The sequence below is a fragment of the Populus alba genome, chromosome 19 (assembly GCF_005239225.2).
Source record: "Populus alba chromosome 19, ASM523922v2, whole genome shotgun sequence".
In the NCBI taxonomy this organism is placed as follows: Eukaryota; Viridiplantae; Streptophyta; class Magnoliopsida; order Malpighiales; family Salicaceae; genus Populus; species Populus alba.
Window position 1 is genome coordinate 3,361,000 of NC_133302.1, and position 57,550 is coordinate 3,418,549.

At 33.7% G+C, this 57,550-nt stretch overlaps 4 protein-coding genes across 6 annotated transcripts; all 4 read left to right on the plus strand.

The window, feature by feature from the left end:
- Positions 1-23,267: 23,267 nt before the first annotated feature.
- Positions 23,268-28,274, plus strand: LOC118050576 (TMV resistance protein N). Of its 3 annotated transcripts, none has more exons than XM_035060963.2 (6): positions 23,268-23,879; positions 24,723-25,824; positions 25,909-26,181; positions 26,278-27,192; positions 27,284-27,827; positions 27,926-28,274. In XM_035060963.2, the coding sequence occupies exons 1-5, from the start codon at positions 23,356-23,358 to the stop codon at positions 27,812-27,814; spliced, it is 3,345 nt and encodes a 1,114-aa protein (XP_034916854.1). In that variant the 5' UTR covers positions 23,268-23,355; the 3' UTR covers positions 27,815-27,827; positions 27,926-28,274. The 3 variants fall into 3 exon arrangements, with proteins under 3 accessions (XP_034916854.1, XP_073262889.1, XP_073262890.1); XM_073406788.1 differs by having other exon boundaries at positions 27,929-28,274; XM_073406789.1 differs by having other exon boundaries at positions 27,936-28,274.
- Positions 28,275-30,828: 2,554 nt separating this feature from the next.
- On the plus strand, positions 30,829-36,331 carry LOC118050572 (probable LRR receptor-like serine/threonine-protein kinase At5g63710). Its single transcript, XM_035060959.2, has 11 exons — positions 30,829-30,974; positions 32,470-32,640; positions 32,785-32,914; positions 33,106-33,177; positions 33,780-33,923; positions 34,149-34,214; positions 34,425-34,495; positions 34,574-34,717; positions 34,807-35,148; positions 35,263-35,657; positions 35,810-36,331. The coding sequence occupies exons 1-11, from the start codon at positions 30,956-30,958 to the stop codon at positions 36,122-36,124; spliced, it is 1,869 nt and encodes a 622-aa protein (XP_034916850.1). The 5' UTR covers positions 30,829-30,955; the 3' UTR covers positions 36,125-36,331.
- A 1,060-nt stretch (positions 36,332-37,391) lies between these two features.
- Positions 37,392-40,883, plus strand: LOC118050577 (uncharacterized). The gene is made up of 4 exons (XM_035060964.2): positions 37,392-37,651; positions 38,008-38,238; positions 38,583-38,802; positions 40,418-40,883. Exons 1-4 carry the CDS (start codon positions 37,521-37,523, stop codon positions 40,676-40,678), a joined length of 843 nt encoding a protein of 280 aa, XP_034916855.1. The 5' UTR covers positions 37,392-37,520; the 3' UTR covers positions 40,679-40,883.
- A 2,104-nt stretch (positions 40,884-42,987) lies between these two features.
- Positions 42,988-44,627, plus strand: LOC118050574 (aspartic proteinase nepenthesin-1). The gene has a single exon (XM_035060961.2). It carries the CDS (start codon positions 43,266-43,268, stop codon positions 44,583-44,585), a length of 1,320 nt encoding a protein of 439 aa, XP_034916852.1. The 5' UTR covers positions 42,988-43,265; the 3' UTR covers positions 44,586-44,627.
- Positions 44,628-57,550: the final 12,923 nt, after the last annotated feature.

Consider the following 57,550-nt stretch of genomic DNA (forward strand, 5'->3'; position numbering starts at 1 on the left):
ACTTGAAGTATCAATAACTCCTTAATTAAAGCATGTTTTATAATAACAAGTTTAATATTATAAGATACCTTAATTTATGGTAAATGCTCATTTTAAATGCAGGACTATCACATAAATAAAAGGATTGATTGATGAGTTTAAGCATTGAAAGTTTAAATGGACAAAGAGATGGCCAAACTTAGAAAAGAGATGTCGGTGCAGTCCCAAACCGGAACATTGCTCGGTAATTGGATCATATCTGGAGCTCTAGATTTCGGATTTAGGTCCACTTTATATGGATGGAAGGTAAGACAAAGGCCTACAACTTTCATGAGGAGCCCAAGATTTGAAAAGTCGTTGAAGTCAAATTGAAGGAAACAACGAAAGAAGTCGAAGCTGTCCTGCAGCCCAAACACTATTGAGTGTTCAGCCATATCTTGAGTTCTAGAAGTCCAAATGACCTCATTTTTTTTTTTGTTGGAAAGCTGAGACAATTTCCTAGAACATTCTTGAGGATTCTGGGCAAATTATGATGTTAGCAATGACGTCTTGATCAGACAAGAAGATAAGGATTGTTATCTTAGTCAAAGATGTGGCCACCCACTCATCAATTAGTCAACAAATCAATAGTTCCAAATTTTGGCCTATAAAAGGAGGCACTTACCATGTATTGAGGCATCTTGGTTTCCAGATCAAGATCATGCTCTTGCTTTCTCTCTTTGTATTGCTTATGTCTTGCTTTCATTAATATCAAGTTTATGCACTTCATTTCCTTTCCTTTGTCTAGTTAACTTCTTTCTCATTTATGTTCTTGTCTTGCTCATTTATGTTTCTTTCTTTTATTATGTCCAGCTAAGTTAATTATGTCAAGGTGAAAAGGGTACACTAATGGTGTAAGAATAAGTATAATATAAACTTAATATGGACCTTAACGTTAGATACTAACATGTTTTATATTTGTTATCTTGTTCACTTTTAATACTTTGCTTGTTAAATGGTTAATCTAGATTTATGTTGTATAACACTTGGTACAACAAATACTTGGTACTTTCATAGCCCATACTGTATGGTATAACCGACACCTGAGCTATGAAAGGGACTTGATTTGTTGTTAACATAAGTTATAATCATGAATGTCTGCCAACATTTACAAGTATTAGCTTTATTCGAATAAGATAACTAATGTAATCATGTTAACCAATTTATAATATGATTGGAACCTCCTTTATGTGTGGTTTCCCAATTGAGTAATAAAAGTTTATATTATACTTGTTTGAAGTACCATTAAGTGGATCCTCTAACCTTGACATTTGTTTTTATCATTGTTTAATCCTTTACGTTAATCTTATCTCAAAAGTTCTCATTAATTTCTTCATCTTCTGTTATTATTATTATTATCATTGTTATTATTATTATTATTTACATTCTGTTTATATTATATAATATATATCTTTGATCTTTTCATAAAGTCAGTATATAGGCTGGAAACCTGTGACCCGATCTTTAGATCATTCTCAGGTATAACAACGCCACGTACTGAGTATTATTATTGTTGTTGTTGTTATTGTCTTGTTATTTATAATTTATACAATTAACCTCTCTGTGGTTCGACCCCGGTCTTGCCGGGTTATTTATTACTTCGACACTCCTGCACTTGGGAAGAGACATCAAGCTTTTGGTCGTGTCAATTACCGACGGCGTAAGTCCGTCGGTAATTTGTCGGTTACCCATATTACCGACGGACCGCGCGTTTTCCAAAGTGCGTTAATTAATGCGCCTCTGAACTTGTCAGATTACCGACGGAATCACCGACGGACTGCGAAAATTTTGGAGGGCTTTTAAAAATTCGGAGCGAAATTCGAAAAATACCGACGGAATTTTGACCTGTTACCGACGGATTTTTGACCTGTTACCGACGGATGTTAATTCCGTCGGTGATGCCGTCGGTAAAATTGACCTATAAGTTCCACCCCCTGGGAGGAAGCCGCTTCGCCTCATTTTTTTCTTCTTCTCCCCCGCCGCTTCTTCTCTTCTCCTCCGTTTTTCAGCCTAGATTTTTCATTTTTTTCCCCCTCAATCCTTAAACACTTTCACCTTTAATCTCTAGCAAGATTTGGTGTTGTAAATCTTCATTATATTAAAAGGTATGTGTTTTTTTCTATTTTATTTTATTTTATTTTATTTTAGTTGTTTTTATTTTGTTGTGTTGGTGTTTTTTGTTGCAATGTAGATAAAGTTTGAATTTGACACATTATTAAGGTATGTATATTTCGTTCCTTTTTTTTTTTGAATATTTTTTGAATTGTTGAATATTTGTTAATTTAATTGTTTGAATAATTGAATTTAATTGTTGAATTTATTGAATATTTTTTGTTGTTGTGTTGTTAGAATTGTTATTAGGTAATTTAACTTAGAATTAGTTAAAGTTGAATTTTTGAATATTTTTTGAATTTTTTGAATTTGTTGAATATTTGTTAATTTAATTGTTGAATAATTGAATTTTAATTGTTGGATTTATTGAATATTTTTTGTTGTTGTGTTTGTTAGAATTGTTATTAGTTAATTTAACTTAGAATTAGTTAAAGTTGAATTTTTTGAGTATTTTTTGAATATTTTTTGAATTTGTTGAATATTTGTTAATTTAATTGTTGAATAATTGAATTTAATTGTTGAATTTATTGAATATTTTTTGTTGTTGTGTTGTTAGAATTGTTTTATTAAGTAATTTAACTTAGAAATTAGTTAAAGTTGAATTTTTTGAAATATTTTTGAATTTTTTGAATTGTTGAATAATTTGTTAATTTAATTGTTGAATATTTGTTAATTTAATTGTTGAATAATTGAATTTAAATTGTTGGATTTATTGAATATTTTTTGTTGTTGTGTTGTTAGAATTGTTTATTAGTTAATTTAACTTAGAATTAGTTAAAGTTGAATTTTTTGAATATTTTTTGAATTTGTTGAATATTTGTTAATTTAATTGTTGAATAATGAATTTAATTGTTGAATTTATTGAATATTTTTTGTTGTTTGTTGTTAGAATTGTTATTAGTTAATTTAAACTTAGAATTAGTTAAAGTTGAATATTTTAATTTTTTTGAATTTTTTGAATTTGTTGAATTACAATTGTTAATGTTGAATTGTAATTGTTAATTTGTTGAAGTATAATTTGTTGAATTTATTGAATTTATTTTTTTTTTATATTTTTTATTGTTTTGAATATAATTATTGATTAATTTGTGAATTGTAATTGTTAACGTTGAATTTATCTTAGGATTAATAGTTGAATATGTTGGAATAATTAGTATAGATTGGTTCGATTGGTTGTGGCTATTGTTAATATTTGCAGGTTTGTGGATTTGGGTAGTATCCAGTATAGGGGAGGTGCTGCCGATTTTTTTTTTAACTTTTGAATTTTATTTTACAATTATTAATATAAAATTGTTTAGATGCGCAAAATGAAAACCAGAGCTGGTCGTACAGTCGAATCAAGTTCGTCTAGCAGCGATGATGATGTTTCCTTAGGTGCCTCTCAAGAAGAGGCACCTACACCACCTGCGCCGTCAACCGATGCTGCCTCTTCCAGCGATGTTTCACATCGCAGACGCGGCATGCCTTCGAAGCGGAATCAATTTACCCGCCAGTTTGAGGCACATTGGAAGGACGATCTTTCAATGTAAGTTTGTTAATGTTTTAGTTTTTTTATATATAAAAAAAAAAATTTAAAACATAATTTATGAAGTAATCACAAATTAATTTCATTTCTTTTCAGGTTCACAAACATTGAGGCCGCCCGATTAATATCATCGGCGTTTAAAGCGTCGATGGAGATTCCATTGTTTCAATGGAGTCAGATATCCAGACATCCTGAATGGATGCCTCAAATCAATGCATGGTTTCATAGATTTGAGGTTCGTGTTAATATATAATTTTCAGCTTATTTCTAATTATAAATTCATGTTATAATTGTAAATAAATTATTAACATTTTAAAAAATTATTTTTTTATATACAGCATCGATTCTGCTAGGACGATGAACATGACAGTGTTGTGAGGAGGGTGTGGGAAAATCACGCGGCAATTAGGTAACATCGAAAACAATACGACTTTTTTTTACATAATTATTTATGTTTTGAAATGTAATTTTTTCGTGCGTGAATTAGGTTGCGTGATTTTTGGTATGACGCCCAGAAAAAAGCAAAAAAAACAGCGAGGGATAAGGGGTTACAAGGCTGGAACGATGTTGCGGTTTGGAGGGATTTCAAACCAATATACATCCCGGAAGATATATGGTCGCACTATCTTCAGCACGTGACGTCTGAGCGGTTCACTCGACGCTCACAGTCCGGTGCCGGCAACCGGAATCGGAAAATTCATGGCTCGGTTACAACGCACACCGGCGGCTCCGTTCCGTTTGCTGCACATGCGAAACGGATGGTAAGATTAATTTAAATGAAATATATCGTTCAATTAATTTGTTGTTAATACATTTTTTTCATTATATATAGGCTACGTCTCTTGGACGTGAGCCGAGCCCTATGGAGCTGTTTGTGGAGACGCACGTGCGGAGTCATGACCGCCAAAAGGGGACGCAACAGTTCGTTGACAACCGTGCTCAACAGTTTGTGGTGTGTTTGTTTAACCATTTTATTTTGTAAGTTATTGACACGACCAAAAGCTTGATGTCTTTTCCCAAGTGCAGGAGTGTCGAAGTAATAAATAACCCGGCAAGACCGGGGTCGAACCACAGAGAGGTTAATTGTATAAATTATAAATAACAAGACAACAAGACAACAACAACAATAACAATAACAACAATAACACTCAGTACGTGGCGTTGTTACACCTGAGAATGATCCAAAAGATCGGGTCACAGGTTTCCAGCCTATATACTAAGTTTATGAAAAGATCAAGAGGATATATTACAGAATGTAAATAATAATAATAATAATAATAATAACAATAATAAAAGCAGAAGATGAAGAAATTAATGAGAACTTTGAGATGAAAGATTAACGTAAGGATTAAACAATGATAAAAACAAATGTCAAGGTTAGAGGATCCACTAATGGTACTTCAAACAAGTATAATATAAACTCTTATTACTCAATTGGAAAACCACACATAAAGGAGGTTCCAATCAGATTATAAATTGTTAACATGATTACATTAGTTATCTTATTCGAATAAAGCTAATACTTGTAAATGTTGGCAGGCATTCATGATTATAACTTATGTTAACAACAAATCAAGTCCCTTTCATAGCTCAGGGTGTCGGTTATACCATACAGTATGGGCTATGAAAGTACCAAGTATTTGTTGTACCAAGTGTTATACAACATAAATCTAGATTAACCATTTAACAAGCAAAGTATTAAAAGTGAACAAGATAACAAATATAAAACATGTTAGTATCCATCGTTAAGGTCCATGTTAAGTTTATATTATACTTATTCTTACACCATTAGTGTGCCCTTTTCACCTTGACATAATTAACTTAGCTAAACATAATGAAAGAAATAAACATAAATAAACAAGATAAGAACATAAATGAGAAAGAAGTTATCTAAGTAAAGGAAAGGAAATGAAGTGCATAAACTTGATATTAATGAAAGCAAGACATAAGCAATACAAAGAGAGAAAGCAAGAGCATGATCTTGATCTGGAAACCAAGATGCCTCAATACATGGTAAGTGCCTCCTTTTATAGGCCAAAATTTGGAACTATTGATTTGTTGACTAATTGATGAGTGGGTGGCCACATCTTGACTAGATAACAATCCTTATCTTCTTGTCTGATCAAGACGTCATTGCTAACATCATAATTTGCCCAGAATCCTCAAGAATGTTCTAGGAAATTGTCTCAGCTTTCCAACAAAAAAAAGATGAGGTCATTTGGACTTCTAGAACTCAAGATATGGGCTGAACACTAAATAGTGTTTGGGCTGCAGGACAGCTTCGGACTTCTTCGTTGTTCCTTCAATTTGGACTTCAAAACGACCTTTTCAAATCTTGGGCTCCTCATGAAAGTTGTAGGCTTTTGTCTTACCTTTCCATCCATATAAAGTGGACCTAAATCCGAAATCTAGAGCTCCAGATATGATCCAATTACCGAGCAATGTTCCGGTTTGGACTGCACCGACATCTCTTTTCTAAGTTTGGCCATCTCTTTGTCCTTTAACTTTCAATGCTTAAACTCATCAATCAATCCTTTTATTTATGTGATAGTCCTGCATTTAAAATGAGCATTTACCATAAATTAAGGTATCTTATAATATCAAACTTGTTATTATAAAACATGCTTTAGTTAAGGAGTTACTGATACTTCAAGTGCAAAATGATGATATAAAACCTTGATAAACATGCACTTTTAAGTACTAATCACACCCCCCAACCAGCTTATTACTAGTCCCTAGTAATCTAAAGCGTTAAAATAGAGAAACAATTTGCAAGTTCCACAAAGCAAGGCATTCATCATTCAACTTCCATTAATCTATCCAGATAAACAAACTCTCATTAATTTTATATTCCTGCTTCATACTTAAACAAGATATTAATAAACCTTCTTTTTGTGTGCTCAATGAAAACATAGATGATGGGGCTTTTGTTGGAAGAAAACAATATTATGTTCAAATGTTTAAGGTGAACTTCCTTGGGTTGGGATTTTTTTCTTCTTCTTTTTTTTCTTTTTATTTATATACTCATACAACTTAAAACACAATGTATCTATAACCCATGTAATGAGTTTTAGGCTAATGACTCCCAGACCAGTTGGTCTTAGGGCATTAGGTGTTGAGACACCCCTACGAGCTTAACAACTCGGGTTGCAGATACTGATACGTAGATAGTGCAATGTTTGATTCCCTTAAGCTTTTCTCCTTAACCCATGTAACAAGCTTTGGGCCAATAGCTCCCAAGTCAGTTGACTTTAGGGTATTAGGTGTTAAAACACCCCTTCGGACTTAATTGCTTAGGTTAGGGAGGCTACGAAACCAAACTTATCCACGTTTTATTATCATCAATACTATCTTTTTTTTTTTTTTTTTTTTTTTTTTTTTTTTTTTTTTTGCAAATTATATACTATCATTTTCCCTTAGTTGTTACCTTTAACAAAAGAACATAATTAATGTAATAATCCAATGTGCAACCCACAATCATATGTTAAAGTGTGTGTGTGAAAATGAAGGTTTAATAATACTTGTTAAATGAGTATATGAGCAGAATCAAGTGATAACAATGTGAGAGTTTGTAAACCTAAATATTTCAAGAAGTATTATGATAGACCTTGGTAATGAAACTTACTAAGATGCGTCTCTAGAGTCAATAAAATTGATTCCATACTCTGCCATCCTAATAACAAATTTTGTCAAATGGTTTTAATAATAGCAAAAACAGTTAGCAAATTAGTTTTTTTTTTTTTTTTTTTTTTTGAAGTACTACCCTCTCCCCCCAACCAAAACGAGACATTGTCCTCAATGTTCGAAGGTAGAAAGATAGAGTATAGAAGACATCACCTGAAACAGCGAACAATGACAAACCTGAAACACACTTAAACAAACATAAGAAGTAACAAAACAAAATAATATGCTATTAATAAAACCAAAAGACACAAGGTTTCACAGATGAAAGCTCAAATCTAATCTAAGCTTTTTACTTTATTTTAACAAAGCATGTATGTACAGGTAGTTGTGATTGTGGCTCACATCTTCCCTTGGTTTTACGTCCAAGAACGGCTTAAACGCCCTCTATGGGTCGGGGATAGGCTTCCCATCCAGTTTTCTTAAAAAACTGGCAAACAGGGTCTTTTTTAGTCAGATTCCCAAGACTAAGTCGATCATGTTCTTTATGGAATTGTGGCCATAAATCATGAATTACACGATGCACATCTCCACTAGGATGCGTCTCAAGGGTCAATAAAAGATTATCTAAAGACCCCTTACTCAGGCCATCCTTAATGAATTGTATTTTATCTTCACGGTTTACAGATACCATTCCTAAAGAACGACATGTCGCATTACAAGTCCATCTGGCACATCGATGACAGACTTTCAGTCGTTTTGCACGACGTTTCTTTGCAAAAGTGCTTTTACCTGTTCCAGGCATGTGTGAAATGAAAGAATTGGAGGACTCACCTGATAATCGGACCTTTGCTTCAATTAGCCAGCGAATATCTTCAGGAATTCCATGATTCATTAACAACCTCAATCTTGCACACCTAGCACGGTAAATTTTATTAATCACATGTGGAGGCAAAGCGGGAAAATACCTTTTCAACTTTTCAAGAGTGGTGTCCATTTTCAAAAGAGAATTAGAGAAGCGATTCAAAGAAGGAAGAAAGAGATAAGAATTATACAAACATATACAAATATCAGTTATTTGGGAAACTGAAAGAACCGACTTAAGTCACGGAGTACCGTTATCCGCCATTTGACCGGGGTGAAAGAGAGACTAGCAAAACAAAAGTCACACTAAAAAGCAACAAAAACAAAAAAAATGTGAGAAAAACAAAATAATCATCCTTTATCAATAAGATTATTCAAACCAATGGATTCATTTTCACTAGGAAACTCATCAAAGTAAGCTTTTAAACGATGTTCATTTACCTTCAAAACATTGTCATTCTTTGGATTCTCAATATCAAGGGCCCCATAAGGATACACATGTTTCAAAATAAATGGACCGCTCCATCTTGATCTTAGTTTTTCAGGAAATAAATGGAGTTGAGAATTATAAAGCAAAACTTTTTGACCAGTATCAACTTTTTGACAATTTTCACAAGTTTTGCAGAATGCATGTGTGTCCTTGAACATGGTGGGCCAATAAAATCCATTTTGTAAGATTTTTGCAGTCGTCTCTCTTGATGAGAATTGACTCCCACATGCTTCAGAATGACAAAGTTTAATGACATTACTTACCTCATTGTCGGGAATGCATTTTTGAAATATTTGATCAGGATAATTTTTGAATAAGTAAGGGTCATCTAAGTAAAAGTTCTTCACTTCGTTCAAAAACTTTCCTTTGTCTTCGGTACTCCAGTGAGCTGGCAAATCTCCTGTTGCAAGAAAATTGATATTTTTAGCAAACCAAGGCATTGAACTGAGAGAAAGTAAGGATTCTTCAGGAAAGTAATCATCGATTGGTGTGATGTCAGATATCAAATCTGTTGTCACTCTTGACAAAAGATCGGCATCAATATTTTCGGTGCCTTTTTCATCCGTGATTTCTTCCTGAGAATAAATCATTTGCAAATCTTCATATTCATTCCAACTCAATTTTACTCAAAGTAGATTCAAGTTGATCATGAACTAATTCTTCAATATGATCTACTTCTTGTAAATCATTATCATCTCCAGGCTGCTTGCAAACGTTGAAAATATTCATCTCTAATGTCATGTTTCCAAAAGATAACTTCATGAGTCCATTCCTACAATTAATCAATGCATTAGAAGTTGCAAGAAACGGACGTCCTAAAATAATAGGAAATGAATTACATGCTTCAACAGGTTGCGTGTCCAAGACAATAAAATCCACAGGATAAATGAATTTATCGACTTGTACTAACACATCTTCAATTATTCCTCTAGGCACTTTTACAGATCTATCGGCGAGTAAAAGAGTTACAGAAGTTGGTTTTAACTCACCTAGATTGAGACTTTGAAAAACTGAATATGGAAGTAAATTCACACTAGCTCCAAGATCAAGTAAGGCTCTTTCAATTTTATGTTCTCCAATAAAGCAAGAAATTGTAGGACAACCAGGGTCTTTATATTTCAAAGCATTATTGTTCTGAAGAATGGCACTTACTTGTTCGGCTAAAAAGGCTTTCTTTTTCACATTCAGTTTTCTCTTCACAGTGCACAGATCTTTCAAAAATTTAGCATAGGAAGGAACCTGTTTAATAGCATCCAACAAAGGTATATTGATCCTTACCTGTTTGAAAATTTCAAAGATTTCAGAGTTGTGATTGACTTTCCTTTGTTTGGTCATGGCATGAGGAAATGGAAGTGCTGGCGGGGAATCAGCCTTTTCTTTGCAATGTTCAGGTTCAACCCCTTCCTTACCCTCAGAGATAGACTCATCATCTTTCTCACAAGGTTCAAGAAAGGGTTTTTCAATAACCTTACCACTACGAAGAGTGATGACTGATTTGACTTGATCCATGTGTTGGCTTCCAGAACTACTTGCATTTGCATGGTATTGCCCCTTTGGATTTTGCTGTGGTTGAGAAGGAAACTTACCTTTCTCTTGGAAACTGAGAGCAGATGTTAATTTTGCAAGAGCATCTTTAAAATCAGTCATGCTTTGAGCAAGTTGAGTGTTGATTGTCTCCTGCTTTTCAATGAATGCATGCAATGTTTCCTCAAAATTTCTTCTAGGAGGTGGAGCATAAGGAGGTGCATATCCATGAGAATTTTGGAAATTATGGTGTGCTTGAAACGGTGGATGTGAAGTTTGTGCATTGTTGCTATCACTCTTCCAACTAAAATTTGGGTGATTTCTCCAACCAGGGTTATATGTTTGTGAGTATGGGTTATGGTTGGGTCTTTGGAAATTGTTTAAAGCATGGGCTTGTTCATGGAGGCATTCCTTAAAAGAAGGCAAAGTTGGACAATCATTTGTTGCATGCTCATTTGTTTCACAGATTTGACACACAATGTCTTGAACAGATTTTAATTGACCACTCTTTTTTAATTCTAGTGCCTCGACTTTTCTAGCTAAAGATGCAAACTTGGCTTGGAGGTCATGATCTTCCCTAAGGTTGTGCATACCCCCACTAGATGTATGAGGTTGAGTTTTACCTGGTGCCTCATAAGTACCTGTGGTGTCCCAATTTTGAGCATTTTCGGCTAGCAAGTCTAGGTACTCCATTGCTTCATTAGGGTCTTTATCTTCAAAGGTTCCATTGCACATCAATTCAACCATTTGCCTATCTCTAGGTGTTAAACCCTCATAAAAATGTGAAACCAATCTCCATGTTTCAAAACCATGATGTGGGCAAGTATTAAGCAAATCTCGATACCTATCCCAACATTGGTAAAATGTTTCTCCTGGCTTTTGAGTGAAAGTGATGATTTGTCTTTTGAAAGAGTTTGTTCTGTGAGATGGAAAAAACTTCTTTAAAAATTGTTGTTGCATATCATCCCAAGCACGAATGGATCCTGGTCTTAAATTTTGTAGCCATGTTTTAGCTTTATCTTTTAATGAAAAAGGAAAAAGCTTTAATCGAATGGTGTTCATGCTACAATTTGAGTCATTATAGGTATTACAGACCTCCTCAAATTCCCTTAAATGCAAGTATGGATTTTCTAAGTCTAAGCCATGAAAAGATGGTAAAAGTTGAATAATACCTGGCTTAAAATTAAAATGAGATGCATCAGGAGGGAAAACTATGCATGAGGGTGCACTTGTTCTTGTGGGATTCATGTGGTCTCTAAGTGTTCTCATACGGTTATTCTCATTATTCTCATTATGAAGTGATTGATTATCTTCTTCGGCCATATTTTCTGAAAATGATGAGGATACCCTACAAAGTCTACCACTTAATGTACGTGACCAAACTCTCATGCACGTGTAAGAAGAGAATAAAAGGAAGAAAAGAAAATAGAAGAAAAAGAGACAAAACAAAACAAAGGAAACAAAAATAGATAAAATGAAAAGTGAAAAGAGAAAATAAATTAAATATTATAATTTATACAAAAATTTACCTCCCCGGCAACGGCGCCAAAAACTTGACACGACCAAAAGCTTGATGTCTTTTCCCAAGTGCAGGAGTGTCGAAGTAATAAATAACCCGGCAAGACCGGGGTCGAACCACAGAGAGGTTAATTGTATAAATTATAAATAACAAGACAACAAGACAACAACAACAATAACAATAACAACAATAACACTCAGTACGTGGCGTTGTTACACCTGAGAATGATCCAAAAGATCGGGTCACAGGTTTCCAGCCTATATACTAAGTTTATGAAAAGATCAAGAGGATATATTACAGAATGTAAATAATAATAATAATAATAATAATAACAATAATAAAAGCAGAAGATGAAGAAATTAATGAGAACTTTGAGATGAAAGATTAACGTAAGGATTAAACAATGATAAAAACAAATGTCAAGGTTAGAGGATCCACTAATGGTACTTCAAACAAGTATAATATAAACTCTTATTACTCAATTGGAAACCACACATAAAGGAGGTTCCAATCAGATTATAAATTGTTAACATGATTACATTAGTTATCTTATTCGAATAAAGCTAATACTTGTAAATGTTGGCAGGCATTCATGATTATAACTTATGTTAACAACAAATCAAGTCCCTTTCATAGCTCAGGTGTCGGTTATACCATACAGTATGGGCTATGAAAGTACCAAGTATTTGTTGTACCAAGTGTTATACAACATAAATCTAGATTAACCATTTAACAAGCAAAGTATTAAAAGTGAACAAGATAACAAATATAAAACATGTTAGTATCCATCGTTAAGGTCCATGTTAAGTTTATATTATACTTATTCTTACACCATTAGTGTGCCCTTTTCACCTTGACATAATTAACTTAGCTAAACATAATGAAAGAAATAAACATAAATAAACAAGATAAGAACATAAATGAGAAAGAAGTTATCTAAGTAAAGGAAAGGAAATGAAGTGCATAAACTTGATATTAATGAAAGCAAGACATAAGCAATACAAAGAGAGAAAGCAAGAGCATGATCTTGATCTGGAAACCAAGATGCCTCAATACATGGTAAGTGCCTCCTTTTATAGGCCAAAATTTGGAACTATTGATTTGTTGACTAATTGATGAGTGGGTGGCCACATCTTGACTAGATAACAATCCTTATCTTCTTGTCTGATCAAGACGTCATTGCTAACATCATAATTTGCCCAGAATCCTCAAGAATGTTCTAGGAAATTGTCTCAGCTTTCCAACAAAAAAAAGATGAGGTCATTTGGACTTCTAGAACTCAAGATATGGGCTGAACACTAAATAGTGTTTGGGCTGCAGGACAGCTTCGGACTTCTTCGTTGTTCCTTCAATTTGGACTTCAAAACGACCTTTTCAAATCTTGGGCTCCTCATGAAAGTTGTAGGCTTTTGTCTTACCTTTCCATCCATATAAAGTGGACCTAAATCCGAAATCTAGAGCTCCAGATATGATCCAATTACCGAGCAATGTTCCGGTTTGGACTGCACCGACATCTCTTTTCTAAGTTTGGCCATCTCTTTGTCCTTTAACTTTCAATGCTTAAACTCATCAATCAATCCTTTTATTTATGTGATAGTCCTGCATTTAAAATGAGCATTTACCATAAATTAAGGTATCTTATAATATCAAACTTGTTATTATAAAACATGCTTTAGTTAAGGAGTTATTGATACTTCAAGTGCAAAATGATGATATAAAACCTTGATAAACATGCACTTTTAAGTACTAATCAGTTATTATTATGTTTATTGTATTGAATATGATTTTTTTTTTCAGGAGACCTATAATAATCGGTTGAGGGAGAGATACGGGGATGATCCTTCGACCCATCCGGAATTCGATCCGGATTTATGGATGGAGGTTGGATCGTCAGGTGGACCCGATAAAAATCGGGTTTACGGGCTCTCCAACACTATCGCTGCCAAGTTGCGGTCGACCGGTACTGCTTCAACCGGTGGGAACTCCCAATCTGTATCGAGCTCCCAATCTAAGGAGTTTGTGGCCTTGCAGCAAAGGTGCGACCACCTATCAGAGGCGTACACACAACTCAAAGAAGAGCAAAGATTGGCGAACGAACAACACAGATTGGCGGACGAACAACGCAGAGCAGAGTCTGAACAACAAAGAGCGGCCTATGAAGAGCTTCGTCAAATGGTCATGAACATGACACAAGGCGGAACATGTGCGCCTAATCCTTTTTGGCCGCCTAACCCCCACCCTCCTCCTCCTCCTCCTCCTCCTCCTCCTCCTCCTCCACCTTTATATTAATTGTTTTTTTTTAAAACACATTCATTTTGTAATGAATATTATTTAACTTTGAGTTTTTGTTGCTTAATATAAATTTTATTTGCATAATTGGTTTGTATTACTATTAATTTATATTATTTTTTCTAAATAATTAAAAAAAAAAATTACACAGGGATTTACCGACGGAATAAATCCGTCGGCATTGGACAGTGTCTGAGGTATGCCATCCCATCACCGACATACTCCCTGACGGAAATAATCCGTCGGTATACAAATACCGACTTATTCACCGACGGCAATAATCCGTCGGTATAAAAATACCGACGAATTTACAGACGGATTTATTCGGTCGGTATGAAATATCACCGACACTTTTGCCGACGGAGTTAGTCCGTCGGTATTTACATAACACCGACGGAATGTATTCCGTCGGTATATTCCAAGCGGGAAACTTTTTTTTTTGGCGCGCACGGGCCGTCGGTAAATGAGTTTTTTTTATTACCGACGGATATAGCGACGGAATGTGGAATCACCGACAAAAGGTATTCCGACGGGAGTATTCTGTCGGTAATATAGTCGGTAAATACGTTCCCGACGAACGTTCTGTCACACACCGACGGAATATTTTCGTCGGTAAAACTGTGAAATCTTGTAGTGTCAGTCTCTATAGTTTCAAAAGCCAACACAAGCAGAAATCACCATCGAGCACTAAACCCGGAACTCCCTCCGCCATCTTCAGCCTCCTCTCAATACTAACAATCCAAAGAAATATAAAAAATAAAAAATAAAGAAGCTAGGGTTATACTGCATAATACAAATTAAATATTTAAGAAAAATTTAGTTTAACCAAAATATAAAAAACTTATATATAAAATAAACTAAAAAAATAAAAAATTATTTTACCCTTAACAAAACAAAACAATTCTATATTACCCATCATGATATCTTTAAAAATAACACGTCTTGGTGTTTTCTTGATGCAAAACATGAGGCAAGGGAGGTCAGTCCATCAAACAGAAACTCATCAAGACAAAAGTGTCTTTGCCATCAAGGCAACCCATCCCAGTCATCAATAATCAAAGAAGAAACAACAACAAAACCCAATAAAACATTCACTATGAACAGTAAGAAATTTGAAAACTTGATAGAAGCAAAATAATGAGAGAGAGAGAGAGAAAATACTTCTTCACCATCATCGTACAATATTCACAAAGTGGTGGAGTAGTACACTTAACTATTTTTAAAACTTTTTATTTCTAGCCAAATATCAACTTATCCCTACATGATAATTATGTAAAAACTATTGTAAAAATATAAAATTGGCTCTTGACTCTACCTTTAATTTTAATTTTTTAATTTTAGGAGTATTTTGATTGTTTCTCTATATAATTAAAAAAATATATTTGTTTCCAATCAATTTGGCAAAACTTTTATTTTTTATTTTTATTTTTTTTATGTTTAGTCAAATACAAATTACCTTTTATTTGACATAATAATTATATAAAAACCATTGTAAAAATATAAAATGAACCATTGGCTCTAGTAAGGCTGTTTGAGAATATTATTATGATTATTTTTTAAACTGTTTTTTATTTGAAAATATATTAAAATAATATATATATATATATATATTTTAAAAAAATTATTTTTAATATCAACATAATCTAAAAATATTAAAAAGGTATATAATAAAAGTATTAAAATAGTATTTTCACTCACGTGACTGAAATGTTTTTTAAAAGTATTTTGATTGTTTGTGGCCGACATTGACAAAGAATATCTTGTTTATTAACAAGAGAACTCGCAAGATGCACGCGGTACATGCACCTCTCTTGAAAAAACAATAAAACAATTCCCACCATATATATAAAATAAAATAATAAAATAATGAATTAGCATGGATTTATGGCCGGCTTCTCACTTACAGTCAACTCTTTCACAGGCAAAATATGAGTAAGTTAGGATAGGTTAATCCATGGGTTTTTTTATATATATATAATTATGAATTTAAGTTTTTTTTAGTCATTATTATTAATTTTATGTTTAGTAAAATTAATTAAGATATATATAATTTGATTTGAACATCTACACTAGTTTTTTAAGGTCATAGACATTTTTTTTAGAGAGGTACATAGGACACATAAAAAAAACTTTATCTAATTTCTACACCAAGATTTGGTAAAACTTATCAATCACTTGTTTTATTTTAACTTTGAATTTATTAATTTGAATAAAAAAAAATCGCATATAAAATAATATTTTAATATTTATAAAATTAAAAATTAATTTTTTGGATGAAAAAAATTAAGAAAAATAAATAAATAAAAAAGAATTGAGATAGGTTGTCCCAGACCCATGTAGCGGAACACCTCGGTTAGTGAGTTAGCTCATAAATATGTATTAGGACTATGGAATCTTGACCCAAGCACTCTAAAAAAAAAAAAAAAAGTTTTAGGACCAAGGAATTTTGAAGTATAATTTTGTTTTCCTATATTCTATTAAGGATCAAGATGTTATAATTTTGTTTTGATGTTATCTTCAGGTTTTGGCGTTTTCATTGCTGTCTTTGATGAAGCTTTTGTTCAATTTAATGATCTATACATTATGCCTGTGCAATAAAGGGTTTTTGTGACGTAGGAGATTCTAGAAGTATTAAATACTGTATAGAATTTAGCATTGAAACTTGAGTCATGATGTTTTTTAAAAAAAATATTTTGATTTTTTTTTTCGGTTCATTCTTTAATGTTTGATTTACTAGTAATTAAACTTTAGATTTTTTTTACTTTCCTCTATACTATATGAAGTTATCCAAGATTATCCCGTTCTCATTTAATTTTTATTTTATTATCAAATAAAATTATTAAAATATTTTAAAAAAATATTTAAATGATATTTTTTCATAATATTGATAAGTATTTATTTTCTTTCATTAGTTATTGTCTTTTTTATATATAAATATTGTTGGCTTTTTCTATACTCATATTATTAAATTAATAAAACTTATTAAAAAATTTGTATCAATATCCAGGTCTTATATTTTTCTTGTTCCTTTTAAAAATCAATCATTAAATAAGTATTTTTTTTAAAGTTAAAAAAAATTAACCTAACTCACAGTATAGTGTGGACCAGCTATGTACTACTAAGGAAGACAATTTGATCTGAACTAGATGGATAACAACCCATCTTGACCCGAGTGGATGATTTTTTTTAGATAGTTACTTTACCTGATAAATAATAGATAGGGTATAAATATTATCAAACCCGACTAGAAACTCACCAAAACCTAACTTGAAATATATATTTATATTATATAGGTATATTTGTATATCATCTAGATTTTTTTTTATACAATTTGATATATAGATATTTTAATATTAATATATTAAATTTTTTAGTCAACATGTAATATATCAAGTTAAAAGAGTTGACAAACTCTCTTAGATTGCACTACAATGGGTATACTAGGATTAAATATTTATAAAATAATTATTATTTTACTATTACTTATTATTCAATAAAATAAAATAGTTAATATATATATTATGCACATATTTTAAGACATGATTTATGAGTGAATGATCACGGAAAATAATTTGTCAACTTGAGATCTCTACTAAATAATATATATTCATGTCAGTTGAAAAATACAAATAAAAAAATTTCTAATAAAAAATACAACGTATGAACTACTAGCTAAATTGGAGAGAGTTTGTCAATTGCCGGCAAACGCGTTGAAACTTGAAAGCCACTAATGGAACACGCTTCTCAACTAATGATCACAACCAGTGAAATTAACGAAGTATGACGTGTGTCACGTCAAGTATGACATGGGATCCTGAATTTACGGATCCTTTTTTTTTTTTAGGAAAGTTTTTTATTTTTTTTTAATAAATTTCTAGAAAAGTGAATTTCTGGAAAATAAATTTCTGAAAAGTAAATTTCAGGAAAGTATTTTTTAATTTTTGACAGTGTTATGAAAAATAAACTGGAAAATATTTTCCAGTGTTTGTTTATATTATAAAAAATAAACTAGAAAATAATTTATTAATGAATTAATTATGCTAAAAGAAGCGGACAATGTATAATAGTTATGGCAATAATATCTAATTTTCTAAACAAACAAGGTCTTAAAATATATTATTTAAGACAATAACACTCAGTTTCTCGATAATAAAATCGTTTTGAAAATTATTCATTTCGTAAGTTCACAACGATCAATAGACATTACGCAATGAAATCCATATAATTACCGGTATAGTCCCACAAATTTATCCATATATAACAAATATAATCAAACACTAATCATAAATTAATCAAAGAAAAATAAAACACAAATTTATGTTTATTAGATGGTTCTGTTATAATTCTCATCTCATTCTCCCATTCTCCTTACCCTCTCGGTTTCTATAACATTTTCCCTCTTATATAATTCATTCCCCATTTTCCTAACCGGTTTTATAATTCCCCATTAACATTACCCAAATGCATTGTTCCCATTCCCCTCTCCTCTCGGTTCAGTTCTCATTATCGTCTCCTCTCGGTACAACTTCCCCTCTCCCCATTCCCCTCTCCCTCTCGGGTCTAATTGGTTCCCCCAATTCCCCTGTTCTCATTTTCCTCACGCTCTCGGTTTCCCCAATTCCCATGTTCCCTCACCCTCTCATTCCCCCATTCCCCTGTTCCCTCTCACTCTCGGTTTCTCCTCCATCTCTTCCCCGACTATTTGCTATGGTATCGTTGCTAAGGATATGATGGTCGGATCCGGGGACAGGGAGGGGCTGCTTTACAGTAAAGTTCACAGAAACCCCCCCCCCGCTTTGGCCTCTCTCTGTTCACAGAAATGGCGCCCCCCTCTGTTCACAAAAATGGTGCCCCCTGTTTTGCCTCTCTTTGTCACAGTAATCTGCCCCCCCAACCGGTTTTGTCTCTCTGTTTGGATTCCCCCCTTGTTTGGTTAGATGATTTCAGCTGCCGATTGTGATTGATGAAGAAAAAATGTGTTTTTTGTGGGTTGCTTGATTAATTTTTGGTTAGTTTTAATTGTGGAATGTGACGAGAATTGATGAAGAGGAAAACTATTCTGTATTGAAAATTTTAAGGGAAAAATATGACAGGCAGCAGATTTATCCAAGAATATTAAGAAATTATGCCATAATTTTTACAGATCTACGAAGAAGAAGAAGATAAAAACATAAAGAAAAAACAGAGGAAACAAAAATACCTGAAATTAATTGGTCCAGAAAAATGCTCTTGTTCCTGCTCAGCTTGCAATTGATTTTGATGAAATAAAAGAGAAAGAGAGACTATAGTATTTGAGAAAATGAACGGAGAAAAAAGAAGAAAAGGAAAGTGTTTTCCTTTTTTTAAGAGAAGGAAAACACTTTCCTTTAATAAAGTTGCTTTCTTAAGTTTAACTGGAATTTAGATTTCGTTGACTACTTTTCCAAATTGTTACCAACCATGGGAAAACAAGGAAAGTGAATTCCAGGAATTTGTTTTTCTTGCAAACAAACACACTCTACGTTAGATTTTAAATTTATTTTTAAAAAAATTATAAATTTGAATTTTATAAATTTAAAAAACATTAAAATTTTTATATAATTATTAATTTTAAAATTATTAAGATTAAATTTAATTAAGATACTTGTCAGCTGATCTAAACACTTATATTAATAAAAAATAAAATATGACGCGTGTCATTAATATTATAATATCAAATATTATCTTAAAATTTAATATATCTCATCTCACTAATTAGTATTTATTAATATTATTAAACTTAGCTCTACCAGTAAATTCATTGAAGATCCTAATTATTTTAAATTGCTTTCATTAAATCAAAATAATATAATGAAAACATATTTTAATTGGATCAACTGACACTAAGCTAACTTCAGGATATATTGTTTTTATATATTTGACTTCGGGTAGTAGACAAATTGATTAAGTACTTTTAAATTAAATAAAATATAATGATAATTTACAAATAATTTATTTTTCTTATTAAATTCAGAGTGATGATATAAAATGTTATCTATGAACCTTATATTGTTTTTTAAAGAATAGAGGGAAATTAAAAATATATACTAAATTATAGGAATGTCTAGTTGATCTTTTATTTTTTTTAATAAGTCTATCAGAGTACAAAAATGATATTACTTTCAATTGCGATAACTCAAGTCTCTCTCACTCATTGGCGGAGCCACATAGGGGCATGAGAGGGCAATTACCCCCTTCCAAAATCAGATACAAGAAGGAAATTCATTTCTTCATCTCTCTTTTTTGTTTTTAATACAGGGTTTTGCGCCCAAGAATTTTATGTATGGTCTGATATATATATATAGAATGAGATAGCTGATGGGTTTGAGAAAAGAGTTGGCTTGCTTAACAGTTATATTTTTTTATCCTTGTGCTGTTAGAGACCTCATCTCTTCCTGATAGGTCAGCTAGATATCAAAGCTCCAAAAATACTATATGCTAATATATATGAATTTTGATGAATTAATAAGTATTTTCTTATGAATTTTCATATGAAAAATGATGATAATAAATTTACTAATGAATACAAATAAAGTGCAAGACAACTAAAACAATTAGGGACATAATAAATAAATTAAAAAAATATTTAATATTATGTTTAATCTACTTGTACAAAACAATAAGTCAGCAAGAATATCATCAATTTATAACAATTCTTTTAAGCCATGATTTTAGATGTTATGTACCACATGTCAGCATAGAATTGTTGTCAAGAACTTTCCTAGTCCTTGGAAGATTTAGAAATAGATAAATAAAAGTTTGTTGTATATATTGAGAAGTCTATTTTTAATGAGATTAAAAAATAAAATCATTATTAAGCAGTTTTAAAATATAAAATCTCAAAGAAAATAATTATAACATAATTTTTTTTCATTTTAAAAGTATTTTTAAATTAATTTTACTTGATTTAAGTTGGTACATATATTTCAGATTAATTTCTATATATATATATATATATATATAATATCAAATATTTATTATTAATTTATCTTTTTATTTAAAAAATCCTAACTCCATCACTATTCTCACTGTATAAGTGTCCTTCACATAAACTTTTATGGTTATTAATTTTGTACCATATATCTTTCTTCCACTCACAACCATAGCTTTCATGTTACAATGACATCTTCATCTTCATCCGCGTCTTCATCTTCATGTTCATCTTCAAAACCATGGATTTGTGATGTATTTTTGAGTTTTAGAGGCGAAGACATGCGCAAAAATTTCACCGGTCATCTCTACTTTGCTTTAAAAGATGCTGGAATCAACACGTTTAGACACGACAATGAGCTTCGAAGAGGAGAAGATATTTCGACGGAACTAATACAAGCAATCCAAAAGTCTAGGATTTCAGTCATTGTGTTCTCAAGAAATTATGCAAATTCAAGATGGTGTCTTGAGGAACTAGTGAAGATCATGGAGTGTAGGAGAAGTTGTAGGCAACTTGTTTTTCCTATATTCTATTAAGGATGAAGATGTTATTATTAAAAAAACTAAAAAAAAGTATAATTTTGGTACAAAAAAAAGCTACAAATTTTTAAAACAATTTCATTGAAACATTAAAATTGCAAATGGCAATGATACCAAAGGAGTCCTTAACGTGCGATTCTCAGGCGGAAACACGAATTAAACCTTCTGCTTGGGAAATTTCAATTGTGATCTGTGATCATTCACTTAATTAATTAATAACTTGAGATGGGAAGAAAATAATTAATAAACAGTTTTCTTTTGTAGAAATCACAAAATTATAAGAAGTGTGTTGTCTATTAACCATTTGATGATACTATTACTACCATCCCGTAGCGGCTAAGAGTTAATTAATAAAAAAAAAAATGTTTTCGTAGAAATCACTTTATCCTAAGAAGTATGTTTACTATTAACTATTAACCATTTCTTTAAAAAAGTTTAGTTCGGGTCTCATATTTTTATGTTAATAGGTTATCAGTTCTTTCATTGTTAAACAACAAAAACAATTTTAATATCAATTTTATTTTTATTTAAAATTTTTTTTTTTCTATAAAAGGAGAAAGAAGCTAGTTAGATTACGATGTAGAGAAAGAAAATTATTACTAACACCAATTTTAAAAGGGAAGAACTTATCTTTTTATATTTTTAAAGCATAATAAAATAATTAAATTATTCTTTAAAATAAAATTTATTTAAGTAACAACTAGGGGTCTTTTCAAATTTTTATTTTTCACAATATTATAAAATAATCAAATTACTTATAAAAAAAATTCTTGAATTGGAGTCTAAGGTTTTTTTTTTTTTTTTTTTGTATTTTTATCATGGTTTTTTAGTTATAATAAAATTTATTATGATGTAATTTGATATTTTAATTGATATAAAATATGAATTAAAAACCAAAAGAATATATTCGGTCCTTTCTGTTTTAAGGGTTAATAAATTTTCATAAATATTTTAATTTTTTATTCAAAATATAGATAGGAAAAAAATAATCCTAAGTATACCCTTTGTAGTGCAATCTAAGAGAGTTCGTGAACTCTTATATATATATATATATATATATATATATATATATATATTATGAGGGGCTATTTTTCCAACATCCAAGCATTGGGAAAATAACCCACAAACTAAATATTCCTAATTTAATTATATACAAAAATAAAAATTAAATTAAAGATATTTTGTCTTTTTAGTTGACTCTCAAGACTTGAATTATTGATTGTTGTCAGGTTAGCTAAATTGCATAGAGTTTGTCAATTATCGGCAAATGCGTTGAAAGCCACCAGTGGAATGCGCTTCTCAACTAATGATCACACCAGTGAAATTAATGATGTACGTCTGTCACTATTATTAAATCAAAACTACCTCGTTTCACTAATTAGTAATTATCAATATTATTAAACCGAGCTAACATTCAAGAATTAATATAGCTTGATTAAATTGAATTGAAATTATTTTATTTTTTAAAATTAAAATAATATGATTTTAATTTTAATTTTTAAATTAAAATAGATTTTGATTAGATTAAGTAGATTAAACTAGGTTAATTTTAGGGTTTTTTTTTTTTTTTTTAATATAAGACATTGGTTAGTGTACAGGTTGATAGAGTTTTAAATAAAATGAAATATAATAATAATTTTATAAATAATTAATTTGATTTCTTTATAGAATTTAAAGTGAGGATATAAAATGTTTAAAATTTATGAACTTTATATTTTTTTTTAAACTAAATTATAGCTAGAAATGTCTGGTTTATTTTTAATTTTTTTAATAAATATATCAAAGTACGAAAAAGATATTACTCCGATTGCGGAAGACGCCGTCTCTCTTCACATAAACTTTTATGGTCATTAATTGTGTACCATAGATCTTTCTTTCACTCACCACCATAGCTTTCATGTAACAATGACATCTTCATTTTCATCTTCGTCTTCATCTTCGTCTTCATCTTCATCTTCAAAACCGTGGATTTATGACGTGTTTTTGAGTTTTAGAGGCGAGGACACGCGCAAAAATTTCACCGATCATCTCTACTTCGCCTTAAAAGATGCTGGAATCAACACATTTAGAGACGACAATGAGCTTCGAAGGGGTGAAGATATTTCGACGGAGCTATTACAAGCGATCCAAAAGTCTAGGATTTCAGTCATTGTGTTCTCTAGAAATTATGCAAATTCAAGATGGTGTCTTGAGGAACTAGTGAAGATCATGGAGTGTAGGAGAAGCTGTAGGCAACTTGTTTTTCCTATATTCTATGATGTTGATCCATCTGATGTGAGGAAACAAACTGGAAGTTTTGCAAAGGCCTTTGCTGGACATGAAAAAAGGTTTGTGCTCCAGACAGAAAAGGGCAAGGTGGCGACATGGAGGATGGCTTTGACTGAAGCTGCAAATTTGTCTGGATGGGATTTGAGGAATGTTGCGGATGGGTAAGCACTTGACTTAATTATTTAAAATAACCATCCTTACTAATTTAATGGACTTTATAATTTGAATTAATAGTAATTCTTATGTTATCAATGATATGATCTAAGTGATAAAATTCTCGAATTTGAACCATTTAAATTGTTTTTTTTTTTATTATCCGAAATCGTACGATAAAGCTATTAAGGATGAAGATGTTATTATTAAAAAAACTAAAAAAAAGTATAATTTTGGTAGAAGAACTAACAACTTGCATGTACAAAAATGCTATAAATTTTTAAAAAAATTTCTATGAAACAAAAAAAATTGCAAATGGCAATGATACCAAAGGAGTCCTTAACGTGCTATCCAATTTATTTTTAAAAAGATTTCAATAAATAAATAATTTTAATAATTTAGGTAATGATATATACTGAGAAGAAGTACATTATCAGTAGATAATCCAGGGTTGAGGAACTAAATGGTGATCCAAGGAATATGAAATGTTTTGGTTGGGGCTGGATTTTCTTCAGGAAAACTACAAATTATAAAATATTTTGGATTGCGCTTTACATAATACATTCTAATTGGCTGTTTTATGCTTAAAGTCTCACTATTTTGTTGACAATTATTTGCAGGCATTTTGATGGGTAAGCACTTGACTTAGTTATTTAAATTAATAGTAATTTTTTTGTTTTCAATGATATGATGTAAGTGATAAAATTCTCAAATTCAAACCTTTTCTTTATAATAATAATAATAAGTTTCGAACCATTTAAAATATTATTGAAATTACTGAAATTTTCACTATTTTGTTTGTATAATTATGCTTGACTTATTCACTATAATTTGCTGACAATTATTTGCAGGCATGAAGCAAAATTTATAAAGAAAATTGTTGGGGAGATTTCCAGGGAACTGAACAGCACATACTTGTTCGTAGCCTTCTATCCAGTTGGGATAAATCCTCGTGTGCAACAATTGAACTTTTTGTTAAATGCTGGATCAAGCGAGGTCTGCATTGTAGGAATATATGGAATGGGAGGCATAGGGAAAACAACCATTGCCAAGGCCATGTATAATGAGTTGTTTCGTAGTTTTGATGGGAAATGTTTTCTTGCCAATGTCAGAGAGATTTCACAGAAACCAAATGGTCTTGTCAAACTGCAAGAACAACTTCTGTTTGATATACTGAAGACAGACAAGATTAAGATTGGCAATGTTGACAGAGGAATGAATATGATAAAGGAAAGACTTCACAGTAGAAGAGTTCTTCTCATACTCGATGATGTAGATAAATTAGATCAGTTACAAGCGATAGCCGGGAGTCGAGATTGGTTTGGTTCAGGAAGCAGAATCATTGTAACAACAAGAGATGAGCATGTTCTAAAAGTTCTTGGAGCTGATCGAGTATACATGGCCAGAGAAATGAATGACATTGAAGCTCTGGAGCTCTTTAGCTGGCATGCCTTTCGAACAAGCCATCCCGTCGAAGATTATAAGGAGTTGTCAGAACAAATTGTTGACTACTGTGGAAGATTGCCACTAGCACTTGAAGTAATAGGCTCTTTTCTTTTTGGTAGAAGTATAGTTGAATGGAAAAACGCATTGGAAAAACTGAGAAGAATTCCTGATGATCAAATTCAGAAAAAGCTCCAAATAAGTTTTGATGGCCTGAATGATGACACACAGAAAGATATATTCCTCGATATATCCTGTTACTTTATTGGGATGGACAAGGAATATGTGTTACCAATATTAAATGGTTGTGATTTTTTCGCAGACATTGGATTTAGTGTCCTCACTCAGAGGTGCCTCGTATCTGTTAATGAAAAGAACAAGCTAATAATGCATGATTTGCTTAGAGATATGGGGAGAGAAATTGTTCGTGTGCAATCACCGAACAATCCAGGAAGGCGGAGTAGATTATGGATTCGTGAGGAAGTTGCTGACATATTGAGAAGAAACATGGTGAATGCTTTCAAACTTATCATCGTATAAATTCATGTTTTGAAAAATATCTGATCCTTTCCTCTTGACGTGGTTTATTGACAGGGAACTGAAGCAATCCAAGGGATGGCCATAAACTTGCTGAGAGTGAATGACATGAAAGTTGATGTAAATGTGTTTTGCAATCTGCAAAACCTAAGGCTGCTCCAGCTCAATCATGTAAAGCTTGGTGGAGGCTGTGAATATCTTTTGAGAAAATTAACCTGGCTCTGCTGGCATGGATTTCCACTCTCGTTCATACCTGATGGCCTCTATGGGGAAAACCTTGTTGCTATAGATATGCGACACAGCAACCTAAGACAGGTTAAGAATTCTAAGGTATGCTAAGACTATCAAATATTTATCTAAGCTTTAGTATGCTATCAAACAATAACAATTTCTTTCTAACTCCCGAATCGTGCTTCTTTTCCTCAGTTCCTTTTGAAGTTGAAGTTTCTTAATCTCAGTCATTCTCATTACCTATCTCGGACTCCCGACTTTTCCAGACTTCCACATCTGGAGAAGTTAAAACTCAAAGACTGCAGAAGTTTGGTTGAAGTTCATAATTCTATTGGATACCTTGATAGACTTGTTTTGGTAAATTTCAAAGATTGCAAGCAACTTAGGAGGCTCCCGAGCAGCTTCTGGAAGTCGAAGTCTATCGAGATTCTTTACCTCTCAGGCTGCTCAAAATTTGATGAATTGCCTGAGGACTTGGGAGATTTGGAATCCTTGACAATTCTCCATGCAGATGACACTGCCATAAGACAGGTACCAAGTACCATAGTAAAACTGAAGAACCTCAAAGATTTATCACTTTGTGGCTGTAAAAGCTCAACCTCTGCAACATTTCCTTCACGTTTGATGTCATGGTTTCTGCCAAGAAAAAGTCCCAATCCAACCAACCTGCTGCCACCTTCTTTTCATGGCTTAAACAGACTCACATCATTATTGCTCAGTGATTGCAATCTATCTGATGATGCGCTTCCTAGTGATCTTGGGAGCTTACCCTCACTAACCAATCTGGAATTGGACCGTAACAGTTTTCAAAGTCTACCAGCTGGCTTGAGCAGTCTTTTGAGGCTTACCAGTCTAAGATTGGACGATAACACCAGGCTACAAACAATTCCAGATTTACCTAGAAATTTGGATGTCTTGCACGCTTTGAACTGCACATCATTGGAAAGGTTGCCAAATATAACAGTAGCTTCACGTATGCGTTTACTGTACATTGCTAATTGCCCCAAACTGATTGAGGCTCCAGGATTGGATAAATCAACGTCCATTACAGACATTGACATGGAAGGTTGCTTCAGTATCTCAAATACTTTAAAAAATAGCATGCACAAGGTATTCTTATCTGTCTATCTTTACTTCTTAAGCATTTTTTTTTGGATGTTGTTGTTTAACATGTAAAATAAAAATGGTACTCTTTGTGCAGGGATGTTTTTCTGGTATGGTACTTCCTGGAAATGAGATTCCTGCCTTGTTCAACTATAAGAATGAGGGTGCTTCAATATTGTTTAAACTACCAAAATTCGACGGCAGGAACTTGAAGGGCATGAATGTGTGCATTGTTTGCTCATCTCATTTAGAGAAAAAAGAAACTAAACGTATTACAATCAAATTGACTAATCATACCAAGGGTTTTACCAAGGATTGGCGGAAAGTAACAGTTAACTTAGTAAAATCCTGTGAAGATCACCTCTGGCAGGGCCATATATCAAATAAGAGTTTCCAACTTGATAGTGAGGATGAAGTGGAACTCATTGTAGACTGTAGAAATACAATGACTGTGAAGAAGACTGGAGTATACCTAGTATATGAGCAAGATCAGGCAAAGCTTAAAGCTAAGAGAGGTCTTGATAGTGATGACGAGGCAGGATCAAGCTTTGATAACCTAGTTCTAGCAAAAAGATTGAGAATTGAGACTAGTCCGCAGATCATTGAGGAAAACATGGATGTGGCATAGCTTCAGCCTTCAGGTTTTGGCGTTTTCATTGCTGTCTTTGATGAAGCTTTTGTCCAATTTAATGATCTATACATTATGCCTGTGTATTAAAGGCCGGTTTTTGTGACGCAGGAGATTCTAGAAGTGTTGAGCTACCAAATATGGAGTTGAAGGTGTTGGACTACTTTTAACGGGTACATTGGAAACAGTAGTCCAAGTGTTGAGCTACCAAAATTTATATTTTGGTAAAATTTTCAACCCTATTTTGAACATCCAGTGTTTAATTTAAAATTTTATCTTCAATTATGAGACTTATAGAACATCTAGGGTTTTCTCTCAAGTCGTTTAATTCACTTTTATAATAATTTTGTTATTTTTGTCACGTTATGGAACTAGCTAGTAGTAGAAGAGTTGCTTTTTTACGTACATGATGCTCCTTTTTGCGACCATAAACAATGAAGAATTTCTTGGTGATCTCTGATATTCTTTGCGTTATATGCATGATGGTCTATAGTTTATCATTTTTGAGTAGTGAATCTTCTATCAAGTTTGGCTCACAGTGAAAAAAGAAAAAAGGAATGCTACATATTCGAAGAAAAGAAGTTCTGCACCAAATACTTTATCAAAAAATATTTAATTTATCAACACACATCATATATTTCCATGGATTCTACTGAATTTATTTTTTATTTAATTTTGGTACAAAAACTATAATTTATAATTTTTTAAAATTTATTTGTTTAGACTGCAGCCATAAAAACTAGTATAATATTAAACACACACTAATATGATGATCTAATATATGATGATTTGATCATGTAACGTGTCAATTACCAGTCTAAAGATATTTTTATTTTTATATTTTAACTTATTTATATTTGTGGTTCAACTTGATTTTTAAATCTCTTTTCAACTAAAAATATTAAATTGATATTTTTTATATGTTTTTTAATGATTTTGATGTAATAATATAAAAAATAAAAAAATATTCTTATTTTTTATGTATTTTTAATTAAAAAATATTTTATAAAAATATTTTGCATCGCATTAGGAAATTTTATAAGCCAAAAATAAAAATAAAAAAAATCTTATGGTGATTTTACAAAATTTTTGAGGACAGAAATTTTATAATGAACCCAGAATCATGAAACTTGTAATATAAAACTCTCTTATGTTTCTCTCTTCCCACAAAACATTAAATTCTCCAAATTAATTAATCAAATAAATTATCAAAAAGTCAATGTTCTGTGATTTATCCACGTAGAAAACCGAAAGTAGTGGTATAAACTATAAATTTAAAAATGAAGCACCAAATGATCATTTATGCTTTATAAAAAATAAAAAATGAAGACCAATCATGTTGATATGCGGACACGAAATGTCCTTTTAACAGCTAAAGTTAAGCCATTACATGTGCATCATATTGTTAAAGCAAGACATCACTCAGATGGATAAATTAATACCTATGAAGTGTGCATTGAATGTTAAATGCATAGTTTTTAGACCAGTTCGGGTTTCGAGTTTTGACCGGGTTATTCAAGTCAATTTTTTAAAAAAATAATTAAAATGACATCATTTTAATTTTAAAAAAAAAACAAAAGTTAACAGGTTGCAACCCGGGTTTTTGACCGGGTTACATGTCTTTTATTTTTTTTATTTTTTTCTTCAACCCGATCCAGTTCCAACCTCGGGTTAGCCGGGTCCTAGTTTTAAAATTATAGTTTAAAGAGATAAAAGATAAAATATAAATGTAAATTCATTTCTGAAACATTCGGAATAATTATACAATGAGTTTTTATTTTTTATTTTTGAAAAAATATAGATAAAACATGTATTTGAAAATAATATGATTCAATATTTTAAAAAATTTAATTTCATCACGGGACAGACCAATCATGTTGACATGGGGACACAAAATGTCCATTTAACAAATAAAGTTAAAGTTAAACCCTTACATGTGCATCACATTGTTAAAGCAAAGACATCCGGAGGATAGATAGATTCTTCCTCTGACAAAAGTGTGCACTAAGTGGGCTTCTTGTCTCCGTATAAAGGAGCATGAGTAAAATGTTGTCCAGTCCCTGCTTTGTATACAAGATTATAACTTAATCCTTCATGTATTAAAAATTGTAACATTTCTCAGTTTTTTAATTTCCTGCAATAATTGCAAGCACAACGTTTGACAATTTAAATTATTGAAGAGGAACTTTGAGAGTGGGACTTTAAGGAGAAATCAGCACTTATAAAAATCCAACTTCATCAACAATCAAAGACTAATTAAGTTACTTTTATATAAAAAAAAATAAAAAAATATATAGTTATTAAACTCGGTTTGGTCCAGTAAATTAACCTAAAAAAACAATATATTGAAAGCTTATCTTGGATCAGGTTTTGATATGAACCGATTTTAACATTAATTTGATCAAATTCAAGTAATTTAATAGGTTAATCCGTGACTAATTGACTTGGTTAAATTCAGTATAAATCTGATCAAATTAAAGCCAAAACTAAAAAAAATAAAATTACATAATTTAAATTGTAAAAAAATATTGATTTAGATTACTTCGGTTACCTCCAGATTGAGTCTTAATTGGGTAGAGGCCACAAGCCATGTATAACAACTATGATGAAAAGAAACTAAGTTAGTTATTCTAAATACGAAGGACTAAGTTAAAACTGTGTTTAAAAGCCAGGGATCAAGTAAATAAGTTACTCAATAAAGCATGGTTACCTTCAGGCTGGAAGCTTCTCTAAAAACACATACTTGTAGTCTTCTCATGGATATGCATGCCATTGCCACTATGGGCTAAACCAAAAAGCATCTCATGTGGTCTGGATATCTTAGAAGCAACAACACCTGCAAAAAAGTGTTCGTCATTATCTTTAATGCAATCCAATTGCAAGAAAAAGCAAAGCAAAGTTCAATTAGTGGGATTCTCATTCTCATCCTCCACCAATAATACCACTAGTCCCTCTCATATTCTATGCTATTGGCCTTTCAAAGAATCCCTTTCTAGCATATCAAAATGCTTTGTGGGTCCACTGCATTAATCATAATTTATTCCTTATGATAATCATAATAATGACAGTGTTCAGCTTCCTCATTTTCTTCTTCTTGTGCCACCACCTTTTTTTATTCATTCATCGTTTGCTGCATTTGTCATGGCTAAGGACAATAGAGGTATGTTTCTTTTCTTTTCTCTGCTTTCTTGATCACACACACACACAAGAGTTTCGAGCGGGAAAGTCATGGAAGGCATGTTCTTAAATGTGAATTTTATATTACTTGTTACATCAAAAGATTAATTTTGGTGTATTTCTTTCAGGGTTGTTGTCAATTTCAAAGCTTCTCTCTTTTGTTTCTTCAGGCTAGTAGTAGTATATATTTCATTTTTGTGTTTGTCTGTGGTGGGGGGTCACTAGCTGGTTGAATTTGTTAGGATGCTGAGGGATGGTAGACTCTGTTGATGTTCATTTGGATGAATTGGTTATGAGTTTCAGTAAACAAATCTGCTGTTTTTCACTACTAATGTGAAGTAGGAAGATAGAAGACAGAATATTTTCTTGTTCCATTGACCATTAACCATTTATGGTCCTGCAAAGTTTGTGGGGTGGCAGTAGTGGGAGAAGAATTTGCCTTGTCTCATTATGGTGTGTGGCGGGTAATAAATGGTTTCAACCTTGTGGCGGATGAGGATAATGGAACATTTTTATGTTAGATAGTTTCTTCATGGAATGTGGATAAGCTTAGATTGAACTTCCCACAGCATGTTTAACTAGGTGATTGAATTTTAGCTTTTCTGTTTAGGTGTGCTCGCCTTTTCCCCTTTTCACAATCTTAGGCAACATTAGGCTAGGTGATTGAGGTAGAACTAGAAGGTCTCCTAGAGGCTTGATGCAAAGGAAAAAGGTAACCTTTGCATATAAAAAAGTTAAAAACCTAAAGTGCATGATCTTAAGATAGAAAGTTATATTTTGTTGGAGGAGGCATCATGTATAGTACCATGCCTGGGAAATCAGAATTGTGAATGCTTTGGTCTATTACTTTAAATGATTGGAGCATCCTGCTGTGGATAAAAATTCTGAAAAAAGTTATAGCTTAGTAGACCTAAAAGTGATGGAATCACCATGGTTTCACAGCTCTTTCTAGCAGCATGCTAATCGTTGACCACACCAGTCACTGATTTTGGAAAGAAAGAAAGAAAAAACAGAAAATCAGTGTGTTTTGGATTTTGAACTCCAGGGAAAGTGAACAGCCTCTGCTTTAACAGTAACATTAGTTGTGTTGTTTGGTGCTTTGAACATACCAAGAAACATCTTTAAGTCTTTAGTTGAAATGGAAGTTGCTAACTGTTCTTAACAAATGGAGAAGTCAGGCACCAAAATCACGGATGACAGCACTGTTACTCGAGACAGAATGTTAATATGCTATAATGATGTAAACATTGGTTTTCTATACTTTATTTGTGCTTCATATGCTTGCCAGAAAAGCTGATATCCTTCTTGCTTCTCACGTATTTGTCATGATTATTACACTTTAATCCTAAGCTAATTTTAGTTTGTTTTAAAGCTCCAACATTTTATTGAGAATTTGATGTACATGTTGGGCGAGATAGGGGTCAAATTTTGATCTTATGATCTGCTCATGTAAACTCATAAAACTTTTTCTTTATTAGGACATCCAAGCGGTGGCAAGACGTCTTCGACTGAATCTTTCTGCTACACCAAATACAGATACATGTTCGGAGTCTTTTCTCTCTGGAATCCCCTGAAGCTAGTTATCAACTGTCTTATTCTGCTAAATTTTTTGAAAATCACTATTTCAACCAAGGAACCTGACACTGAAGGTACAGTATTTATCTACGATTTTCATTAATACCGTGTTATTTGAGATACAGGATAAAATTTGAAATGTCAAGATAAAAGAGTATAGGGTGCTGCTGCCTGTCGTTAGTTTCTACTGACAAGTTTAAACTTTCTCTAATGTTTAGGTAATGCTTTAATAGATCTTATGCTGGCACTCAATGATTCAAACAGACAGATAAATTGGGATACAAATTTAGTGAGTCCTTGCTTTAGTTGGACTCATGTCAATTGCAGAAATGGACATGTTGAATCCCTGTAAGTGCCTGTCTTTGGAGATAAACTTCAGTTTTGCCTATTTTAAAAACACACTTCTGATATCAAGAGGGATGGACGCGGGATTTTTACTTGCAGGAGTGATGCATTTTTATTCGAATCTTCCTTAATTGAGAGTGGTTTCGTGGGTTAATTTTGCTGTTTATTTACTCTCTGAATGTTCTAATTTGCAGGAGCCTGAATTCACTTGGATTTTCGGGAACTCTTTCACCTGCAATTACGAAACTGAAGTTTTTGGTTACCCTGTAAGTTCCTGGCTAGCTTGGAAGTCACATGGATTTTCAGTATGTATTTGCATGAGCATTCGTTTATTTATCAATTTAGACAGTTTGCAAACGCAAATCTGAACCAAAGTATTTCTAGTACGAATTGATATCCTGATCCAATATTCTCATTTCATGTGGAAATACTGATGGCAATAATTTACTCCATTTTTCAGAATATAAGATCCACCATCAACCAAACCTAGCACTTTCTCTGTTTTAGCATGTATAGAAAGTTTTGGGACTAAAATTGATGCAATTGAAGATAGAGGATGAATTTGAAATTGATACTAATTTGGGAGAACAATCAGTCAAAGAAGAGACGGAGGTAGTTGAGATAGTGGGGAAACGTCTCCAATCCTTTCTATTTTGAAAGTATAATAACCAAACACGTTTATTTTTATGTCTCCTTCCCTATCTCTCTAACCAAACACGTTTTGGTCGCTTTTGTCTTGTTTTTTTTTTTTTTGTCTTGAGACATTAACTGAACGCAACCCTGTAATCTTGTATTCTTTTATGGTTCCATGATGTATGATGGTGCTGAATTATGGCCATGTTCATAAAACCTAAAATTCTCCATGCAGGGAATTACAGAACAATACTCTGTCAGGGCCCTTACCTGATTATCTTGGCAACATGGTGCATCTGCAAAATCTAAATCTTGCCAGCAATAAATTCAGTGGCTCTATACCTATCACATGGGGTCAGCTATCCAATTTGAAATATTTGTAAGGATACCTTTAACGCCTCCTGAAGAGTCATATTTCCTTGTTTTGTTCGTATATGCACGAAGCAATCGTTTTTGTTATGAAAGTTTCTTAGAACATGGCTTTGTTTTAAATTTCAATCATTTTACTGGTTCTACAAGGCTTTTCCGCAGTCTTGCTCTTGCAAAGATCATAATTCTGCTGTTGACTATGGTCATATTACTTACGATACCTTTTCTTTGACAGGGATCTCTCATCTAACAATTTAACTGGAAGAATACCGGGGAAACTCTTTTCTGTTGCAATGTTCAAGTAAATTTCATTAGAATTTTCAACTCTTCCAGCTTTTGTTTGGTTTTTATCCTTTAACCATATCTTTTCATCTTCTATCTCATCACTTGGTCGAGTGAAATCTCCAAACAGTTATATCATAAGTTAATTAAATCCTATTGTCTGTTTTAATTTTAGGCACATAATTATCAAGCTTGACTTGCTTGTCATTAACTGTTATTTGTTTTTCAGTTTTACAGCAACTCATCTTGCTTGTGGCCTGCGCTTGGAAGAACCTTGCGTCTCGGGGTCTCCTCTTCAAGGTTAGTTTCTTGAAGTTGTCACTATTCTTTTCTTTGACATTAATCTCCAGATGGAGCTTAAACATGAGAACTTTGCAGTTTCAACCAGCAAGTCAAGACTCAAAGTAATTGCAACTTCTGCCAGCTGTGGTGCTTTCATTCTTCTGATACTCGTGGCTGTTCTGGCATACCGATATCATCAATTTCACAAAGAGAAAAATGATATCTTTGTTGATGTTGCTGGTAATTTTTCTTTTCCTCTTGTAGTTGAATTCGTTTCAATGTTGTTGTTGATTGAAGGTGCCTAAACTCCAGCTTTTACATGACTTTAGGTGAAGACGACCGCAAAATTTCATTAGGGCAGCTTCGGAGATTTTCTTGGCGTGAGCTTCAACTTGCAACAGACAATTTCAGTGAAAGCAACATTATTGGTCAAGGAGGGTTTGGAAAAGTTTACAAAGGTATCCTCTCAGACAACATGAAGGTTGCTGTGAAACGACTTGCAGATTATTACAGTCCTGGTGGAGAGGCTGCATTTCAGAGAGAAGTTCAACTTATCAGTGTTGCTGTTCATAAGAATCTTCTAAGGTTGGTTGGATTCTGTACAACTTCATCTGAGAGAATCCTGGTCTATCCATACATGCAAAATCTTAGCGTTGCATACCGCTTGAGAGGTATTTCTTCGAATACCACCATGTCTCAATCCATCTTTGAGATTTTCATGTTAAAAATAGAATTCTTTTCATCTTCGAAATCGCTCCATGACAGTGACATATGTTACATTATAGAATTAAAGCCCGGTGAGAAAGGCTTGGACTGGCCAGCAAGGAAAAAAATTGTCTTTGGTGCAGCGCACGGATTGGAGTATCTACATGAGCATTGTAACCCTAAGATTATACATCGCGATCTAAAGGCTGCGAACATCCTGTTAGATGACAACTTCGAAGCAGTTCTAGGAGATTTTGGGCTAGCTAAACTAGTTGACACGAAATTCACTCATGTTACCACTCAGGTGCGTGGTACCATGGGTCACATTGCCCCAGAATACCTATCTACTGGAAAATCATCAGAAAAGACAGATGTGTTCGGATATGGCATTACACTCCTTGAACTGGTAACCGGTCAGCGTGCAATAGACCTTTCTCGTCTCGAGGAGGAAGAGGAAGTTCTTCTGCTCGACCATGTAAGACTTCTAAAACTTCCTGGTCCATTACAGAATCTATACATTCCTGCTCGCAGAATGTTCTTTTTTGCTTGTATGAATCTCACTCTACACATTCCTGCGTGCTAGCTTCTGTTATGCTTGACGTAAAATGATGGAAATATGATGTACAGATCAAGAAGTTGCTGAGGGAAAACAGGCTTGATGACATCGTGGATGGAAATTTGAAAACTTACGACCGCAAAGAGGTCGAGACTATAGTCCAGGTTGCATTGCTATGCACTCATAGCTCACCGGAGGGCCGCCCTAAAATGGAAGAAGTGGTGAAAATGCTGCGAGGCATAGGCCTGGCCGAGAGGTGGGCGAAGTGGGAGCAGCTGGAGGATGCTATGAACCAAGACTTGGCAGTGCTCATGTCTCAGCAATATATCTGGGCCGAAGATTCAAGTATTGACCAAGAAGCTATACAATTGTCCAGGGCAAGATAGAACTTCTCCAACATGCATGGAATCAATTTTTAGACAAACTAATGCATGGTTACTGTATTTTATGCTATAGATTTTGTACATAAGCAAGAAAATTACTTGAAAAATATACTATACCATGTGGCTGGCATACAGAAAATGCCAGGTCCATCTTCTATGTTTGTACCTGTTACAATTGCATGAGGATATATGGTATATATGGTTTGGGAATGGTCTGCCTCTGAGATTTCTCTTCAGGGAATTATCTACTTTTTAGCCCTTTCACCTCCTACATGTCCAAAGAAGAAAGGATTGGAGACAAGACTCTATTGTTTGAATATTGCTGATTAAATTTCTTTATGTTGATAGGTTTATAAAATAAAATAAAAATGATTTTCCATTATATCAGTTTAAAAAAACATGATCAAAGTAACATGAAGACGCACTATTTATTTATTTATTTATTTTTAATTTGGGTATTAACATCAACCATATCCTCAAATTAACTTTCACATGTCAAAACTGATGTATTAATTAATTTCCTCGTATCCTCTTTTTGGAATTTGCACTCAATCTAATCTAGCAGGTAAACTTAAAGTAGGGGTGAATAAATTTACTGAATTATCTAGAATATTCATAAAGATTTTATCTGAAATTAATCAAATTAAATGATTTTTTTTTTAATAATTATAGTTAAAAATTAAAAAACAAAATTGGCTTCGATTTTCAATTTTTTAGAAATGAATAAAATTAAACAAATGATAAAGTTCAACTAAAACTTTTTGATTTTAACAAATATAAAACTAAACCAAACCAAATTAATTGATTTTATTTTTTATTTAATTTAATAAATTCATTTTAAAAAAAATAAATTTAATTAAACTTTTATCCTAACTAATTCATTTAAATCGATACTCATATGTGAGTTTTAGTATTGTTGTAAATAATATTTTTTTTTAAAAAAATTTAATTAAAAATATATAAAAATAATATTTTATATATATATATTTTTTTAATATCATTATAACAAAATGAACATCTAAAAAATCAATTCAAATCTTTTTTTAAACTAAAATACTTCAAAAAATACACTATAATAATAATAATAATAATAATAAAATAAAACACTTAATTTAACCATCATCATACTTGTGGTGGTGTGAGAGTACTATGTTGGATTCAAAGCCAACGTAACTACAATTTAAGGTACTTCAAGTTATAGCAATATATCTTTTCAATCCCTCAAGTTTGAACCATAACAATATGCTTCATAACAAAAGAGAAAATTAAGACAGGCAAGTGGACTGGACTAATTGATACAGCAACTAAAGCCAACTTGGCACATTGAAAAAATTGTCAGTAGATTTCTTACAAAGGCAAGTAAGCTTTATGACCAGTAGATTTACCTTAAGATAGATAGATGGCTAGAAGCATATCTCGCTCGCCGTCGCACCGGCGGAGGCGCTCACCGTCGCCGGCAGACCACCCCCATAGAAGAAGAAGCAGAAGGGCTGACCGCATCCGCTCTTCTTATTCCAATTCTCACTCCAGGTCACATACTCTTTGCATCAATAGCTATGACACTTTAGTTCTTTGTTTTCCTGTTCTTAAAAATTCAATCTTGTAATCTGGTTTAGTAAATTATGGAATTGATTTGATAATCCAACTCGTGGGTCTTTTTTTACTCTCAAAAGGGTCTCCTGCGATATTCTAAAGTTGTGATTTTTAGTCATTTTTATTCAATCTTGTAATGGCTCTGTTTTTTTTAATTTTTCGTCATTAAATGCAAACTTACAGTCCAATTTGGGGCAATATGAAGGTGAAATGATGATCCCATTGGTGGGTTTTTGATTACTTTCAAAAGGATGTGTTGTGATGTTGTAAAGTTGTAAATTTTTTTAGTGCAGGAGGAAAAGTGATTCTGATTCTCCACCCCCTCGGCGCCATCAGAGAAGTCGTTCACCGAGTTACAGGAGGCGCAAAAGTCGGTCTCCGACACCTTCTAGGCGACGTAGAAGACATAGAAGTAGAAGTAGGACTGAATCATTGTCTCCATTGTCTAGGTCAAGAAGTACAAGTATTGCTTCTACCAAAATTGCTGTTGAGAAATTAAAGAAAGAGGAGGAAGAGAAGAAGAGGTAAATATTTTATGCATGTTTCCACCAACGTTTTATTATTATTGCTAGCATAATTTCTTCAATTTTTAGCCATAGTGATTTATCTCCATTTGGTTTTTGCCGGTTCTCAACGGGTAGTTCATTTGTAGTTGTGACAAGGTTAGCTTCTATGGGGGTTTTTTGAACTAATAAGCTACCACTTATTCTAACATGCATTGTTTGATGAACAATTATTTCCCTGTTTATTTGTACTTCCACATCAGATTTCGCTTGTCATCAATATAACCTCAAAGTGGAAATCTGCAGTTTACTTAGGAGATCTTTTACATGCTTAGTGAAATTACTCTTGCTGTGATTGTTCTCAGGCGTCAACTAGAGGCTGAACTAAACCTATTAGAGGAAGAGACTACTAGGAGACTGGAGGAATCCATTCGGAAAAATGTGGAAGAGAAATTAAATTCTGAGGAAGTCCAGTCAGAAATAGAGCGGCGGATAGAAGAAGGTCAGAAGAAATTGTTTGATGATGTTGTAGCTCAACTGCTTAAGGAAAAGGAAGCTGCTCTTGTTGAGGAAAGAAGGAAAGAAGTAAGAATCTTGAACTCTCACTAGTTACTGGTCTCTTATTGTGGGGGGCTTGAATATAAAAAATTTATCTGCGATAAAGTATTGGTTACCAGCTTCCACCTGCCACCTGTCTTTTGGGTACTTCATTCATAGTCATAAAAAATTGGGACCTTAACATTTAAAATAATTAACGGAAGTGGACCTATTTATATAGTTATCATTCTTTTTAACGTCTATTTTTAGATTGCAAGGAGTTTTTGAAAGGGAAAATTTTTTTGGCATTGACAATTGTGATTTGAAGCCAGCTTGTTAATACTAAGACTTCTATTCTTCTTGTAGTGGTGGGGATAGATTGTTGAGTCTTGTACATGTATTGCATGCTTTATCACCATGTTTAAAAATCATAATGAGTTTCAAGTCTTTAGTTGGGATTTCTACTTTTAAGATAGCTTGAGAAGTTACTTGAATTACCAGTCATTGTATCTTTCTTCATCAATATTGTGACTGTCAGGAATGTTGATTGTTTCTGTTGGCGCTCGTCATTGCCAAAGTCAATATAGTTGTCCCTTATGTGGCATAACTCATAAGTAATCTTTAGCTGTCTGTGTGAAGCCCCTGGATAATGGAGAACTAACCAAATTCCCAGCATTCAACTGTCATTTTCTAACGTTTATCATCATACTATGCACACACAAACGACTTGGGTTTGCTGTGATATAGATATTGGAATGTAAATCACTTGTGGCAACTGTCCAAAGAGCACCTTAGGGCTGGGATGGAACTGAGGCAATGGGTAATAGGGGCTTTGGTCAGTTATACTATTCAAACACAAAAGACTTGGTTTGTTGTGTCATCATACTTTGCGGAAACTAAGGTTGGGTTGGAACTGAGACTTCGAGTAATAGGAGGTTATTACAGTGGGCAAGACTGATCAGGAGGAGGCAGGTGCTCCATTAAAATTTTCTTATTTCCTCACCGAGCATGTAGAGCTTGTAGTTTTCTCTTTTATTCCGTAAATTTAGGACTTCACTTCTTTCTAAAGGAGATAAATGTCAAAGACTATTCAGCAAAATCATGGGTGAGTGAAGTCTCAGCATAAAAGAGCCTCAAAGTACAGCAAAGCCTGGTAGTTTTCAAACATGAAACTAGAGAGGATAGCTGTAAGAGCAAAGACTGTTTGGGTTGGACATCCTTTGGGAAAAGATACATGTATATATTTACTCATATCATTACAGGTACAAAGCCAGAAGCCACAATTTTTATCAGTTGAACTGTGCACCTAGATAGGTATTTGAATTGGTCCCTGCTAAAAAGTTTCCCCTACCTCTAACTGTGCGGAATCACTTCTTCTCTTCTGCCCTCTTGCATGATCCATCTCAGATATGGATTTATCTGCTCTGTCATATTTAAGGGGACTGCATCATAGTTAATTGTTTCAATTCATATCAGTTCCTTTTTCATCTGTGCCCAACAGTGTCCCATCTGATATGGAATTTGCTAACAATTGAAAGTTAATTGCTAAATGCATATTAATAAGCTAGAAGTATCAGATATTTGTCACTCTCTGAAACCAGTTCATTAGATGTTTCTGTGATTTTGGCCTCATGCACATTTTGATGTAAATATGACCAATCAGGCACAAGCTCGAAAAGAAAGAGAAGAGCTGGATAAGATGCTGAAAGAGAATAGTAGGAGGGTAGAAGAGTCACAGAGAAGAGAAGCCTTGGAGCAACAAAGAAAAGATGAGGAACGATTTTGTGAGCTAGAGCTGATTAAAAGACAAAAGGAAGAGGTTGCTTGGAGGAAAAAGCTGGAAGTGGAAGAAGATCATACAAACCAGATGAAACCATCAGGTAAGAATAAATCTCGACAGAGTCGACCTTTTGGAATTGGTTGATGACATCAATTCAATGCCTGTATGTTGTATCCATGCAAGTAGGAAGTAATGACTGAGCTTTTACAAGAGAATTATAAGTAGCAAGATTGTTGAATTTTTGTCAATCACACTAATATGCATTTCTCAAGGATTCACTTGTTGCTTCCACGCATTTTCTTGCATGGTGCTGAAAATTACTACGCTCTCCCTAATATTTAACCACAAATGCTCTAGATTATCTCTTAACACTTAAATTATTGTTTTGGTTCATCCGATTGTCTTACATATTTCGGCTAAAATTTCTCTTTTCCCCTCTATTTTTCTATGAATTTTAATGTCTTGACTGAAACTTATGATATTCCATGGATAAAAGGATGTTGGAACTGTGGGGCTGTCTCTCTCATCTGAAGATTTGCTTTTGTTGTGTTCGCATCATCATATAAAATGTCATGAGATCTTTGCACCTTAGACAGCCTTCAAACATCAAATTTCTTCATATTCAAGCTTCTGTATTTCTTAACTAAAGTTATGAGATGTTAAAAGCTGTAAAGCACATCCCATACATGTCCGTCACGTATTAGAAACTTTGTTTCAAAATGTTTCTTTTCCTTCTGGGTCAGCAATTCTCTTTACAGTCCTCATGGAGAGTGATTGAATGAGGATCGAGTATGAGGTATCTTCACTCAAGTTCCTACCTTTGGGCCCCACCTCAAATGTTTCATCCTTTAAGGAATCGGTGAAGGGAGACAAGCTTAGAACACCTTTTACTGACAAGAAATCCAACTGAGAAAAAACAAAAACTTGCATAGGGTAATAGCAATTCTGCTGGAATTATTTGAGTCAAGAATACATGAAATCAACTAATAGCATTATTCAAGAAATTAAGAACAGAATGCTATTGATCCTGAAATATCTATCATGAAAGGGTTTTTTGAATCATTCTTACCATTCGATGATTGGTGTATTCTGGGACCAATCAGTGGAGTCCATTCCATCAGTGGATGATATTATTCGAGGAAACTAATTTCGAATATATACTTCTAGATGTATGATGTACTTGTACCCTTTCCATTCAACACTTGAGTTTGCTTACTTTCTCCCCACGTAAGCTCCAAAGTAGGTTTGGAGATTAGATCAAGAAAGTGATGTTTTCTCTTCCTTGATGGATAATTTCTTGGGATTTTATCTCAGATGAATACATTACTAATATTATATAAACACCGTCCATCATCCTTCACAATATTAGATGAAGAGTAATTAGAAATCTTCTTATATCAAGAATAACATGATAGGTTACGTGGACTCAATTTCCTTAGAATCAAATGCTTAGAATATCTGATAATTAAGAAGAAAACGATGAAATGTTCTGTTTTCTTATAAGTATAAAATGGAGGGTATACATAGATTAATTAGCTCAACTAGTTGTATTATTCCGATGATGAGAGGAATCCATGAAATGTTCGGTTTTTTAAAACCTATTAAAATGATATTATTGTCTTTTTTTTTCTTTTTAAAAATGATAGAATAAGTTGATTTCCTAACCCGCGACTTAAATCTCCTAATTCGCCAAATCTACTTAAGAGCTACATCTTGTAACTACGATTTTTTCTAAACCAGAAGGAGAAAAAACAGAAGACAGATATGTAAAAGTACAGAGATGACATACATCTGCTGTAATAGAACCATCAAACCAACTAAATTTGTTCCATCAATACCTAATTACAATTTGTTCACCTGTTAGCTCACCAAACGTCAGCACAATTATTTTAAATCTCTTTAAATATATTGAATTATACGATGAAAGAAGCCAAGAGAAAGAGAATCAATGAGTTAAAATATGTGGATAAAGGATAAAAGATTAATTGTTATGATAAATATCCTTCCATTCTATATATCACCGGAGAGTTTTTATGAAATTTCAAATTTATGGGGAAAAAGAAATCCTTATGGTTTGTTTATAATGCAATATGTACATCATTCGATCATCAAGTTGTGGATCTCAAGCAACAAGTAAATGATTTTAGCCTTAACAACAATGATGATCAATTATGCTCGAATTGGTCAACGCATATGAATACAAATGTTATGATGTAAGCTCAAAAATACATGGTTATTCAAAGAATAAAAGATATAAAAATAATAAGGGTATGTTTTCTTATGCTTAATTATGTGTTATAAGAGTATAAAAATTCAATAATATTTTGATTTTTATTTCTTGAAGCAAACTTCTTTTTATTTATTTATCTACAAGCCTTGCAAATTACTTAATTCTAGGTGTGAGCCCTTCTTTTTCAAAAAGGTTGCAGCAAACCTGTGAGTTTTCAATCTCATTTTTCCCAACCACCACGCATGACTTGGCCTGTAGTTTCACTCTCATGCCCGATGATATCTCAACCTCCACTACAAGTCGAGATGCCTTGGTTTCCACTTTAAACCCTCTAATCTCCTGTAATCTCTCCAAGTCTTCTCCCTACACGCTCTCTCCATTTTGTTCTCCCATTTTTATAGAGACCAAAGTCCATCAGGCAAGACCATTTTCACTACCCCGTCGTCTTTTATCTTCAACGAACTTAGACTTTGTTTTCATCTCAAGGTGATTGCAATACTCATGGCTAATATGTCTTCTTTGTCTTTAGTCGTAGCACTGGCAATTTTCGCCTTTGTCTTTTCTCATGCATTTTCTACATCACGGCGAGTTTTAGAGCATCCAAAGGTGCGAAATGGCTTCCGAGTGAAGCTCAAACATGTTGATTCGGGTAAGAACTTAACGAAATTCGAGCGTATTCAACACGGGGTTAAGCGTGGAAGACACAGGTTGCAAAGATTCAAAGCAATGGCACTGGTAGCATCTTCTAATTCTGAGATTGACGCTCCAGTTCTTCCAGGGAATGGTGAGTTCTTGATGAAGCTAGCTATTGGCACGCCACCGGAGACTTATTCTGCAATAATGGACACAGGTAGCGATTTGATATGGACTCAGTGCAAGCCTTGCACACAGTGTTTTGATCAACCCACTCCTATTTTCGATCCAAAAAAGTCCTCTTCTTTCTCCAAGCTATCATGTTCTAGCAAATTATGTGAAGCCTTACCCCAGTCCACTTGCAGCGATGGCTGCGAATATCTGTATGGTTATGGCGATTATTCTTCAACACAAGGAATTCTGGCAAGCGAAACTCTCACGTTTGGCAAGGTTTCAGTTCCTAAAGTTGCATTCGGTTGCGGAGAAGATAACGAGGGAAGTGGATTCAGCCAGGGTTCTGGCCTCGTAGGGCTTGGCCGTGGACCCTTGTCATTGGTTTCTCAACTCGAGGAGCCCAAGTTCTCATATTGCTTAACCTCTGTTGATGACACAAAAGCCAGCACCCTATTGATGGGATCTCTAGCAAGTGTGAAAGCATCAGACAGTGAAATCAAGACCACACCTTTAATCCAGAACTCAGCACAGCCATCATTTTACTATCTTTCTCTTGAAGGAATATCAGTGGGTGACACTAGCTTACCGATCAAGAAATCCACCTTTTCACTCCAAGAAGATGGAAGCGGTGGCCTTATTATTGACTCCGGCACTACAATAACCTATTTAGAACAAAGTGCTTTTGATTTGGTAGCCAAAGAGTTCACCTCTCAGATTAATCTCCCGGTGGACAACTCCGGCTCGACGGGGCTCGAAGTTTGCTTCACACTGCCGTCAGGCTCGACCGATATAGAGGTGCCTAAGTTGGTATTCCACTTTGATGGAGCAGACTTGGAATTGCCACCCGAAAACTATATGATTGCTGATGCAAGCATGGGAGTAGCTTGCTTGGCCATGGGGAGCTCAAGTGGCATGTCTATTTTCGGCAATATTCAGCAACAGAACATGTTAGTGCTCCATGATCTTGAGAAGGAAACCTTGTCATTCCTTCCAACACAGTGTGATGAACTATGAGCTTGTGTTCTAATGAGGTTAATATTCCTTTGCGTGCTTGCTTGAGTGTGTTTACAGAAATTGCATTGTTTAATTAATTAACCTCCTTGGTTACTTGCACTTAATTAAGATGCAACATTCCTTTCATTCAGCTCAGCTAGCTATAACATAGGGTTAGATTAAAAATACATAAACAAAACAAAACGTAAGGAAAAGCTAGCTAACACCTGAATTTTTTATTTTTATTTTTATTTTTATGAGGATAGTTGCTCAACGTCTTAGCTACCTGTTAAAAAATAACATTTTGTTTAAAAAAAAAAAACAATATTGCAAGGTACGTAACTTCACCTTATAGACAACCTTAATTAGCCATGTATTCCTATATCATGTTATCAAATATTAACATAAAAAACTATAAAAGCTTAGGTTTTCACCGTAGATAAAATCACAAAACATCATGGATTATAACAATAAAATGACTAATTTGATCTTGAAAAACAAAGCTTTTATAACTTATGTCCAAGGCCACATCTTTTTGCTTTTATTTTAATAATCAAGTTGATGACATGTGATAGTCAAATGTTAATTTTCATTTTTTGTTATTGTTATTTGATTTTTTTTTATTAATTATTTTCTTCAATTTATTTTTATTATTTAGTTTCATTTAATTTTTTTATCAAATTTAATTCTAATTCTTTTAATTTTTATTTATTTCTTTTTTATCCTTTTTCTAATTGAATTTTATTTTCAATTTCATCCATTAACATTTGATTTCTATTTATTTTATGTCAAATTCGATCTTATTTTTTTAACTGTTATTTATTTTGTTTTAGATCTCTTTTTTAATGTCCTTTTTTTCTCTCAACTTTATCCCTCAACATTTTATGGTTTAGAATTTTACTTTGTTCTTTTTAGAGTTTGCCTTCTATAGTGTTAGTCTCGGACTCATCACAAGGGTCATGAGTTTGGAATATTTAAAATGTTTTGACTTGGGTTTTTTTTTTTAAGTTCTTTTTAAATATGATTTTTTCAATTATCATCCTTCAATGTTTGATTTATTGAAAATTAGTCTTTGTGTTGTTTTTTTTTTTCTTTTGTGTCTATAGTTTTTATCCCAAATATCCTATGTCTATGGTCATAGGATTATAAACGGGTCAACCCGGATTAACTCATATATTTTTTCTATTGCTTTTTCTAAATTAATTTTTTATTTTAGTTTCACCCTTCAATATATGATTGTTTGATAATTATACTTCATTATTTTATTCAACTTGTTTTCAACGAAGTTATCCTAGTATTATAACCAGGTAGTAGATTTAGTATGTTAATCCAAATAGCCTTAGGTTGTTTTTTTCTTTTTTTCTTTTTTTCATTTCCAATCTTTTTATCAATTTATTTATTGTCATTGTATTTTTTTTATTTGTGTTAACACAATTATGCAAGTTTATTGAACCCCAATTAAGTTAATAAAGCAAATTTCATTTTTGTTTTTTCCTTGTTTAGAAACACTTAGGTCATCTTAATATTTTTTTATGGTGAAAAAACAATTGACGAGCCACCTATCTAGTTTATGATGCTAATAGGGCTCGATATCCTTGTCCATATAAACAAATATACTTACAGGGGACTGAAAAATGAAGGATTAACCATTAACTAGTACAGTATGATACATCAAAACGTTAATACCAAAATGAAAAAAATAAAAATAAACTCCAGCTGATCAACAAGAAATATTTAAGGCTCACAAAAGATCTCTCCCAAACCGAACCTAAATGAAGTCGGAAATGATGTGATTTTGGGGGCAAACAAGAAACAACACGGGCTTCAAGATCATTATTAACATGTTGGGTCTTGCTAGGTTTAGTATCACTTAAATCTTAGCTCTTTTTGACTTTCTTGAGCTTCTTTAATACTGGGCTTCAGCATTTGGAGAAGAGTAATGATATTATTGAGCTTGATCCACGTCTAAATAGCAACAATTAATTATATGGTGGGTTGACCATGGCCCTTCTTATGTGATGTTTTACTATTGTTTCCTATCGCCTTTGAACTTAACTTCTCTTTTCCTTTTTCTTCCCTTTCCTTGGGGAAGAGAGGAACCTTGAAGATAACACCATGGAGATTTTTGTCATGTTGACTCCTATAAGCAAACACGTGTATACATTTTTTTCCGCCCGTCCTTCACAAAACAACTATTTTTAGCTTTTGACATATTTATTATATAAAAAAAAAACATTGACAAAAAAACAAAGTTGAACAAGATAACATAATTTATATATGTTATGATTGAGAAAGATGACTTTTATAGCTTATCTTTATTTAAAACACGACATCCAATAAAACATATTAAATGGAAAGGAAAAAAAAAGAAAAATAAATAAATAAAGAAATAAAAAGATTATAAAGATACATCAAAATTCTGATTACGATATCATCAATATAATTGAAAAGATATTAACAAGATGAATCAAACAACACCAAAAAAATATCACCAATAATAACTTGAGTGGTTCATACTTGCCTTCAAAAACAAGCAAGTCACCCTCCACTATTGAAAGACAAGTGTGACCCACTTATATCATTGTTATTAATTTTTTTTTGTATTATTCAATTCATTTCTTTGAGATCTTTTTATGGTACTGATGATATTATAATCGAAGCTTCAATGTGTCTCTGAAGTTTTTTTTTTTCTTGTTTATCTAATAATTTTTATCAAATATTACTATTATGAGAAGCTATAAAATTTACCTTTAAAATAGTGGTAAGATTTATTTACCACTTGGCATAACAGATGATAGACTTTCAGTATTGACATGAATTGAATAAACGATTTTAATTTAAATTGTAGGAAAACTTAAAAAGATTTTATAAAAGTAAACATAGAGAAATCAGTAAAAAAAACATTTCTATAAAATTATTTTATACAATACACACCCCTTAATTAATAAAATTCAAGCCGTGATTTTTTCTCATAAAAAAAACCTGTATACGTGGAGATTCATTAGCCTATTATACCCAGCAAAAACATCAAATTACAGTGATGAAATGGACCATTAAACAACACAAATGCTGGACACGTAGTGATTAGAGAAGCAATCAGGCAACCAGAGTCACTAAACTTCCTCCTGATGCTTACATGGATCTGAGATTATTATATTCGTATCTGCAAATAATTTATGACCAGAGATTATTAGGAATCCAGTGGGAAGAAAGTAAACACAAAAAAGCTATTTCAGATATTTTGATGTGTCTGAGTCCAATTGATTTGGTCCATTGAAAATGGTGGGTGGTCTGTGGTGGCTCAACCATTGCCAAAGTCCTTCGAAGCATTTTCGTGGGATAGGAATGATGCTGCCCACAGCAGTTTCTAGCTCTGTATAAGGTACATTGATTTGTAGGGGCCGGGGCTTGATTCCCTTGATTTAGACCATTAACACTATCACCATTTAAAAAGTGTTTGAAAACAAAAGATCATTCATATTTTTTAAAAAATTAGTTTTTTTATATTTTAAATTATTTTAATACGTTGATCTTAAAAATAATTTTTAAAAAATAAAATATATATATCATTTTAATATATTTCAGCAAAAAAACTATTTTAAAAATCAACCACAACCACATGAAGGTCAATCTCACATCAAACACTCACATCAAACAGCAAGATTTTCACATCATTGAATTTATCTGAAAATGTACAAAAATATATGCGTCAAGAGGGATAATAGTTTTTAAGATTGTTTCAAAATAAAACTTTGTGTTAAGTTGTGTGGTTTGTGATGTTTTTTGAAAGTATATTTTTATTTGAAATGGGATAAAAAAAATATTTTGATATTTTTTCAAAACAAATATTTTTAAGAAAGCATCTAAAAATAAAAGTTAGCACACTTCGAAATGGATTCTCAGACTTGATTAATATATTAATTGATTTTAAAATATTTTGAATGATCAAATTTAGAAAATTAGATGAGACAATATAGAAGACTGATGAAAGACACACAAAATGATAAGAAAGCATAAGATTTATAATTTGATAGAAAAGAGAGAGGGTGGAGGGAGAAATAGTCCCTCCAAGATTTTCTTGCATGTGATTGGGAATTCTTGAATTTCAACAGACTGATTAATTTCCATGTTCTGTTTGATTAGTGAAATAAGCAGATGGATTTAAGCAAAGAGCTAATGCATTATGCTGATTGGGTGATGATAAAAGTTTGGGTAAGGAGCTAGATTAATAAAATTACCCAGAAAATTAATATATATATATATATATGTGTGTGTGTGTGTGTGTGTGTGTGTGTGTGTGTGTGTGTGTGTGTGTGTGTGTGTATTGGCTTGGCTTGGCTTCTAATCAGTGAAGAAATGGAAATTTCAAAATATATTGGAATAATATAAGTTCCAAAAACTCTCAATGATTTAATCCTCACTGAGCTGAATCACCACAAAAAGATATGGTGTCCTTAGATATAAAATACAAACTATATATACTCAATAATTTTTATATTTGATGTAAATAATTTTATAGTTTATATTTAGTTAGTGTCTTAGAATAAAGAAATATTGATAACTTTGGTGGGAGGAATGAAAAATAGAGATATAAAAATAAATATTTTTATTAAATAAATTTAATTATATTATTTTGGGAATCTCAACTATTTCTATTTTTTTAATCATGATACAACAACTAAATATTATTAGAATTCATGAAAAAATCCAATTGAATGCTTAAATATCTAATTTTGAATTTTCTTTCTGAAAATGAGTTTTTCTTTGTCAATAAAACTTTTATCATCAAAACTAAACTGTTAAATTTTTTTTGATCTTTTTCAACTAGTATTTAATAATTTTTTAAGCGTTCTGATATCTTTCTATTGATATATATTTTTTATTTTCTTTTAATATTTTTTTCAATTATTTTTATATTTTTTTGTTTATATAGACTTCCAAATAGATAACAACAGGAAGTTTGAAGGAATAATTGAAGGAATAAACAAGATAATTATGTTTACTGAAGTCAACTTTGTGAGACTTTTGTCAACGGGCTTTCTTATTTTGAGAAAGAACACTGCTACGTACTAGATTCTCCACCGCCAAAATTGCCAAGTGGAGTCTCATATTCAAGCTAGGGAGAAGAGTTCAAGCTCAAGACTCAAGTGGTGAAGAACAAGTTGGAAAAACTCACTATCACTATTGATGTGATCCTGATCATCATCTATATATCAATTGCTAACCAATATTTTTGCAGGAAAGTGGTTTGGTCCATGTGCAATGAATTTCAAAACTATATATTAAAAACTATATGATTTTGAAAATGAGGGAGGATCTTCCTCCCCTTTTGACCTAGATTGTGGCTGGTTCCAACCAATTTTTCCACTAATTTTTTTTATTTTAGGATATGATTATGGCAACCTCTGTACTTAATAAACACTTTCCAATTCATCTTGTTCTTCCGAGTTGGACGTGTCAGAATCTACAAGTTTTTCATTATTTTTTTCTCATTTTAATGTTAGGAATGAATTCTTTTCTTAATCATAGTTGTTTTGTTATAATTTTTTTCATTTTTTTATGAGACAAAAATGTTGTAAACTACCAAAAACCAGACAAAGCCCTTAATTTATTGGTGGAACGAATATCATATCTAAACATATTTAATGGGCCAACATATAATTCTTTTTTTTTTTCCTGTAATTGAAAATCATAGAGAAGACATTTTATGTATGATGATGTAGTAAGAACAATTATATATAGTTTACGTTCACAGAAGCTGTGGGTAGGTACTAATTTGATTTTTTGTTTGGTTTGCTGGCCGGAGACCTGAAAAGGTGTTTAAAAATATCAAGTTTAAAGGGGGTTTTGAAAACTTTCCAGACTTTGCCACCCCCTAATTCTACCTTCAAGGTAGGTCTACAAGCCCAAAGGAAAGACACCACCAATCAACTCTAGTCACGATAAGCTTTTATCCCCTATGATTGCTAGTATACACTTCTGATTGATTGTTTAAAAATATTATTGGAAGATCTATGCCTTTGAAACATCCCAAGACGTTGTAGAATTTGTTACTAAAAGCTACACCAAGTTCACACCAACAAAAGTAGTCGGTTCAAGTAGTTTGACGATTGTTTTTTTAAATAAAATCTTGAGTTTGAGTCTTGTAAATAAAGTATATTATTGATGGGAGAGTTTTATCTCTTAATGGACCGATCCGACTCGACTAGATTAGTTGAGGTTCAGTGGATTTCTATATACCGGTGTTGCACGTAGTTGAGAATGATTAGGAGGCTTAACCTAATAGGTTAGCCAACCCTTTCTATATATATGAGTAGGGCAATATACAATAGTAAAGGTGGAGATTACCACATAAGAATATGACTACAATATTTCCTATATAATTACATGCTATAATACGCCCCCTCAAGCTGAGGGTGGAGGATCAACCCGAAGCTTGAATCTAAAAGCAGTAAATGAAGCAGCAGGAAGTGGCTTAGTGAAGACATCGGCAAGTTGATCCTGAGAGGAAATAAAACGAATTTGAATCTCCTTCTTCGCAACTCTATCTCGGACAAAATGATAATCAATCTCAATATGTTTTGTGCGAGCATGAAATATAGGGTTTGCGGACAAATACGTGGCACCAAGGTTGTCACACCAGATAATAGGGGCAGAAGGAGTTGGAATCTGAAGATCCGTTAACAAGTACTGAAGCCAGATAACTTCAGCCGTGCCATCGGCTAAGGCTTTGTACTCAGCTTCCGTCGAAGAACGAGCAACAGTGCGTTGCTTACTCGATTTCCACGAAATTGGCGTCTGACCAAAGAACACAAGATAACCACCTGTAGACTTTCTATCCTCAATACTACCTGCCCAATCTGCATCTGTAAAACCATGTAAAGCAAAGGAAGAGCTGCGAGTAATATGTAAACCATGTGATGCTGTACCACGGAGATAACGCAAGATGCGTTTCACGGCAGCCCAATGGGATTCTGTAGGAGCATGCATAAATTGACAGACCCGGTTAACAGCAAAGCAAATATCCGGGCGTGTGAATGTGAGATATTGGAGAGCACCAACAAGTTGCCGAAAACGAGTAGCATCAGGAAACAATGGATCCGGCATAATGGTGGCTTTGGATGCCGAAATAGGAGTATCAACTGGTTTACAGGATAACATACCAGCTCGTGTGAGGATATCAAGTGTATATTTATGTTGACAAAGCATAAGTCCCAGACTAGTACACTGCACTTCAATACCCAAGAAATAGTGAACATCACCCAAATCTCAAAGTTTAAATTCTAAGCTCAGTAGCTGAATGAGTCGTTGTAGCAGAGTTCCATTATTACCCGTAAGCAGAATATCATCAACATAAACCAAAAGATAACAAATATCACTACCAACCGAGAAGATAAACAATGAGGTATCCACTTTAGAAGCACGGAAACCAATGGATAATAGAAAATCATTCAGACGAGTGTACCAAGCCCGCGGAGCCTGTTTTAACCCATATAGAGATTTATGCAATCGACATACATGACTTGGGAGTGCAGAATCAACAAAACCTGGAGGTTGTTTCATGTAAACCTCTTCATCAAGGACTCCATTTAGAAATGCATTATGAATGTCAAGCTGATGAATTTTCCAACCACTCGAAACTGCAATGGAGAACACTAAGCGGACTATTGCCTGTTTGATAACAGGACTAAAAGTTTCTGAGTAATCAATACCTTCTTGCTGAGTGAAGCCCCTAGCAACCAGGCGCGCATTATACCTCTCAATGCTACCATCAGATCTGCGTTTAATTTTGTAGACCCATCGGCTACCAACAACATTCATGGACGGATGAAATGGCACTAAAGTCCATGTTCTGTTTGCGCGTAAGGCCTGAATTTCCTCTCGCATAGCATTATGCCACGCCTCATATCTGTTAGCATCAGGAAAAATAAGTGGCTCATGCGAGGGAGGAGAAGTTACCCGACTGAAGGAAGCAGCAGAGGTGGCTGCCGTGGTGGTGATCAGCGCTGTCTTGGGCTGTCTCGGACGAAGAACCATGGGGTGTTTAGGAGCAGCGGGACATGGAGTAGCAGCACCTGTACCTGGAATGTGCTGAAGAGGATAAGAGGAGAGATCAACACAAAGTTGCAGACCAGGAGGTGAAGCCGGGGAGGTGCGGGGTTGTGCCGCAACTGAATCCTGCAAGTCAGAACCTGTTCCTGCACAATAATCATTGGAAAGACAAGCACGTGGTGATAGTATGGCTGTGTGGGGTGGTGAGGCAGGGTCGGCTAAATCAACGGGTAGGGGAGCAAGCTGGGGGGTTGCGGCAGGGGGCAAAGGTGGGTTGTGTGTTTTGTCGAGTTGGGAAGGAAGAGGCTGAAAACAGGAAGGGGGTTGCAGTGATGGAAGATAGGTAGGTGGAGTGGGGGGAACCGGGGTTGTTGTTACCTGTTCAGACTTTTGAAAAGGAAAGACACATTCATGAAAACGAACATGACGGGAGACATAGACACGACCAGACTCTAAATCAAGACACCGATAACCAAGATGAGACGAGCTATAGCCTAAAAACACACAAGGAGAAGACCGAAAATCTAATTTATGAGCATGATATGGACGTAAAAATGGAAAACAAAGACACCCAAAAGTGCGTAGAAAATTATAATCAGGAGTGCGATGAAACAGACACGCAAAAGGAGATTTATTTTGAAGAACAGGAGTAGGCATGCGATTAATAAGATAGACTGATGATTCCATAGCATAGTTCCAAAAACGCAATGGTGCATTACACTGGCCTAAGAGGGTTAGGCCAGTTTCGACAATATGTCTATGACGACGTTCAACTGTGCCATTTTGTTCATGAGTATGAGGACAAATTAATCGATGATGAATACCAATTGTTTGAAAAAATGTATTTAATTTACGATATTCACCACCCCAATCAGTTTGAACAGATTTAATTTTAAGAGAAAACTGACGCTCAACAAGTGTCTAAAAACGTTGAAACGTGGAAAATACATCAGATTTCGCAACAAGCGGATAATACCAGATATATTTAGTGTGCGCATCAACAAATATAACAAAATAACAAAAACCATCAGAAGAAAACATTGGAGCAGGGCCCCAAACATCACTAAAAATTAATTCAAGTGGGGTAGAAGTTTTGTGACCCGTCGGTCGTAATGACAAACGGGATGACTTGCCTAATGGACATGCTTGACATTGAGTAAAAGATCGTTTAGACGTACAAATAATTTTATTATCAGAAACTAACAAATTTAGAATGCGAGGAGTTGGATGACCTAAACGACGATGCCACAAGTCGGCAGTCCCGGAAATGCAAGGAGACCAAAAAGCTTGAGGAACTGACGTAGCCGAGGACTCGGAGAGAACATAAAGACCATCATGACTCCTACCGGAAAGAAGAACTTCCTTGGTGACGAGATCCTTCACATAAAACACAGAATCGTGAAATTCAAAATAAACATGATTATCACGACAGAATTTCTGAACAGATAACAACGGTTTGGTAATGTGAGGCACACGAAGAACATTAGTTAATGTAAACGAGCGTTTGGGGGAATATAAAGTAGTATGTCCAACATGGGATATGTCAAGGGCCTTACCATCACCAACATGCAAGAAATCATTACCAAGATAAGGAGCAGAATCAGTTAGAGTTGCAAGATCAGGCGTCACATGTTGATTCGCGCCGGTGTCGGGAAACCAAGTCGTTGCAGCAGAATCATTCGCAACAGCAAGATGAGCAGAGGGCTGATGTGTGCTGTTGCGAAACTGATAGCATTGAAGAGCTGAATGGCCAGGAGTGGAACATAATTGGCAGCGCACATGTCCAGACCACTTCCCCTGATTTGGCCGAAAATCTGCAGCAGAGGTGCGCCTGTTCTGCCACTGATTTTGCCTCCAATCTGCAGCGGATCGGTTGGTGTTTGAGCGCCAATTACCTCTAGAACGTCCCCTGTTTTGGCTGTGATTAGTCATGGCATAATAAGCAGAATTCGGAGGTGTTGGCAGCAATGGTGGCTGCTGCGGCAGAGAAGAAGAAGACAGTAGTGATGAAGAGGATGAACCGACAGCCATGGAGTGAAAGGAGTTTTTGTGCAAAAACTCGTGGGTAAGGAGATGGCTATGAAGATCAGCATACGATAACGGTTCAGCCTTGGTTATGAGACTAGTTACCAAGTCTTTGAACTCACCGCGAAGTCCACGAAACACATAGAGATTGAAATCTTCAAGGGACATTGGGCGACCAGCAGCAGCCAATTCGTCAAATAACGATTTGGCTTGCTGCATATACATACTAACCGATGCATCACCTTGCCGAAGGTCTTGAAAGGAGCCATGTAGTTGCATGATCTGAGAATTAGATGGAGAGGTAAGTGCCTTCTCAAGCGTGCGCCAAACACAATGTGAAGTAGAACAATCGACTACAAGATGCAGCACATCCACGGAAAGAGAGGAGAGTAGAGCACTCAAAATAAGTTGATCTTGTTGCTTCCAACGAAGAAAAGAAGGGCTGATGGCAGAAGAAGAATCAGCCGAAGCATCAATCATATGAGATGGAGGACACGGCAAGGAGCCGTCAACAAACTGAAAAACACCTTGACCAAGGAGATATGGCTTCATCTGCATTCTCCAATAAAGATAATTTGTGTTCGTAAGTTTCAACGACACAACATGGTGGGTGTTTGATAGAGGAACCATTGTAGATTGTGTTCCCATAAGAGGCAGAGGAACGGCAGAGCCAGCAGCAGGAAGAGGGCTGGCCGGTGATGATGCATCACCGGTGGAGGGGGAGATTGGATCAACGGCAGCAGGAGGAGAGTCCATGGGGAAGAAAATTAGGGTCGGCTGCAAAGAGAGAAAATATTAGGAGGCTCTGATACCAAGTTGAGAATGATTAGGAGGCTTAACCTAATAGGTTAGCCAACCCTTTCTATATATATGAGTAGGGCAATATACAATAGTAAAGGTAGAGATTACCACATAAGAATATGACTACAATATTTCCTATATAATTACATGCTATAATACACGTCACCGGCGCGGTGTCAGCTAGTGATTTTTTTGTTTTCGTTTGTTTGATTCGTTGATAGTCACCACCTAGTATTTAATTGAAGGCTACTAGAAAACCTAGATGTATTGGTCTTGTCAAAGATTCACGGGTAAAGGACTGATTGTGTGTAGGGAGGTTGAGAGGCTATAGGTCTGCTGGTTAAAGGGAGAGAAGGAAAAGGGAGCGGCGGCTGGAGGCTAGGGGAAAGAAAAATGTGTGGTGGTCTCCTTATAGTTGAAAGGGAGGCTTGCGGCTAAAAGGAGAAGCCTAGGGTCGGTCTGGTGAGGGGGGAAGATGGCTTGAGCAGCTGGTTTGGGTGAGAATAATCCAAACCAGAGGGGGAAAATGTGGGGATGGAGAAGAGAGGTGCTAGGATTGGGAGAGGAGAGTGGTGGCTAGAGAAGGGGAGCGGCCAAGGAAGAAGAAAATCCCCTAAACCGGGGGGTGCGGCTGCTCTTTAGTTTTTCTTTTTTGGCAAAGGGGAAGTCAAGGGCGGCTGAGAGGCTAGGGATAGTGTCTCTGGGTTTTTTTTTGTAAATAAAAGGGGTGGCCGACATGGAGAAAAAAATCAAAGGCAAAGCGGTGGGAGGCGCGGCTTGTCTTGGCTTCGAGAGAAAAAATTAGGTTTAGGGGTTTTTTTTGTGTTTTTTTCCTAATGTTTCAAAATTACCGCCTCCCTTTTGTCTGAGTTGTGAATCCATATTCATAGGTAAAATGTTGTTTGGGACTTAAAATTAGTCCCTCAACTTTTTTTTTTATGAATTTTAATTTTTCTTATCAACATTGACTAAAATGAGAAAAAAAAATGAATTTTAAAATATAATACGTTAAAAGTCGAATATGTTCCAAAGATCTTTGAAAATTTAAATTTTTTTGAGACAATGTTGAAAATGCTAAAAATGATGCAAATATATTAAAAAACATACTTTTTAGATTTTCGTTGTTTTTCACCATTTTTAGATTTTTTTAAAATTTTGTAAAAAAAAATAAATAAATAATTATGTAACAACAACCGGGATTTAGTTAAAAAAAATTAAGGTAATAAAAATTCGTAGGCCCCGACCAAATACTAGAAACAGTAACTGGCGATCTTTTCATCGCAAGATACTCTGCTTTTCATCTGAATTTAGTCAGATAGCATAACATTTCAGCAGATAGTGAAAAAAGATGGGACGAGCAAAGCACTTCATATCATTAAAAAGAGAGAGCTTTTCTAGGGCAATGTAGCAGTTACATCTGAAGTTAATAATGGTGGGCAAATATTTGTGTGGTAAAGGCGACGGTGGTGGAAGATAAGCATGCCAGAGACATGGAGGCGTGCGCCACCACCGCCCAATAGCCTGCGAGCTAGAATCAAGTCTTTGATACAAAGGAACAACAATGTAAAGCATATACAGAGCCAGAGATCGAGAGCATGGTCCCCATAACTCCAACTCTTCTCTTTGCCTTTTGAAATCACCCAAATCTTTGGTTTGATAGTGACTCATGATTCGGTGGTGCAAGTTCGATACCTTGAAAAGCTAGTCGGTTTTATTTCGGCAATCTTTGTTTTATTAGTCCTGTTATCTAAGGTAATGTTACTACCTTCTTCCTGCTTTGCAAGAGTATTAGTAAGGTAAAAACTTGTTGATTAGAAAAGAAGAAATTTTTTTTAAAAATAAAAAATAAGAATGAGGAGCAAAACAACAATTAAGTGAAGAAATAGCGAAACAAAAATTTGAGTCCTTTGGAAAAGAGAATTTGAGATAAAAAGATGAGGAGATAAAAGGATAAACAGGAAAAGATGGAAGATAAAAAGGTACAACGATCAAGATGGGTGAAAAACATACTTGGTGAAGGGTATATAAATAGACTAGGCAGTCTAGGACAAAAAGGAAAAGGGAGACCCAAATAAAAATTTACAGTGGAATATACTCTTTTTTTTTTT

What these genes read in the sequence shown, in the direction of transcription:
- LOC118050576 (XM_035060963.2), top strand. Translation starts at nt 23,356, where the DNA reads ATGACATCTTCATTTTCATCTTCGTCTTCATCTTCGTCTTCATCTTCA. An exon ending in TTGAGGAATGTTGCGGATGG is followed by an intron (nt 23,880 to 24,722) that starts GTAAGCACTTGA and finishes AATTATTTGCAG; the next exon opens with GCATGAAGCAAAATTTATAA. An exon ending in TAAAAAATAGCATGCACAAG is followed by an intron (nt 27,193 to 27,283) that starts GTATTCTTATCT and finishes CTCTTTGTGCAG; the next exon opens with GGATGTTTTTCTGGTATGGT.
- LOC118050572 (XM_035060959.2), top strand. An exon ending in CAAGGAACCTGACACTGAAG is followed by an intron (nt 32,641 to 32,784) that starts GTACAGTATTTA and finishes TCTAATGTTTAG; the next exon opens with GTAATGCTTTAATAGATCTT. An exon ending in CTCGGGGTCTCCTCTTCAAG is followed by an intron (nt 34,496 to 34,573) that starts GTTAGTTTCTTG and finishes AGAACTTTGCAG; the next exon opens with TTTCAACCAGCAAGTCAAGA.
- LOC118050577 (XM_035060964.2), top strand. Translation starts at nt 37,521, where the DNA reads ATGGCTAGAAGCATATCTCGCTCGCCGTCGCACCGGCGGAGGCGCTCA. An exon ending in TATTCCAATTCTCACTCCAG is followed by an intron (nt 37,652 to 38,007) that starts GTCACATACTCT and finishes TTTTTAGTGCAG; the next exon opens with GAGGAAAAGTGATTCTGATT. An exon ending in TTGAGGAAAGAAGGAAAGAA is followed by an intron (nt 38,803 to 40,417) that starts GTAAGAATCTTG and finishes ATGACCAATCAG; the next exon opens with GCACAAGCTCGAAAAGAAAG.
- LOC118050574 (XM_035060961.2), top strand. Translation starts at nt 43,266, where the DNA reads ATGGCTAATATGTCTTCTTTGTCTTTAGTCGTAGCACTGGCAATTTTC.